At 40.6% G+C, this 72,084-nt stretch overlaps 1 protein-coding gene across 1 annotated transcript; it reads right to left on the minus strand.

Moving 5' to 3' along the window:
• Positions 1-5,392: 5,392 nt before the first annotated feature.
• On the minus strand, positions 5,393-43,260 carry TTC9 (tetratricopeptide repeat domain 9; the record flags this gene model as incomplete). The annotated part of the gene is made up of 3 exons (XM_083348369.1): positions 5,393-5,472; positions 17,558-17,740; positions 42,822-43,260. 3 exons carry the CDS (start codon positions 43,258-43,260, stop codon positions 5,393-5,395), a joined length of 702 nt encoding a protein of 233 aa, XP_083204495.1.
• Between the last annotated feature and the right edge of the window lie 28,824 nt (positions 43,261-72,084).

Below are 72,084 nucleotides of genomic sequence, written 5' to 3' on the forward strand. Positions count from 1 at the left end.
AAATTGCCTGGCAAGCTATACTGCAAAAATCAGGAATACAGTTATATATTGTTTCTGCAGCATTTTCTGAACAAGCTGACTTCTGCAATTTGCCCAGTAATCTGACTCTCTTCAGTTTATTTCACATTGTCTCAGGTTGTGAAAATGTAGAAGCTGGATGGAAACAGAAGAGGAAAAAGAATGGCTGACAAATCATTTACCATTTTTGGTTAAGGGAGTTTAACCAAGGGAGTTTATCCTGAATTTACTATCTAAACCAGCTTCAGAACTTTAGTTGCCTTTTGTAAGCAAAATTCAGAACAAAGGTCTTGGGTCCATATGGATTAGTTAGAATAAAAGTAAAATGTTGAAAGTTACATAGAAATTGTAATGCATTGTAATTGATATAAATGGTATACTTAATGTCAGCAGTAGCAGAAAGTGTATGGATTCATTGCACAAAGCAAAATTAGATTGAATCGTGGGAACTCAAAATACTGTAATGACTGACTTGTCTCTTTATTGAAAGCTTTGGCAGAAAAAGAAAGAACTTGAAAAAGTAAAAAAAAATAGTTTAATAAATTATTCTAAAATGTATTTTTGGACAATATTCCTATAGTCAACCAAATCACCAAACAATGCAGGCTTTTCAGGTTTTCAGAATTTGCATTAATTTAGAAAGTTTAAAAAAATGCACTAGCAGCTTCTGGCAGAGAGCTTAATCTGAATGTCTGTTGTGTCCCATATTCTGCCTTATGACTAAACGGAAACATTAAGGCATCAATAGGCAGCCAATTTCCTATCCTCAGCCGGTTAAAGATTGCCGGCGGGCAACACCCAGGGGGAGGGCCTTCTCTGTGGGTGCGCCTGCCCTCTGGAACCAGCTGCCCACGGAGCTCAGGACCGCCCCCGACCTTTGTTCATTTCGCCAGGACCTGAAGACCTGGCTCTTGGAGCTCTCCGGCCCAGGCTGAGAGTTTTTAATTGGGGTTTTATATTTTTTCAGGAATTAAATTTAATTCTTTTTAATTCTTTTTAATTTTTGTATCAATGTTTTAATTACCCTGTAAACCGCCCTGAGTCCTTCGGAAAAGGGCGGTATATAAATCCAATAAAATAAAATAAAATAAATAATTTCCCTACTTTATTTACTACCTAGCTGATGATGAATCCTAGAGGAATTGCAGAAAAATTTCAGCTAGAGGAGAAATTTTCCATTCTGCAGCATGGAATCACTATTTAAAGACTCTGAAAGGAACATTCTCACATAGAGTACAGGTAGTCCTCGACTTACAACAGTTCATTTAGTGACTGTTCAAAGTTACAACGGCACTGAAAAATGTGACTTACAACCATTTTTCACACTTATGACCGTTACAGCATCCCCAAGGTCATGTGGTTTACATTCAGATGCTTGACAACTGGTTCATATTCATGACGGTTGCAGGGTCCCTGGATCATGTCCTCATCTTTTGCGACCTTCTGACAAGCAAAGTCAAGAGGGAAACCAGATTCAATTTAACAACTGTGTTATTAATCTAACAACTGCAGGGCTTCATAAGAGCCTTGGTGGAGCAGTGGGCTAATGCCTCCTTAAGTAACACCAGCTGCCTGCAATTAGTGCAGGTTCGCATCCCACCAGGCTCAAGGTTGACTCAGCCTTCCATCCTTCCAAGGTAGGTAAAATGAGGACCCAGATTGTTGGGGGCAATTAAGCTGACTTTATAATAATGCCGCTTGGGGGGGGGGGGAAGCCCTAATAAGCAGGCATATACATAGAATGAAGGCTACTGCTAAGCACATTTGATTTGTGCTTAAAATGGTAAGCCGCCCTGAGTCTTCGGAGAAGGGCGGGATATAAATGGGATTAAAATAAAAATAAATAAATAAAAATTTAACAAATGTGGCAGAAAAGTCGTAAAAGGGGTCAAAACTCACTTAACAAATTTCTCAGTTAGCAACATAAATTCTGGGCTCAGTTGTGCTTGTAAATCAAGGACTACCTTTATACAACAGTTACCTTCATTTTTCAAAAGCTCGAGTAATAATTCGTATCTCTACCTGTATTGTTTTTGTTGTGGTAATTTCTTTTCAGTGCTGGATTGACTTGTTTTCCATTATCTTTGCTGAAGTTTTGCTTTGAAGAATGCCTTCTTGACCTCTATTCATTCACATACTCAGGATGGGCAGTATTCGTTATTCTTTGGGGCATGTTGTTCAGTTGGTTAAGAACCAAACTTCTTGTGCAATCACCAATATATTTATTTATTTATTTATTTTAATTCCATTTATATCCCGCCCTTCTCCGAAGACTCAGGGCGGCTTACAAGCTTAGCAGCAGCCTTCATTCTATGTATATGCCTGCTTATTAGGGCTTTCACACACACCCCCAAGCGGCATTATTACAAAGTCAGCTTAATTGCCCCCAACAATCTGGGTCCTCATTTTACCTACCTCGGAAGGATGGAAGGCTGAGTCAACCTTGAGCCTGATGGGATGCGAACCTGCACTAATTGCAGGCAGCTGGTGTTACTTAAGGAGGCATTAGCCCACTGCTCCACCAAGGCTCTTTTTATTTCTCTGATTTTCTTGTGAAACTAATTTTTCAGATTTCTCACTGAAATAATCTTTCTGTGAGTTCTTTAAAAGTGGGGAAGTGGAAAAGAAGGTGATGTGTGCAACTAGGCAGCAACCCCCATATATCCATCTAGTGGAGATCTCTTGCAGAAATGTATTTGCATCTAATAGCAAAATTGAAGGGAGTGATATTATTATATCTCCAGGTGTTCTGGCATTTCCACCGACAGTAAATATTAATAGGGGGAAAAAACACCATGTCACATAATAATTGTCGGCATTTCAAGCAACAAAGCTCCCTCAGGTTGTCTTTTGTTCTTTTGAAATCAAAAGGCTTTTTCATTTGGATATTCTTCTGAGCAGGTGAAAGAAGGTAAGTTTTAAAGTAGCCCACTTAGCATTTTTTGCAGTGCGTAATTCCATTCTAAGTTCTGAATTCTACATTGCTTTAAAGAAGGAGAAGCAAAGCTTTTTATATATATGCAAACTACAATTTTCCAGGCCATTTCATATGATTAAAATTTCATAGCAATGGCACGTTTTCATCTCTCTGTCTCCAAATGTCTTCGGCCTTGCTCACACTTTTAAATAGTCATTGACTGTTTCAAATGCCAGGGCAGTAGAGGATGAGCAACAGCTTTGGGTATTTTACTATACAATTCTCAAAACTATGACTCTTTTCCTGGACCTTTGTATTGGGGGGGGGGGAGGACAAGGCTTACAGTGGTGGGGGTAGATAAGGCCATTAAGGGCTCTGATTCAGGTGATTCAGTAACATATTAAAACTTTGGCTAGATCATTTTAGCATGTCAGTTGCTGCATTTTGATGCCTTCTAATTCTGAACCATTTGCATCATTCTTGGGAGCGAGCTAGCAATCAAGAAACTCCCAGTTTGGGAGTTTACTTGAACACTGATATTTTACAATATTTGCTGAACCACTGAAAAGCATCATATTATTTATTTTAATTTTTGTATATTATGTGTTGTATATAGTGTTTTAATTGCCCTGTACACCACCCCGAGTCCTTCGGGAGAGGGGCGGTATATAAATCCAAATAATAAATAATATTTTAGTTTGCTTTTATAAGATAAAAAATTGCAAATTTATATTAGTCAGAAAGACAACATATATGAGAAACTAATGGGCTGCCTCCAGGTCAGGAGAAATTTGATAAGTTTTAAGCCTATAACTTTTAATATGTAGGTAGAATAATCTATTTTCCATAGTTTTGATAAGACTTCCCCTAAAAAAAAATCCCTGGATTTGCTTTTCCAGAAATCACATAAATTCACAAAGACAATGAAGCCAAGTGCCTAATGACTCATTGAATCTGGAAATTAATATAAATTCTTGCGATTTCATTCTAATAAAGATAAAATCTTTCACTTACCACAAATGAATTTCCTAAAGCAGGAGGATGATCAAGACCTGCCTGACATAATAATGCTAATATGGAATAAGAGCCATCTGACCAGCCTCCAAAAAAAGAAGTCACTTAAAGAGATTAGGAAAGCATGACCTACAAAATCAAACATTTGTATTTTCTCCTATGTCCATTGGAATAAAATTGTTTTGATTTTTTTTTTCTTCAGTTGCACTCATTGGTTGACTCATTGGGAAACTCTTTGAAATGATAATAAATTTCTTAATGTGATTTAAATATATAAGTCATGCAATTATAATACAGTTCAAGAATAATCTCTGGGGAATAATATGGTACTTCTCACCCTCCACCTTAATTTTATTGTATTGGATTGAAAGCACCTGTCATTCAGTGAGACATTTGTGAAGTCAGATATTCTGGGTTTAAGAGGCGTTTTAGAAGCTAAAACTGGGTTTCTGGCATTTCAATAAATCATGCGCTAAAATTCTCATTAGTAGTTGAAGGATGTTTGGACATTGCTGCCTGTTTTGCCTGTAGTGGATAAACTGATGAATGTCTTGATTTGGGGGATTATAGCCTGATCTCTGTGCAACCTTGAGTTAATAACAAATGAAAACAGGCAGGAAAGTATGACGACAACGTGTAAGAATTGCAAGCTTAGTCCAGTGCACCAGTAATATTATTTACCACTGTACAAATATTAGTTAACAAATTCTCACAACACCCCCTGTGAGGTAGGGAGACATTTTTGTTCCCTCTATACAGATGGAAAAACTGAGGCACAAAAAAGTTAAGGTGTATATTAAGATGGTGGCAAGCCCATAATTCAGTGCTTCAATTTCTATAATCTGAAAACTAATTATAAAATCATGCTTCCCCTTTATGTATTAGAACCCAGCCATGCCTTCTAAGAAATAATATGTGGAGTTGTTGCCTGTTAACAACATATATTTGATATTAAGTAATTGTTCCAGTTTTCATCCCCATATAGAACAGCATCTTTCACATTCTCATTTAGATACTATCCCATGCCCAAACTCTCAACTTTGTTGTTGAACATTCCGTACTATGTAAAATGTACTACAAGGGGGGGTCTCATTATATATATTTTTTTCATTAGCTATTGGCTTCATATTTGAAGAGAAAAGGAGGATCTCTGGAAGGCTGCAGTGACAAAAATAACAATATAAGCACAAGGCAAAGTGAATCCTTCTCTATTGCTCTCTTTATCCAAATTCCCAGAGCAATTGTGCTAGGAGGACTAGAATGTTATCACTAAGCCAGCAAATAGCCAAAGCTAGATCCAGGTTCTCTTCTTAGATCAAAAGTAACATCAGGAAAGGAGAGAAAACCTGTCAATCTAACGTGAAGCCAATGGGGAGGACAATTCACCCGTTGATCATTTATGGGAGGATGTGTCCATTCAGGCCCACAGAACTGGGTTTCTTCTTACAATGTTTCTTTTTCTCTCTGGGAACATCTGCTAAGCTTCATTTCTGTCAGCTGGATGTACCGTACAACATTAGTATCTGCAGGGAAAAATAATTAAAATACATCTGCTTAGCATAACTTTCTTCTTGAAATATGCAGCAACCACATTTGTAAATGTCTATGATGATTCTCAGTCATCCAGTTCACAGTTGTTCCAAAGATGCTTTTTCAGGAGGCAACTGGACTTCCTTGTTTTTCTTTGAAAATGTTTCACTTCTCATCCAAGAAGCTTCAGAGCTGAAGAAGCTTCTTGGATGAGCATGACACGTCTTCAAAGAAAAACAAAGTCCAGTTGCCTCTTGAAGAAGCATCTTTGGGACAACCACATTTGTAGATCATATTCCAACTGCTAGTAAAATAAGGGAAGGCTATTTTAGGAGAGATCAACAATCAAGTATAACTTCCTCAAACGTAGAGAGCTAGCCTGATATTGTCTATACTAGGAATGACTCTCCAGGATTTCAGACAGAGGCTTTCGCTACCTCTCTTGGAATTAATGAAGAGTGAAATTAAAACATTCTGCCTGCAAAACATACATTTCCATGGAGCAATAATGATGAGAAATTTCCTCTGTGGTGCCCCTAACTTCCTCTGTAAGAGGGAAAGAATGGACTTTGGCAACTATATATGGGACTCTTGGATTGTGGGGCACCAGATCTTTGTTGATACTCCAGTACTTGATATCACCTGCCCTTGGTATACATTGGCAGAGTAAATATGAAAATTATGCAGACATTCAATTCCTACCATAACATTGTAGTGTCAATCTCCTTGAATATATATGCAGCAAAAATACAAAACTGGTCTTGATTACTACATTCAGGCATGAGTAAATACATAGACTCAGAAATAATGAAATTTGACACCCGTACTTTGGTAGCTAACTCTTAGAAAAAAATCACAAGAAAAAATGGAGAGACAAAGATTAACTCAATTTTCAATAGTATGTAAAGAGCATCCATAAAACAGTTCACAATTATGTCATCAGAGATGTGCAATTGGAAATTTCATAAAATATCTGGAAGGGAATCTCTCAGCCTCAAAATATTTTTCAGTTACCATTCCCAACAGTTCCAATCAGCATGGATAGCAAGGAAGAATGGTGGAAGTTGCAGCTGAGTAAAATCAGGAGCTCTATAGGTTGCCCATCCTTACCTGAGAAAAAAGACATTCAAAGTACAAATATCTTTTTTTAAAAGTATACTGTTTCTCTTTTGATGTAGATATAATTTCCTGTTATGTTGTCTGCTATTTTTATATGATGTCATAAGTCATCCTTGGACTGATCAGGAAAATCAAAAGATATATTCAATAAATAGTGAAATATTTATAATTTGGAGAGCAGCTAGGAAGTTGCCTGTTTCCCTCAGATTTATCAGCTCCCTTCATAACACTTGTACTTCTTGTTTTAAGAAATTGAAACTGAAAAAATTAAATGCAGCTACTTTATATATTGTGCATCATGCCGGTCATAAAACTCCAAAGAACCTTAAAAATATACAGTAGCTATAAATGCCATCTTTGCTATTAAGACAGTGTTCAAACCTTGTGTATAATATATTCTCTGTCACTTGAATTTCTCCCCGCCTTCTTGGCACAGATTTGAAATCCTGAATATATGCCCAGTGAATGTAGAGCCATAATTACTAGATAGGCTTAAAAATCACACATCCTGAAACACAGAAACAACCAGATGAATTTCTAAAAGGTTGGAGAAGTGTGTGATGGGCAGGAGACCTAAAGGTGCACATATAAAATGGCAAGTAGATAGCGTGCTTTTTTTTTTTGTCAGCACAGTAGAAATGGACCCAGTGACCTATGGATGTTCATGCATGTGAATAATTTCTCAAATGTATTTTCTTTTGAAATCTGGAGATAAAATAAGATTTAATCAAGGATATAACATTTCATAGCAAAAGCTTTGGACTTGGTTATTGAAATCCTAGGCAAGGTATTCTTCATGGAATCATTTCTGCAAGCTTTATCCAAGCCCTTTTTTCTAGACAATTTCATTAACAGAAATGTCATAAGGCAAATGTTCTTGTTCTTTTTTCATTTTACACATTAACATGATTTTCTTAAACCTCCAACTGGGAGAACTATCACCCAATCAATGCGTTATGCCATCCATAGTTTGACTTTGGCTTACCCTGATGTTGCCAGCCATTGGAGTTAATTTATCCAGTTATAGTTAAAATATTTGTGGCTTAGCATGATTATGAATACAAGAATTTTGACAGTGGTTGGATTGAGACAATGCTCTAAGCTATACTGTTCAATTTTTGATGTCTGAATCTATTCATCTGGTTTATTAAATCTAAGCATTTTCAAACAAATGATGGCTTTTATTTCTTTCCCATTCTTTAGCATATTGTGTGATAGTTTTATTTCTTTAAAAAACCTATAAAATGTCTTTGTGGATGTATGACAGCTCAAGAGTCTTTGCTGATCCAGAGATATGCAGTAAGAAGCCAAAAAAATATAATGTAAGTATGTTGCATGGCAACAGTGAATCTAACTAATGGCAGCAGCCAGGGCAATTTCAAGCTGTATTGCTATCCAGAGGGAGGGAGGGAGGGAAGGAAGGAATTACATGTCTTTTTTATTGCAAATATTTTATTTATTGACATGTGGGTTATAATCACTCTATTATAGTCGTCATTGTGGCCACATACTGTGAAATGTATTATCAATCGAAAATCCTCCCTATTTTTCAAACTTTTGGGGGTGGGGGTTGCTGGGATAAATATTTGCCTAGAATAGATGTTGTTTCTCCTTGATCTCACAATCAGATATGTCTGCTGTTCTGTCACATCTGATTACACAGATCAGGGATAGGTCATCTGTTAGTACAAAAGGCTCACTTGACAATTTGTGAGCATGTTATGGTTGCCATCGTAGAATTGTTGCCATAGGCCAGGGGTCTTCAAACCTGGCCCTTTTATGACTTGTGGACTTCAACTCCCAGAATTCCTCAGCCAGCGTGCCTGGCTGAGGAATTCTGGGAGTTGAAGTCCACATGTCATAAAAGGGCCAGGTTTGAAGATCCCTGGCCTATGGCAACAACCTGGACATAGTTGCCATAGGAGGCACGGTCAGTCACAGAAGTGCCATGTAATAGAATAGTCATCCAAGTAGCTCTCTGTCACTCTACCACCTGAACCTTTCTGGAACCCAGGCTGAACTGCTTTGTAAAACTACTTCCTGCTTACTTTTTAATTACAAATACTTTTTAAAAAGTCATGTGAGGCAGGCAAATTGGCACGTTAGTGTTCATGGGCACCAAACTCTGGCCAAGGTAGCTTCTGGACACTTAATCTACATTGTTTTAATCTAGATTAAAACAAAACCACAGCCACCAAGAGAAAAATAGCACTTAAGAGGAAAGAGACTGCTGAGATTTTTCTTCTTCAGTGCAGACTCCTCTCATTTGTGAGAATGCAAATTATCAAGAGATATTTCTAAGAGATGCTGCTCACATGGATGGAAATAAATGGCCATGTACTGTCATATGGATTCCTTTCACCTCACTATTATACTTCCTCAGTCTAAACTGGCAGGAATGAGGCGATTCTCCATATGATATGGCAGGGGTCCTCAACCATGGAAGCTTTAAGACTTGTGGACTTCAACTTTAAGACTTGTGGACTCCAGCTTTGCTGGCTGAGGAATTCTGGGAGTTGAAGTCCACAAGTCTTAAAGTTGCCAAGGTTGAGGACCCCTGTTGATATGGTACCCTGTTTTAAAATGGGCAATGGTTGGCAGTGTGCTTTATATGCAGATGAACTCTGCCTTCTCAAAACTCTTGTCTAAAACCATGAAAGACTTCTGCCAATCAGCATAACTATCAAGCTCCTTAGGATCAAGCAATTTCTTATGAGAAGAACATAGTGGTCTCTTTGCACGATAGACATGTTTCTCAGTAATCTTCATGTTGCTTCCAATAATTCAACCGTCCAAAATCAATGGCAATGTCTCCAAGTGGCAATTTCCAGTCTACTTTCTCTGAGTCATTGCATCACAAAACCTTGGCGAGAGCAGACAAAATGTTGGACTTCTTCAATCATTGCATGCATCAGTGAAGATAAGGAACACCAACCAACTCCCTCCTGACATTCTGTCTGTGCTTATCAAGAAGACCACCTAAATATTTTCAAGAAAGCCTTTTGCATTTTTCTTAAAAGAATAAGATAACATTTTGGAAATGAAAAATGCACCATATATTCCTTAATTTTCATAATACTACATTTTTTCTCATCCTTCCCCTAAATGGTTTGAACTGCCTTGCAGGATTCCATGATACCATTTCCCTTCTGCCTTTAAATCTTTCCTCAAGCCTTGTTTTTGTTGAAGCTTTCAGCACATCTACTTCTCATGGCTGGATGGAGCTTGCATGCAAGCAAGCCTCAGCATCTGCAGGTGAAGTCACATTGTGGTAGTTCCCTAATGACATTTTCATAGGTTCCCTTTTCTGTGCTATTTTCCCAATATTATCTTGTAAGCTCTGTGGAACTGACATTTGTCTGCTGGTCCACTGGAAAGTTCCACGTATACCATTCATGAAAAAGAAGAACCAACCCAACAGAGCTAAGGATGAGGGTCAAGCCAATTCTTGTTTCCTTTGCTTGAGGGGAAAAAATGATTGGCATTTTGTAATAGTAAGGCTGAACTTGCCTGGACAGAGGGATCCTCACAAAATTGTCAAGGCAACATTTTTCTTAATCACATCGTGTGTCTGGGCTCTCACTTCTGAAAGGTTTTCTGCCCTACTACAAACTTCATCTTCTCATAAAAGAATGGCTCAGTTATCTCACATTCCTCTCTACTTCTCTTCTGATTGAGGTTAGGGGGCAAAGTTAGAATGCAGTTCAGGCAGGTTAGTTTTCCATATTGTAGGTTCTTGGCAGAGAAATAAAGAGGTATAAAAGACCTGCTTCGCCAGCAGCAGGCTTTTAGATCAGAAGATTCATCTTTAAAATACATTCCTGCTTACTCAGTGAAGTGAGCTTCCACTGGGTTGTACTAATGTACTCTTACTAAATCCATCAATAATAGAATAACAGAATAACAGAGTTGGAAGAGATCTTGGAGGTATTCTAGTCCAACCCCCTGCTCAGGCAGGAAACCCTATACCAGGGGTCTTCAAACTTGGCCCTTTTATGACTTGTGGACTTCAGCTCCCAGAATTCCTCAGCCAGGCATGCTGTCTGAGGAATTCTGGGGGCTGAAGTCCACAAGTCATAAAAGGGCCAAGTTTGAAGACCCCTGCTCTATACCATTTCAGACAAATGTTTGTCCAATCACTCACAATTTCTGGAGGCCGGTTGTTCCACTGATTAATTGTTCTAACTGTCAGAAAATTTCTCCTAGAACCTAGTTCTAGGTTGCTTCTCTCCTTGATTAGTTTCCATCCATTGCTTCTTGTCCTCCTTTCAGGTGCTTTGGAGAATAGCTTGACTCCCTCTTCTTTGTGGCAGCCCCTGAGATATTGGAACACTACTATCATGCTACCCCCTAGTCCTTCTTTTCGTTAAACTAGACATACCCAATTCCAGCAACCGGTCCCTATATGTTTTAGCCTCCAGTCCCCTGATCATCTTTGTTGCTCTTCTCTGCACTCTTTCTAGAGTCTCAACATCTTTTTTTTTTTACATCGTGGTGACCAAAACTAGATGCACTATTCCAAGTGTGGCCTTACCAAGGCATTATAAAGTGATATTAACACTTCATGTGATCTCGATCCTATCCTGTTAATGCAGTCTAGCACTGTGTTGGCTTTTTTGGCAGCTGCATCACACTGCTGGCTCATATTTAAATGATTGTCCACCAGGACTCCAAGATCCCCCTCACAGTTATTAGTATTGAGCGAGGTATCACCTATACTGTACCTGTGCATTTGCTTTTTCTTGCCTAAATGTAGAGCCTTACTTTTTCCAACATTTAATTTCATTTTGTTAGATAGCACCCAATGTTCAAATCTGTCAAGGTCCTTCTGTATCTTAAGCCTATCTTCTGGAGTGTTGGCTATTTTTACCAGCTTGGTGTTGTTGCAAATTTGATGAATTTCCCATCTACAACCTCATCCAAATCATTGATGAAGATGTTGAATAGTACTGGGCCTAAAACAGAGCTTTGAGGTACCCCGCTGCATACTTCCCTCTATGTAGATGCAGTTTCATTGAGGACTACGAGGTTGATCAGCCAGTTATGAATCCATCTGGTGGTGATGCTGTCTAACCCACATTTTTCTATCTTATCAAGTAGTAGTTTGTTATCTACTGAAGTCCAAGTAAATTATATCCACAGCATTCCTCTGCTCCACTAATTTTGTCACCTGGTCAAATAATGCGATAAGATTTGTCTGGCATGATCTGTTTTTGACAATCCCATGTTGGCTTTTGGTAATGACTTTGTTTGCCTATAGATGTTCACTGATTCATTGCTTGGTTATCTTTTCCAGAATCTTCCCAGGTATTGAGGTCAGACTGATAGGTCTGTAGTTTCTTGCATCCATTCCCCCCCTTTTTTTTGAAGATGGGAACTACATCAACTCTTTTCCAGTCCTCTGGTAGTTCTCCAATGCTCCAGGATCTTTGAAAGATATAGTTCAGTAGTTCTGAGATCATGTCTGCCAGTTCCTTCAGAACCCTGGGGTGTAATCCATCTGGTCCTGGTGATTTGAACTCGTGTAGGCTGGACAGGTGCTCACTTACCATTTTCTTGCCTATTTTGACTTGTATTCCTAATCTGTGTTTTACAGTATTATTTTTAATAAATTGGACTTTTTTCCTTTTGTGTAAAGACAGATGCAAAAAACAAGTTAAGCAGTTCTGCTTTCTCCTTGTTGCCTGTCACATTCTTGCCACATTCTCCCATTAATGGACCAATTCTTTTCTTGACTTTTTTCTTGTTTTTTTACATGTTGAAAGAAGCTTTTTTGTTATTTTTTTACTTTTGTCACAAACCTTAGTGCATTTTGAACCTTAGCTTTCCTCACTTCCTCTTTGCAGGCTTGGGCTATTTGCTGATATTCTGCCTTAGTTATGTGCCCCTCTTTCCACTTTTTATACTTGTCCTTTTTTGTCTTTCAATTTATCAGAGAGTTCTTTATGCAGCCATACTGCTTTCTTTTGAGAGCTGATATTTTTCTTTTTCATTGGTATTATACTAGACTGGGCTTTTATTATCTCACTTTTCAAAGTTTCCCAAGCTTCTTGGGTTGTTTTCCCCTTGAGGATACTCATCCATGGAATCTTTCCCAAGCTCTCTCTAAGTTTATTGAAATTAGCTCTCTTAAAGTCCAAGACTCTAGTTTGACTGTGTTCTATTGCTTGTGCAGCATAATGTTGAATTCCAATATTGCATGATTACTCCCCCACCCTCAAGGTTCCTGTGGCTTCAACACTTTCTATCATTTCATCTCTGTTACTGAGAATTAAGTCCAATATGGCTGATCCCCTAGTTCCCTTCTCTACCTTTTGGGAGACAAAGTTGTCTGCTAGGTTTGTCAGGAACCTGTTTGATCTTCCACTTGGTGCAGAGTTTGTCTCCCAGTTGATGTCAGGGTAGTTAAAGTCCCCATTACTAGTGTGATGTGCTTCCTACATACCTTAGTTAACTGACTACAAAGAGTTCATCTATTTGCTGATTGGTTGGGTGGTCTATATAGTATACACTTATGGCAATGTCATTTTTTCCCTCTTTTATATTGACCCAGATGAATTCAAGACAGTTTTCACCATTGCACTTTATTTTTGTAGAGATGTAGTTATTTCTTATATATAGTGCAAGTCAAATTCTTATGCACCATAAGTATGTGTTCGTCCCCCCCCCCATGCCATTATTTTATAAGCATGGGTGTAGACAAAGGAGGATGACGGTAAGGTAATATGTAATACTTTGAGATTCAGTTTTATATCAGTTACCAAATATTTTTGTTGTCGTTGTTAGTTGCGAAGTCGTGTCCGACCCATCGCGACCCTATGGACAACGTTCCTCCAGGCTTTCCTGTCCTCTACCATCTTCTGGAGTCCATTTAAGCTCACACCTCTTGCTTCAGTGACTCCATCCAGCCACCTCATTCTCTGTCGTCCCCTTCTTCTCTTGCCCTCAATCTTTCCCAGCATTAGGCTCTTCTCCAGTGAGTCCTTCCTTCTCATTAGGTGGCCAAAGTATTTGAGTTTTAGCTTCAGGATCTGGCCTTCTAAAGAGCAGTCAGGGTTGATCTCCTCTAGGACTGACCGGTTTGATCGCCTTGCAGTCCAAGGGACTTGCAGGAGTCTTCTCCAGCACCAGAGTTCAAAGGCCTCAATTCTTTGGCGCTCAGCCTTTTTTATGGTCCAACTTTCACTGCCATACATCGCAACTGGGAAGACCATAGCCTTGACTATACGCACTTTTGTTGACAGGGTGATGTCTCTGCTTTTTAGTGTGCTGTCTAGATTTGCCATGGCTTTCCTCCCGAGGAACAAGCGTCTTTTAATTTCTTGGCTACATTCCCCATCTGCAGTGATCTTGGAGCCTGGGAAAATAAAATCTGTCACTACCTCCATTTCTTCCCCATCTATTTGCCAGGATTACCAAATATAATTTTACTTAATTATACCACTCTGTTCTCAAAACAGAGAAATTAGTTTAAAAAAGCAAGCAAACCAAATTCATAAATACCACTTTGGAAGCTGCAGCTACAATCATGAGTAAGTTACATGTCACAGATCAGCTTGTCAAAAATGGAGTTCAACAATTCACTCAGGTGTGAGCAAGACAGAGGAAAGATCAATAGAGTTTGGCAGTTGTCTTACTGCAGGGTTTCTTGGAGATAAGCTTGGAGAAACTATTTAGAGATATTACAACAAAAACATATGCAAAAATATGTACTAAGCCTAGGAAACAGGGAAAGCATTAACAAGAGACTCAGATAATCTCCTCCCTAACTCCCTGGGGTATAAGAGGGAGGGAAGGGAAAATACATCAGGCCACATTATTCCGTTATCCTATTTAAATAAAATATAGTGCTAGTTATCTTTGGAGTCTATTTCCCAATCTGGTCAACTTCAAAGGGCTGACAATCTGACAATCTATATCCCACCCACCCCACCCCTCAGGAATTGAATTCCAAAAAGTTATAGCTGAGTCAGTGACAGCAGGGACATCTGCCAGTGCCGCAAACTCTCACAAAGGTTGGTTTTGAATTCAATTGAGCTCTTTGCATTTCTGTGAGAATGAACAGGTTTGGTGTGAGTTTTATTTGAGGAGTGTCAAACTTTAATTACATTTAGGAACCTTTGGATCTAATCCTCTGTCTCCAAATAATCCACTAAGTGCTTTTGATCAAACTTGAGACTTTGAGGCAAAATCCCATTGTATTGTGCCATCACTGTAAGGGTTGCCTTCTGCATCACGATCACCAACCTGGTCAAGGAGTAGAACTAAATGCAGCCATTTTCTCTTTGTTCTTATTCTGGTAAGTTTATCAGAGGTAGCCTGATTTATATTGCATGACAAACTAAAAATATAGCAACAGCCCCAGCTACCATCTGATCAGTGTGTGTCCCACTGCTGCTGGTCTGTTCCTTCAGCTGAGCACGTGGTAGTAGATAATGGAATAGGCACAATAATCAATAATTTATATGCATAGATGGAATAACAAATCCAATCATTAAAACTACTCTTTTCCTGAAAAATATTTAGCAATCACTTCAACTTCTGATATGTACCTAAAAGCAGTAAGGGGTCAAGTGAAGTAAAAATGGTCTCCTCTCCCAACTTCTTATGTAGCAGTTTTAAATCAAATATCTCCCTCTCCTCTACCATTTAAGAAATATATTCTCCAGATGAATTCGAGCATGAAATGTGTAAATGTAAAAATGGTGGCCAAATATGCAATGGCTGGCAATACTAGTGAGTACCTGAAGTTTTCTTAGTGCTCAGGAAGGGGGAGGCAAATGAAAATAATTTAATACTCCCCTCTAATTAATTTTCATTTAGAAGAAGTCAGATATATCCCGTAGTTAAGTAAGATGCAGAGTAGGTATGACAACCTCTAATCTAACCAGGCTGACTGAAAGGGTATATAAACATAGTGGCAGAGCAAATGCAGGCTATGCAGCTGCTTGAGACGAATGAAAAGCACTTCAGGCAGCATCAGGCCAAGCATGACAGATGGAAGCAGAATGTCTTGTGGGATATGAAGAGGGCAAGGCAAGGCAAATGTCCAGCTTGCCCCATGAGTGACAGAGTGGTTTGTTTGTACACATCTTTTGCCAGAGAAGACCTTGACCATAGATTTATATTAGTTCCAAGCCATGGAGTCTTCTGAGCAAATACTTCCCAGCTGATTAGCTAACTCTTTGTTGATGCCATTTTGACAGCCATGAGAACCTGCTAAAAAAATGGGAGAAATCTGAGTGGAATCTGACATTCAGATCCTCTTCCCAAGAAATGATTGGCATCCTCCAAATGCACATCACTACCAATACATTTTTAGATAATGCATCAAAGTTATCCTACACAATCTTTTAATACCAAATGCTGGAATGAGAGAAAATATAAAAATCTATTTAGATCCATCTTTATTCGCCTACTTTTCGAACTTATGAGCTAGACTTTTGTATTTCTCCGTGTCATGCCTGTAATGTATTGGGGTTTTTGCTTGTACTAATTCACGTGTCTGTGTTTAAATGCTGCTTAACGGTTACTCAATGGTGTGTCTGTGTAACAGCTACGGACCAAGCCAGACTTGTTGGCTCCAGGAATATCATTGGTAGATTTGGGGCAGGAATGGGTTCCTTTAAACCTATTGGCCGCCGCCTAGTGGCCAAACGTATAAGTAGCTGCGCAGCAGCCACTGTTTCAGTTCTGTTCTGCTTGACTCCAATAAATCATGTTTCTGTTTGGAACCTTCCATCTCACTTATTGCCTGCAAAGAACGGACTACACAACAATGCCCTTGACTCCCATTTGACAAATGAATAGCATTCCAACGCTTCCCCACAGTGGACACAACAGTGCATTGATCAAAGTGAGGAGAATAGGAAAAAGAATGACAGCTTGATCACCCCTGCTCCACGTCTTTCCTTGCTCTTTCAAAACAGAGATTAGACACGTTTTGTTTTTGAATGCAAAAAAACCCTACCCACAGCAACCCACCAGGATTTAAGTGATCAGTTCAGACTGACTTCAAAGAAGGGCCTTCACACTTCAGTAATAAGGACAAGAAGGAGAGCAGTCTTGGCACCCACTTCCCAAGCTTTGTAATCCCTTTTTCTCCAGAGGATTACCTAAAGTTAATTCTTCTGAAAGTAATGAATAACTCTCATTTTGATGGAAATTTAGTGGCTGGGCCTTTTTTCAAAATGTGAATATACATATATCCATACAAACACACACATATTTCTATGCACTATTTTCAGTGTTACAGTTCTCAAGTAGACCAAAAGGGCTTTAAATAATGGGTAGAAGACCTTTTCTCTGTTCTGAACTATATTTCCCAATGATACTCTCTCAGAGGCCACAATATGATTTTTTTTGTCTCTTTCTCCCCTTCCACCTACCTTTACACTCTCTTTTACTAATAATAGTCTTATTGTTTCTCCTTCCCTTTTTTTGAACAACCAATGTCTTGCTAGGAGAAGGATAACTTTTTGCATAGATCCTAACTGATAACTAGCAGAAAACCTTTTGGAATTAGAATATGGGACACAGACTGATGAGTCTTGCTTTTTTTTAAAAAAAAAAGTGAGTGACTCCCAAAGTGCAATTACTTAAGTCCACATTTTTGTTTCTGAGATTCATGTATTCCAGTGTACTTCAAGGTCCATGATGGGACCTAAGAATTGTGGCTCAAAAGAATAGTGCCCCCTAACTTTTCTGTGCTGAGATCAACACACGCTTGCATGTTGCCCTGCCTCTATCAGCAGCAATCATAAATATGGTGCAAGGAAATCCAAGATTGCAGTCCTGAGCAATTGCACTCTGTGGATGACAAGTGCGAGAAGAGGAGCAGAAAAAAAATGACTCGAGTGAAGACAAGGGAGTTTGTTCTGAGCAAAATACATTTTTAGAAAGGAGAGGCAAACAGTGCTGATGAGAAGTGAGCGACAGCGGATGATCTCTTAGTAGTACCTGTTGGCTGCCGAGACCTTGCTTCTTTCAAGTAGTAAAGGGCCTTGTTGTAGTCTCCAAGATGATAGAATGCTACTCCTGACCGGTAGAGTGCCTTGAAGTTCTCCCCTTCTTTCTTCAGTACTTTCAGGCAATATTCTTTGACCCGCTCATAGTTCACCAGCTCAGCTTGAAGTAGGCAGGCTACAAGAGAAAAAGGAACAGCAATTAGTATGGCGTAAGACTATTTTGGAGAACCACTCTTTCAAAACCAACACAGAAAGGATGTGGAGTTGGATGAAAAGGAAGCAACTTAGGGCATGGTATTCTCATTTAGCTGAGCATCAGATTCCATTTTCCCAACTCTAATCTCAGCAGAAATTGTCTACACTATAATTAGACGTAAAGATGGCATGGATGGATGGGTATCCACTTGTTCGTTAGTTTTACAAATGAGCCAGGAATTCCCTATGCACCAGGAATAAAACGTTGTACAGGCAGGCAAATGGATTTAAACTGCATGATTAAAATAATACACACAAATAAAAGGTATTGGAAAGTAATAAAAAAACAGAATGCTGAATTATATGGGGCATATTAAAAGACATTAGAATAAAGAGAAAATAGTTTTATGAACACATAAATAGGGATACTTGAATTGCAAGGCTACGTAACATGAAGTCATGCATAATACCTAATAATACTTTCTCTTTTAACTGTATACCTTTAACTCAACAACACTTGCACTTTATTTTCTTACTCAAAGCCATTCACAACAATCTGTTTCCCTCTTCTGTTACAATCTGAAAAGATGCTCTGTAATCAAGATCCCCACAAGATGAAAATTAGACACTTGTTGATACAGAAGCTATGCATGCTATGCGTACTAAAAGTTGATGTGTAACATTTGTGTACACAACTGCACATTCCTGCAAAAGTTATAAAGCTGCTACATAGTGTTTTGGATTGTTTAGAATATCTTCTTTATCTTTTTTTACGCTGCAAATGAAGGACAGACTAATTTATTTAAAAAATATTTTGTAAAACCATGGGGCAATATGTCCTAGGACTTCCTACAACAGCCCCTTTGTCACTAAGGGATACATAACAACCACTGAAGATGTAAACTGACTATATAAGCCCTGTGGTTATTTCAGAGCAGAATACCATTTACAGGTTCAGGGTAGTGACTCACTGACTGGACTGTGATTGTATGTAAAAAAATTACTTTTGCTTGCATCATATCCTGGTATCTTCAGTCTACAGAATGATATGAAGATTGAAAAGAACTGCTGTCACCATGGGGTCAACAGACAAAAATCTAGCAACCTGGTCTGTTCTCAGACACCTTTTTGATGTTCTTTCTCGTCATGTGTTTGGCAAGTGATTCAGCTTTTCGTGCTTAACGTGCTTGTTTTTCGCTCACAAAAACTCTACACAAATTGTACCTTTCCTGAACGGAAGCCACACAATCACATCAATTTTACAGATCTACACATGCACAGGCAAAGGTACATAGTTATTAAATGCTCTATCCTATGGCCATAGTGAGAAATCTCCGTGCCTGTATTTTGTGCCAGGTACAATATAGCAAGAATGGGCTAATTCTGCACTTCTCTCTGTATATTTTTATATCACATCACTTCCAATAGAGACTCTTTTTTTTGTTCACAATGGCACTACTGTGACAAGGGACATAGAATTCATTAGTTCAAAGCCAGAAATAGGATCCCTGTTCCTGCTTTTTTACAAGAGGGACTTTTTTTTCCAAGATGGAAAAAATTTCTGACCTTGAAGGGGAGAGAGTATATAAGAAGCCATGGATTGAAACAATTTGGTCCCCACCTTCGTCATAATGTCAGTATTAGATGGGCTGCCTCTTCTCAGTTACATCTGCCCATGTCATCATATCTGGCAGAACAGGTATGTTGCGTGTCCTGTCTGCCAAGGAGTCACATCTGGTGGGACCCTGGAGACAGGCCTTTTCTGCTGTGGCATCTGTCCTGTGGGACATCATCCCCTCAAGATGAGATTGGCTTCATCTCTGACAACTTCCCAGAAGTCCTTCAAGACCTTGTTATGTCAACAGGTTTGGGGATTACAAGGGAATGAGGTGGCTCCATTGTTCATATTATCTGATGCTCTCTCCTAGCCTTTTAATATGAATTTTTGTACTTGAGTGTTTTATGTATAATATAAAACAATGAGTGTGTGTGTTTGTGTATGTGATGTGTGTATGTGTGTGTATGTATGATGGACCTCTCTCTCCCCCCCTCCTTCTCTCTCTCTCTCTCTCTCTCTCTCTCTCTCTCTCTCTCTCTCTCTCTCTCTCTCTCGGCTGGATGCAGTAACAGCAGACAGCTCAATGGAATTTCTGAAATGGACCCTGTCTCCAGGTCCTGTCTCCACTCATTGATCATGAAATGGGAGAACTCGCCATGGACCAACTCTCCATGGGCCAACTCACCACGGGACAATTCAACAATTCAATTTAATTATTTAAAATAATTTTAAAAATATTTTAATTTTTGTCATCCACATTTCATTTTGTCCCTCCTTTTGCATCCTTTCTTTAATAATTCAGTTCCACCATTTCTTTGCTATTCCTGTAACTGCTATGGCTGGATTGTCCCACGGCAAGTTGGCCATGGCAAGTTGTCTTAGACCTGAACACGGAACGGGGTGGAACAAGTGCAGCCAGATGTGCTCTGACTCCTTTTCAGTAGCACAGGTAGTCCTCAACGTATGACCACAGTTCAGCCCAAAATTTCTGTGGCTAAGCAAGAAATTTGTTAAGTGAATTTTGCCCCATTTTATGACCTTTCTTGCTACAGTTGTTAAGTGAATTACTGCAGTTAAGTTAGTAACATGGGTCTTAAGTGAATCTGGCTTCCCCATTGATTTTGCTTATCAGAAGGTCACAAAAGGTGTTCACAGGATCCCGGGACACTGCAACCATCAAAAATATGAATTAGTTGCCAAGCATCCGAATTTTGATCACATGACTATGGGGATGCTGCAGTGGTCATAAGTGTGAAAAATGGTCATAAGTCATTTTTTTTTTCATTGCCGTTGTAACTTTGAACAGTCACTACATTAACTGTTTTAAGTTGAGGACTACCTGTATATGCTTAGCAATATTTTCCTTCTCTATTAGGATGCAGAATTGCAAAATCAAGTTTGATCCACAATTGTCCCCTCAATCTGTTCATGATAGCCTGCAAAACAGATATAAGATCTGCCTGGTCCAGCATCCTACTTCCCACAGTTCTCCCCCTGTACTTAAATTCATTGTCTAGCAATTTGTAGTCCAAACTATGCTGCCACTGATTCTGACATAATAGTGATCAGTTCGCTATCAGTCATTGATTAAATTCCAGCATGTCCCCATTAAACCTGTTGCACAACTTAGCCTTGAATTCAAGCCTTGTTGATTTCATGAGTTACAGATACTATGGACATTAGCTGGATATCAACCATAGGTGTTCTTGTTGTGAGCGTCCGTGGAAATCAGTATCAGCTCTGTCCTGAAGGAAAGGCATAATTTTAGGGCCGATGCTGTTATGCAGCAAGAGGAACTGGCTGCTGGTTACAGATGGTAGTTTCAGATGGAGATGGGGATTGGGAAAGGGGTGTGACAAATAAAAGAAAGAAAATGCCTGAATGCTAAGACAAATTATTTTCAATCATTGGGCCAGGTCACCTGAGTTCTGTTTTGAACATCAAAGAGTCATAGCTTGATTCTACATGCACTTATCAGATGTGATGGAAATTTGTCACACATCACAAACAGCACTAATGGGGATTTGTTCCCAATGCAAACAGCAGCCTAAAGCAGCAGATTTTCATCAGGACAGCTACAGAGTGGTAAAGGATTAGATTTTCCTCCTTGACTAATGCAGCCTCCCCAGTGATACTCCAAACAAATAAAAATCTGGGGACTGACATTTCCATTTGAAATACATCTTAAATTCAAAATACATCTTAAATGCACAAAGGCATAGAGTGCAATGTCTGCCCGTGGTCCTGAATTTATCCCCTTCCTCACAAAGAGAGAGCAGAAGCAGAGTCAGCAGGGTTGACCCAGTCCAAAGAGAGATTTGCCAAGAAATGGTTATCCAAAGACCACACTATTCTTTTGGTCCTTTGCTTCCAGGTTCATATAGTTGGTGGGACCAGGAGCTCCTCTTTGGACGAATACAGCTTTAGAGCAAGCTTTCTCAACAACCTCGTCAACTTTTTCTCCAGCATGCTGGTTGGAGAAATCTGGGAGTTGAAGTCCACACCGCTAAAGGTTGCTGAGGTTGAAGGACACTGTTTTAGAGGGGAGTAGATATAATGAGACGAGGAGTGGAGGGGAAAAAAAAGAGATTTCAACCCATTTAAAAAGTTGCTGTTACCATTGGAAATTTGTTCCATTGCCTTCAAAAGCAATAAATTCTCCCCCCCCCTTTTTTTTTTTAAAAAAAATCAGCTCTCTTCTCATGGAGCTTGAAATGGAGGCAGCCATTCCTTTCAGTTTTCCACCCCCATGTCTCTTCCTGTTTCCACACTTCCTTCTCATGAAGGTGTGAATCTGAAACTAAAATCCTTGACAGCCCTGCAAATGTAGTTCTATATTTATGTATCAAATAACAGGTACAGTGGCATAAACAGCTGCCCTTTGCCCAAGAACTTTACCCAGTCCAGTCAGAGCGCAACCTCCTTGCATAAGGTTGTCTGTCAGTGCCACAAAGAGACAAATTGTGAAGAGTAAAAGACTGCAAAAGCATCTGCAGGCTTAACAATGGCAGGGTCACAAGAAGCTGCTTTATTCTGAAACAGAACATTTGATGCACCTAGCACAGAATTATCTTTAACACTCTAGTGGGAGAAGAGTACCTGTCCATGCAATTACTCTGAGTCCAACCAGACTCGATGACATTTAATGTCACAGAAGTTCTGCAAGATTTCAGACAAAAGTGTTTCTCAGCGTCACTTGGAGGCTCTAAACCAGGGGTCCCCAACCCCCGGTCTGTGGACCGGTACTGGGCTGCGGCAGGCCAGCATCTGGTCCACACAAGCAAGAAGAGCCCCATCAACAGGATGCAGGCAGCACACAAAACCACGCCCCCTCCGGTCCGTGGAAAACCCTCTCTCCATGTAACCGGTCTCTTGTGCCCAAAAGGTTGGGGACCTCTGCTCTAAACAGACTGAACATGGACCTGTTTGTAATCAAAGCACATGATCAAGCACTGAGTTATAATTCCCTTTATAGATTAGTATATCTTTATGATCAATCATTTAGTCCCAGCAATTTCATCAAATCTATTTTATGAAGTCATGGAAATTGTCCCTAGTGTCCATTACTGTGTCAGAAGCGTGTTGATCCCTGTAATGATTTTCAAGCTCCAATAACCTAAATAAAATGAAGGTGTTTGTGATATTCTGCAGGTTGTCAGATTTTTTTTTCTTATGGCAACAAACTAATCCTGTTCCTAGATTAGTTAATCTTTAGTCTGTGCAGATAACTGTAAGTGATAATTAGATAAGTAATTCATTTTTTTTCTGGAGTAGCATGGTTGGGGAAAAAAATATCCCAAAGAATACCAACTGCTTGTTAATTTATTGCTGATGGAAAATGAAGAAAAGACAGCCCCTTTGGGGTAGCAAAAGACATACCGGTAAATGTTATAGAATCTAATAAAGATATTGATAATCAATTCTGTGGATATTTGGTGTTCTAAAATATATTTTTATTGTTTTTAAAGAGACATTGGTGGCTAAAGATGAAACTACATGTATATATGAGGATGGTGTTTTTTGTTTGTTGTTTGTTTGCTTGCTTGTTTGCAAAAATGCCTAGAGGATAAGCCATTCCAGTTAAAACCAGCACTTTGAATTTTATCTATTGGAGCTGTGGGAAGTCAGCTCCCCAGAGAAGGAAATATTAAAAAGGCAGGAAAATACATTTCCTAAAAAGAAGTTAAAAAGGCAGAAAAGCATGCCCAGTTTTTCTTAATAGCCCCAAGTCTCCCTCCCCCAAGCAGAAACCAACTCTATAGAAATGCAGATGTAAACCATTTAGGAAGGTTGAAGCTAAGAAGACTTCAGACTTCTAAAATACATACCCCTGCCCCAGGGAGGTGGGCTGGGACATACAACCAGCAAGAATCCTAGAGGGGAACACCTAGGCTCAGGACAGAATACGTGACAAAGGAAATAGAAAGCTTGAAACAGGAAATAACTCCAGACAATAGAGTCCAGGGGGTATAAAAACTCACTACCCACATGTGGTCAGGCTCTCTTTTTTCTGTTGGATCTATCTCTCTGTCTGGCTTTCCTCTGCAATAAACTACAACCTTCTTCCCATAGCAGTTGCCATGTTTATTCCCCGCTTGGAGGAACCATGATGGAGACTTTTCTTCCAACAGAGCCAAATCAGCGTTCACAAAACTGATACTATTTGCTATTGATGGCTCAAACATGGTAGGAGGTAGGCAACTGAATTCTGCACCGACTGTAGTTTCTAGATAGTTTTTCAATGCAGCCCCACGTAGAGCTCACTGAAGTGGTCGATTCAGTAAGTAATGAAAGCAGGAGTATCTGTTGCCAGGGATTGCACTGCAGGAAAAGCTATAACTATTTCATGGGCTGGATGGAGCTGAGTAAAATCTCTTCTAGCCCTAACTTTTACCTGTATATAACCACTCTATGAAGGAGATGGATGGCTCCTAAATTTGATAAACAAATTAAAAATATATAACAGAGTCCAAGAGACGTCTGAGTCCAAGTGGGCCTGCTCCTTCGAGAGGAGGGTCTTTATCCAGAATTATCACTGGGAGAGGCAGTTTGCCCAGAAGCCTCCTTTTTGCAGAGACTTAATCTCAGTTGTTTTCCTTTCACCACAGCTGAAACCAATTGATGACCTTCCCAGTAGCTTTGTATAGATGTGAAATAACAGGGGACGTAAAGATTAACCCTGCAGCACCCACATGTAGGCATCTTTTGGGGAGACTTCTCTTCCCCAATCATCACCAAGTGGCACTGCCTACTCAGGAAAGTGTAGAATGATTTTAGAACAGGGTCCCCTACACTCTGCTCTTGCAATCAGAAGGGTACCATGGTGATGGCTGTAGAAGCCACCAAGAGGTCAAAATAGATGAGAAGGGAAGCATTCAGATCCCAGGATGGATCATTCACTAGATGACCAATGCACTTTTTACCCCAGGCCCAAATCCAGATCCAGATAATCTGCTTCCTCGTGGGCCAGTTTCATCATACCAAAGCCACGCCCACCCCATTGCAAAAAGAGTCGCGATACATCGTGACACATCACATGACGTGGCAAGTTTGACACCCGTGCTCTAGAGCAGGGGTAGGCAACCTTGGCCCTTTTATGACTTGTGGACTTCAACTCCCAGAATTCCTCAGCCAGCCATGTTAGCTCAGGAATTCTGGGAGTTGAAGTCCACAAGTCATAAAAGAGCCAAGGTTGCCTACCCTTGCTCTAGAGTCTAAGGTGACCTTGGAGTTCCACCATTCATTTTCTTCTCTTTGTAATACAATAAAAAAAATCCTTTAATAAGAGGGAGATTATTTATTGCCTTTGTAAAATAAATATAGTTAGATGAAACACTTTTGAAATATAGTTCAAATAATGCCCCACCTGAAGCATGAGGCAGAGGGCCAAAGAGCATTTCCTGTTCCAGCTGGCTATTCTCCATGGCCCTTCCAATGGGCCAACTGGCACCATTGCCGTGTGTGAAAGATTTAAGACTTCCAAGGGAGACAGTTGGAAATAAGTATGTGATAGAGTAGAACTGTTTCTTCTGCCTAGCATTGATTCAGTGGAATGGTCAATGGTTCTAAAGAGCCTAAAGACTATCTTCTCACTGTGAATATAATTAATTGGGGTTGCAGTGAGGGGCCTCTGAATTTATATAGAATATAAATAGCTTCAATAAACAATGGACCTGCCATCCTTGCATGGATAGCAAGATTAGGGTCAGAAGGTATTTCTACACTGCAATCTATGCTGCAAATATTTTCAAGTGAACTTTGCATTTTCAAATAGTACTGGGATAACTAACTGGGGACCTGAAGAAATAAAAACAAGAAACTCTTGTAGCCATTTGTCAGATTACCTCTGCTCAAGGAATGAGACTTTCTCAACTTCTGCTCCATATGGTCTGCAATCAGTGGTGGGATTCAAATATGTGAACAACCGGTTCCCTGTGTGGATGCTGCTTCCAGAAGTCCATTCTGGGCCTGGGCAGCAAAAAATTAGCTACCGGTTTTGCCGAAGTGGTGCGAACTGGCTGAATCCCACCACTGTCTGCAATATACCCACAAAATCAATCTTGGAGACTTGGGAAATAGTTGCAGACCTCTATGTATATTAGAAATATACCATTTATTTATTTACTTGTTTGTTTACTACATTTTTATCCTACCTTTACTGCTTTATAAGTAATTTAAGCTGCCAAATATACACAACATTCCTCCTATTTTCTCTACAACAACCACTCTGTGAAGTGGGTTGGTCTGAGAGAGAGTGACTGGCCCAAAGTCACCCAGCCCTCATTTATGTGGCATTTGCTATGTGGCAGCAAGACTTCTCAATATGTTTATTGCCAATCCCAATTTGAGATGTTGGTGTTAATCTTTAATTCATTTTTGAGTGATCTAACTGGAAGACCACCTGCACTCATGTTTACCTGCCCAAATCTTAAGATCAGTACCTGAACTGTTAGCACAACAAAAAAACTGTGTCATGTAAATGTTGGCGCTGCATAATATTTTTAGTGGGGGTGCAATGGCTCAGCGGTTTAAGACTCTGAGTTTATCAAAGCTGGCAGCCTGGGTTCAAACCCGAGTTCCCCAACAGTTTGCCCCAGCTTCTGCCAATCTAGCAGTTTGCATGGTGAGTAGATAAATAGGTACCATTTTGGTGGGAAGGTATCAGCATTTTGTGCTCCTCAGCGTTTAGTTATGCTAGCCACATGACCAGGGGAATGTCTTTGGGCAAAACAGGCTCCCTCAACTACGAAACAGAGATGAGCACTGCCCCCTAGAGTTAGGCTTGACTGGACAGGGGAAACTTTTACCCTTTATTATGTTTAAAGAGGAACTAAAAAGCCTCTTGTTGTGGGTGAAGAAGGAGAGTGCAAAAGTTGGGTTGAAACTAAACATTAAGAAAACCAAGATCATGGCATCTGGCCCTCTCAATTCCTGGCAAATAGATGGGGAAGAAATGGAGGTAGTGACAGATTTTATTTTCCTGGGCTCCAAGATCACTGCAGATGGGGACTGTAGCCAAGAAATTAAAAGGCGCTTGCTCCTCGGGAGGAAAGCCATGGCAAATCTAGACAGCACACTAAAAAGCAGAGACATCACCCTGTCAACAAAAGTGCGTATAGTCAAGGCTATGGTCTTCCCAGTTGCAATGTATGGCAGTGAAAGTTGGACCATAAAAAAGGCTGAGCGCCAAAGAATTGAGGCCTTTGAACTCTGGTGCTGGAGAAGACTTCTGCGAGTCCCTTGGACTGCAAGGCGCGATCAAACCAGTCAGTCCTAGAGGAGATCAACCCTGACTGCTCTTTAGAAGGCTAGATCCTGAAACTAAAACTCAAATACTTTGGCCACCTAATGAGAAGGAAGGACTCACTGGAGAAGAGCCTAATGCTGGGAAAGGTTGAGGGCAATAGAAGAAAGGGACAACAGAGAATCAGGTAGCTGGATGGAGTCACTGAAGCAGTAGGCGTGAGCTTAAATGGACTCCAGAAGATGGTAGAGGACAGGAAGGCCTGGAGGAATGTTGTCCATAGGGTCACGATGGGTTGGACACAACTTTGCAGCTAACAACAACATGTTTAATAAGAATTACTTACAATTGTCAAGCTGTTGGAGATGCAAGTCATAAGAACATTTCATCTCACAGTTTGGGTTTCTCCAATGATTGTTATAATTTATCCTATAATTTTGGTTTAAAATTTATAAGATAGTCAGCACGACTTTGGAACATGGCTTTGCTGCTCAATAAGGACATGCTCTTCTTGACCATAGAATCTGCTCAGAATCTATGAAGAGCTTATTAAATTTGGACATGGGAACAGGGGCTGATTTCAGACAAATTGGGGCTGCTTAGTCCCCTGAAAGCTCTGCCTTCACGAACTTTTAACTAATTTTAACCTTTTGCCTCTTATTCAAGTTTTTAACTTTTATATATACTGTTTTATATTTTGACATTTTATTGTGCACTGCCCAGAGTTCCTCTTTGAGGGAAATAAGTGGTTTAGAATTGTGACAAATAAATAATATATATATATTTAACATTAGGATTATAAATCTGCTTTAAACTGCAGCTATGAACTGTTAATAAGGCTTATCATTAACTTCTTTTGACAAAGGAGCAAGGAGGAAAATTTTCAATTGTTATGGTCAACTTTTTTTGAAATTACCTCACTTTATTACACCAACGTCCAGCTCTCCTAATCCTTTTCTCCCTTTTCTCTTTTTTCTCTCCATTTTTTAAACATTATGTGCATTTCATATATAGTGCAATTGTTCATTTAGATGATACAGTTTCTTAATATTTTATAATAGTTAAAGATGCATTTAGCACTTGTGGGTTTTTTGTTTGCATTGTTATCCTTATTTTTAATTATTTAACAAAATATGTGCATGCATGCATATTTATTTGTATCCCAGCTTTATTATTCTTACAAATAACTCAAAGTGGTGAACACATCCAACATTCCTTCCTCTTCCTGTTTTCCCCATAATAACAGTCCTGTAGCCTGAGATGGACTGAGTGAGTGTTTGGTCCAAGGTCACCCAGCTGACTTTCATGGCTAAGGCAGGACTAGAACTCACAGTCCCCCGCTTTCTAACCTGGTGCCTTAATCATTAGACCAAACTGGCACACATGTGGCACATATGTGTGTGTGCACACACACACGCACACATACACACACACACACATCTTTAGGCATGTTCTTAGGTCCACCGGTGAGAAAGTTTGATGGTGACAAGGAATAGAAATCATTGGCAGAGCATGTTTAGAATTCCAGCCCCAGGGAGGTTTCACAGCTATTTGGAGGATTTGGGAGAAGTTCTAAGGACCATTTTGTTCCAGTTGGTTTTTGGAAGATTGACATTACTATCACCACTCTCTCTGTTGCAGTATTGCTTTTGATGTTAAATGTATTTGTTTTATCTGTTTTAGATGCTGTGGTTTAATATTTTTAATCAATGTGCATCTAGATTATTGTACTGTTTGCTGTGAGAAGATACTTTGTCCTGAAATATAGCATACTCTTTAATATCCATCCTTCCTTAAATGAAAAGAGGCGGGTGCCATTTCAGGAATATGGATGGGATCTTCAGACCATTTGTTGATGGCTTCTGGTCCTGGATCTAATGGGAGACTCTGTTGGTGGCTTTGGGACTGATGATGCTTGGCCTTCCATGTTTTCCTTATGTACACAGAAGAACCAGGTTTGTGAGTTTTGGAATTTTGGGACCACATCAATAAGTCAAGGACTAAAATATGCCCTAGTTAAGGAATGCAGCACTGGAAATGTAAGAATACATTGAAAAATACAGACCGACAGATTTTTAAGCTGGAAAGGTAGATTTCAGAAGGCTAGTTCTCATGACATGGGTGACAGTGTTAAATGCATAGATTAACAGAATAACAGTATAATAAAATTGGAAGGGATCCTGGAGGTCTTCTAGTCCAACCCACTGCTCAAGGAGGAAACCCTATACCATTTCAGACAAATGGCTGTCCAATCTCTTCTTAAAAACCTCCAGTGTTGGAGCTTCCACAACTTCTGGACGGTGATTAATTGTTCTAATTGTCAGGAAATTTCTCCTTAGTTCTAGCCTGAACTAGAATCAACAATGGGAAGTGGTACAGGTAGTCTTTGACTCACAGCAATTTGTTTAATGATCATTCAAAGTTACAACTGAAAAAAATTACTTATGACCGTTTTTCACTTATGACCATTGCAGCACCGCCAGGGTCTGCAAAATTCAGGCACCTGGCAATTGGCTCATATTTATGATGGTTGCAGTGTCCCAGGGTCACGTGATCACCTTTTGTGACCTTCTGACAAGCACAGTCAATGGGGAAGCCAGATTCATTTAACAACCATGTTACTAACTTAACAACTGCAGTGATTCATTTAACAACCGTGACAAGAAAGGTTGTAAAATGGGGCAAAACTCACTTAGCAACAGAAATTTTGGGCTCAGTTGTGGCATAAGTTGAGGACTACCTGTACTGGGTTGCTGTTGCCCCTAATTCCACTTATCCATCTAAAGCTGTAAGAAAACCTACATACATGCACCTACAACCAAGGCTTTTTTTCTCATTGAACGCTCAGAACGAAGTTCCGGCACCTTTTTTGGATGGAACCTTGTAGAGTAGGCAAGGCGGGTTGTATAACATGTGTGAGTTCCGGCACCTTTTTCTTTTACAAAAAAAGCACTGCCTACAACTATTGCAATATGTTCAGATGCTGTTGGAAGAGGGATATAAATCCACAGGTTGTTCCTCAAAGAAACCTTGAAAGTAGTCCTAAAACCTGATCCAAAATTTGGTGCTGAATTATAATTTTTAATGCACCCAAAGGGAAAAGGGGCTAAATATATGAGAAATACCAGTAATTGTATTTAATTCAACTAACCTTAAATCAATTCAACTTAAATCAAAATTTAGATTTTGGCCCATTCAGTGGCTCAGTTCAGCTTTCAGCCTGAAGATTGCTTACTTCTATTTTAAATTTTCCATCAGATGGGAAGAGTCAACAGTAGAGTTATTTAGGCAGATTTTAACAGAATGAATCAGATTTAAATGAATTGACATAGCAAGCTGGATCCAGATTGGGGTACATGCTATACTTATAGAAGTGTCTTCTCCTCTCCCCATGGTGGGAACTCCTACAGGATCCTGAAAAAAACCCTACAAAACATTAGGTGCCTCTGCCCAGGTCCTTGGAAGCTTTCAAGGATCTGCTCTTTACCTTCGGTGTATTTAAAAGAATCCCTCCCTCCTTATGTAGAGTTTCCAGAAATAGTTTTAGGGACCTAGAAGAAGTCAAATCTCCTTCCACAATCCAGTTGCATGAAACTACGGTAAATGTAAACAGGAGCCTTGGTGGAGCAGTGGGCTAATGCCTCCTTAAGTAACACCAGCTGCCTGCAATTAGTGCAGGTTCGAGTCCCACCAGGCTCAAGGTTGACTCAGCCTTCCATCCTTCCGAGGTAGGTAAAATGAGGACCCAGATTGTTGGGGGCAATTAAGCTGACTTTGTAATAATGCCGCTTGGGGGGCAGGCGAAAGCCCTAATAAGCAGGCATATACATAGAATGAAGGCTATTGCTAAGCACATTGATTTGTGCTTCTTAGATTGTAAGCCGCCCTGAGTCTTCGGAGAAGGGCGGGATATAAATGGGATTTTTTTTAAAAAAATCATGTTTACAGTCTTCAGATCAGGATGCAACTTTCAGCCATATAGGATGCAAAGGCTTTCTTGACTTTAAGCACAACTACTGCAATATGAACTTAAGAGTACAGAAGGGGAAGAGGCTTAAAATAACTTGTAGATGTTTGGCAAGAAAAGGCTGATGTCCTCTTTGTTTACTATACTCTAGGGATCTACACAGATTGTGTCTTGGGAGTAACACTGCAAGTGACTCTGCTGAGTGTTGTTTTCCAATCATTTCAGTAGGTAAACAAACAGCTTTTCACAAAGACACCACAAAGCACCAGTAATTTTTCCTCTGATGGAAATTTTATCTAGAATTGTTGGTCCAAACATTATAGCATATGAGACAAAAAATCCACTGTGTAGTAGAAGTAGATGATTATTGAGTAGTTGCTTTGCTCTACCAGGTCTGGCCATTTCAATTTTATTTTTAATGTGTGCCAGTGTGTACCCAGAAAAAGCTATAATAAATGTTATCTTATCTATCTTATCTTAAAGTATGAATGCCATCATTATTAGCCTGTTCTGCAAATTAAATCACCTGTAAGTCAGATGGCCAGTATCACCACAATGATAGAATCATGCATAGAAGATATCAACCACAGCTGAAAAAGTCACTTTTGTTTGGGATATGGCAATTAGGAAAAGAACTAGATCATTGCTCTCCCTTTAGGAAATTGACAGGGTATGAGCCATTGCAAATGACTATAAATAAACCCTGCTGTCTGAAGATTTTATTTTATTTATTTATTTTAATTCCATTTATATCCCTCCCTTCTCCGAAGACTCAGGGCGGCTTACTTTTTATCTCATCATCTTCCAGCAACATTCCTCTATCCTTCTTCCTTTTTTTTTTGTTCTTTAATCAAAATAGCTATCTTGCCAGTAACAAAAGGACCTCAGCTGCAAACATCATGAGTGATGAACAGAAGCAAGTTGTCAAAGCTGCTTGAGGAGATGCTGCTGGTTTGGTATGAAATGGTCTTGCATTTTGGAAAATCTTATGACTATGGTACTTTGATAGAAATGGAAACATGACGTAGGATCTAGGACTCTATCCATTATCTCAACTTTAGCATTACTAATCCTAGAAAGGCCTAAGGAGGTTGCAGCATCTGCCTGACCTTGGCTAATTTTATTAGAGACCTCCAAGAAACACATGACTATAGTCTAGACTGGGAAGGCAGTGATGGCAAACCATTTTCATACTGTTGCCAAGAAAACAACTTGGATATGTCCATAAAACCCCTGAGTTGAGGTTAAGTAGTAGAAGACCATCTTTAATCCTAGAAATGGAATGGTTTTCTCCAGTGCTTTTTTTGTAAAAGAAAAAGGGCCGGAACTCACACATGTCATACAACCTGCCTTGCCTACCCTACAAGGTTCCATCCAAAAAAGGTGCCGGAACTCTGTTCTGAGCGTTCTATGAGAAAAAAAGCCCTGGTTTTCTCCCATTAAGTAGACTCCATAAGGCCATATTTGATAGAAGTGACTTAGGCAGAACCACCATTTTAATTCCAGAATTTCTTAGCTGCTCAGAGTTGGGCTTTTACTCTAATTTTACCCAGAGACATCTACATGCAGTTGACTTTGCATTGCAAATTATTTAATGAGAGACATATCTTTAGCTACAATTGTAAAAAAGAAAGATATGTAGATTTTACAATCTGCTAGGAATACTATCCTACTGTGCAACGTGAAGATGAACTACAATAAGCTCTTGATTTCACTTTTATAATTTCTACTCTGCATGAAAATCCCATTTCACATCTAGGCAGTGTGATAATTATGAACCAAGCTACCCCATGATGATGCTGGATAATGGAAGAATAGTTAATTATAGCCTTCTAGTTCTTATAGAATCTAGTTATTGCAGTAAAAGAACATTTATGTGGATTGCCTCTGATTCCTGTCCACAAAAGGGATCCTGCTCCAGGTTTAAGTAAGACTGAAGGGAAAAGCTAGACACCTCATCTTACTGCTAAAAAACCCAAAGCCTTTTATCTTTAAAAGAAGGAAGTCTTATGGCAGCTTAAATACATTTATTACTGTCTTGCTGACAAGATATAACACTGATATTTTTCCATGAATTTTTTTGGTGAACATAGTTTGCTATGCTTACACATAGTAAACTGCACCCCAGTTACTCAACCCAATTCTCTGGGTTCACACAACACAGTGAACCATACAGTAACTGCATGGGCTTATGACTTTTGTGGGGGAAAATTAATAACAACATCAGTTTTCTTAAGAGAACTAATAGAGATTTAAAATGCAAGAATCCAGAAAGGGTGGGGAAATACTTATTACCATGTAAATCAGGGATGTTAAACTGCTGGCCCATGGGCCGGTTGCATCACGAGGAAACAACACCCACCGCATTGCCGTCAATGGGAAAAAACTTCCGATACGTCACACGACGTCACGTGATGTTGCGAGTTTGACATGTCTGATGTAGATTATAGATCAACATTTATAGCATGCCGGCTGAGGAATTCTGAGAGTTGAAGTCCACAAGTCTTAAGTTTGTCAAGGCAGGACACCCCTGCTTTAGAGGGTTTCTGCCTCACTTTACTTCAGATGTGTAGTATTTGGGGATGTTTCAGTCAAGAAGAGGACGAAATTTATCATTTCACTCTGAGGGTGGTCATAAAGCTTAACGAATGAATTACAGTTGATACAGTTTAATTTTCAGATTAATTTTCCATGCAGAAAAGATATGAATCAGCCTCCAGCATCATCTTTCTCAGAAGCCCTCTGTGTACAAATGGGCCTAAATTATCTGTGCAAAAATAGGACAGGAGGGAGTGTTCTGTGGAAGGTGGGCTAGAATTGTGCAGGTAGTGCTTTTGTGAATTGTTGTTCCCCGTAGCAACAATTTTGGGAGTGGCAAGCCTCCTGTAACAGCCTCTCCCACAATATCTCAGAATTCTAAATTAGGTCACCAGGTCAGAAAGCTTAGAGTCTCAGGTATAATGGCTACCACAAATAAGAGTTACACACACACAAAAGACAAACCTGTAAATAACTGCTTCAGTGTAAGCTGAAACTGAAGGACTGTTTCTAGGGTCTTCCAGATCAACACCCATCCTTATTTAATAGCAGGGGCAAGCAAATGAAGGGGTAGACAAGCTGGTTCCCCTCCCTCCATCATTGTGGCCACCAGCTTTGTTTGTTACAACCAGGAAATGGACAGGCAGACAGGTACAAACGGGCAGACAACTCCTGCATACATGGAGATGATCCTGAGGCTATCCAAAGCCCCCATGATGTAGAGATGCATGTGCAGGTGTGAGACTGTGCTACAACTCCAACTCTTTGTGATTTTAAGATCCAAAGGGGATTCAGAGAATATACCTTTTATCATCCTACCCTGTTCCCTAACTTTGAAATGTTTTTTTGTCATAGCAGATGACCTTGACTGATCTTGAAAAAGCTAAGCAATATTGGAGTATTTGGGTGGGCAGACTCCGAAAAATACCAAGGATTTGGAGAAAACATCCCAGAATGTGGTGGTAATGACATCCTGTTCTGGACTGTTATTAACTCAGCCACAGGGATGCATTCAGGTACCACCAGGTAAGCTGAAGTGACATTCAACTCACTGGAAAAACCTTTTTTTTACATTTAATAATAATAATAATAATAATAATAATAATAATAATAATAATAATAATAATAATAAGAAGAAGAAGAAGAAGAAGAAGAAGAAGAAGAAGAAGAAGAAGAAGAAGAAGAAGAAGAAGAAGAAGAAGAAGTTGGAAGGGACCTTGGAGGTCATCTAGTCCAACCCCCTGCTAAGGCAGGAAACCCTATACCATTTCAGACAAATGGCTGGCCAGTCTCTTCTTAAAAACTTCCAGTGTTGGAGCATTCACCACCTCTGGAGGCAGGTTGTTCCACTGGTTAGTTGTTCTAACTGTCAGGAAGTTTCTCCTTAGTTCTAGGTTGCTTCTCTCCTTGATTAGTTTCCATCATTGCTTCTTGTCCTGCTTTCAGGTGCTTTGGAGAATAGCTTGACTCCCTCTTCTTTGTGGCGGCCCCTGAGATATTGGAACACTGCTATCATGTCACCCCTCACCCTTCTCTTCGTTAAACTACACATACCCAATTCCAGCAACTGTTCCCTATATGTTTTAGCCTCCAGTCCCCCAATCATCTTTGTTGCTCTTCTCTGTACTCTTTCTAGAGTCTCGACATCTTTTTTACATCGTGGTGACCAAAACTGGATGCAGTATTCCAGGTGTGGCCTTACCAAGGCATTGTAAAGTGGTATTAGTACTTCACATGATCTTGATTCTATCCCTCTGTTAATGCAGCCTAGCACTGTGTTGGCTTTTTTGGCAGCTGCAGCACACTGCTGGCTCATATTTAAGTGATTGTCCACTAGGACTCCGAGATCCCTCTCACAGTTACTACTATCGAGCAAGGTACCGCCTATACTATACCTGTGCATTTGATTTTTCCTGCCTAAATGCAGAACCTTACTTTTTTCACAATTGAATTTCATTTTGTTAGATAGTGCCCAGTGTTCGAGTCTGTCCAGATCCTCCTGTATCTTAAGCCTATCTTCTGGAGTATTGGCTATTCCTGCCAGCTTGGTGTCATCTGCAAATTTGATGAGTTCCCCATCTATCCCCTCATCCAAATCATTGATGAAGATGTTGAAGAGCACTGGGCCCAGAACAGAGCCCTGGGGCACCCCACTACACACTTCCTTCCATGTAGATGCGGTTCCATTGAGGACCACACGCTGAGTACGGCCTGTCAGCCAGCTACGAATCCATCTGGTGGTGATGCTGTCTAACCCACATTTTTCTATCTTATCAAGTAGTAGGTTGTGATCTACTATATCAAATGCCTTACTGAAATCCAAGTAAATTAAATCTACAGTATTCCTCTGGTCCACTAATTTTGTCACTTGGTCAAAGAATGCAATAAGGTTTGTCTGGCACGATCTGTTTTTGACAAACCGATATGACAAGGGAGTATGTCAAACTGTGAAAGCAATCCATTATTAAGTCCTATGGAAATGCATAACTCATGAGTAAAAGCATCCGGTTCCAACCTACTGACCCAGGAATGCTCAAGTTCAGTTTCATTATAACATCAGGATTTGCCATGGCTCCTACTCCCCCCTCCCCCCATTTCACAATTTCATTCAGAAGGAGGCTTAAGAAAATCAAGTTCACTGCTAGTGCAAGGTAATGTTCAGACAAGGCATCACAGCTAAATAGCTTCTTCAAACTCATTTGGTCATTAATAATGGAATTTTATTTTGTAGGAGTGATCATTCTTTTAATATCCTAACCATTTCATAAAGCAGCCACTTTGATATTTGATATACAGATCAAAGAGCTCTGCAGAGAATTTGATTTTCTTATAATAATATATGACAGCTATCCTAGATTTGACAAAGCCCATAAGAGACCACTCTATGGATCAAACCAAAGATTCCCAGTGATACTGGCAATTTTATCTAAATAAATAGATAAAAGGATGGAGATGAGTCAGAATGTTTTCAAATCATAGTTTATCACTCTCAATTCACTTAATAATCAGATTAAGTCAAAGCCAACATCCCAAAGTGAACAGAATGATTCAATGTTCAGAATTTAGCCAAAGCCAAAGCCAAACAAGCAACTTGACATACTAGACATGTTATCCAGGGTTTCTAAACTGTCCATGATCACTCCAATTGCTAAGCCAACAACCTCTGCCAACTCATTTTCAGTTACAGAATTTGGGAATTGAAAATATATACAGGTAGATCTTGTTTAATGACTATTTGAGGTAATGACAACACTGAAAAAGCAACTTTATGATTAGTGATTGTATTTAAGACCACCACAGCATCCCCATGGTCAGTGATAATGGTTTTTTTCACTACATAATGAACCACTAACTACCAATCCCATTTGGGCTTAACTTATCAATTTGAATGACCTTATGCTGTAGCTTTGGCAATACAAATGTTGTAGAGTGGTAATGCTTATATTTTATATGGTGTGGGGGAGGAGACACAAGGCAAATAAATTCTGCAATTTTACTGAAAAGAAGCTAATTTAAGTCTATTATCCGCAAGATGTATCTATGTTTTATTGATTAGTGGATGGGCTCTCCCTGCTGTTAAGGTTAATTATGCTATTCTCTACCTAGCTGATTTTAAATGCCATTCACAGCACTAACAAATTTTACATACATGCACATATATAACTATAGTGTACATGCATATTATGCATAGACATACACACACACACACACACACACACACACACAAACCAGCATACACAGAAGATAAATGATAAACTACAAGTTTACTCTTACAAGAAAATATTGCCTTCATCCTCACCAGCAGCATTCCACAGTCAAATCCTTTTGAGCGCTATAAAATCTCTACATAGGTGTCCGGGATGGTATGTGAATCAAGATGGTGACCCCGTCACTGGGAGTCAGACAGCATATAAATTTAATAACATTATTTTCATATGTTACTGAAGCCACACTCCCTTTCATATGTGTAGTACATGAGACACATGAGAAAAAAGGGTTGGGGGCCTTGAATGTGTGACCCATCTTGACTTCTTACAGTAAATCTCCCTATAGATGCCCCTGGACCAGGGCATATGTTTTATAATGGTAATGCCTAGAATAATACCCCAAGAAACATGATTGCATCTACTCATCTAGCACTCAAAATGTTGTGTAGTGAGGTCTGAATAAATATATACAATGTGCGGCAGCTAAACCTATAATAATGAAATCTTATGAGAAACAGAAATACTTTGTACTATGAAGCAGAGTTCTGAATAGCTTACTAGATTCTTTCAGCAAACCAGTTCTTTATGCACACCTTTCAATTCTATTTATCTTCCAGCTCTGATTGATTGGCACCACCAATCTGATGATCATGCAGATATTTTCATTTAGCGATATCTATTCTTCAAAACTACGGAGCATTTCAGCATCCTCTGAATTATTAATAGTGAAGACCTGGCATCTATACAACACCATGTAAGCATGGAAGTGCAATGTGAGATGGAAACAAACCAATGAATGTCAAACTTCGCCACCCTTTCATCTGCCAAATGATACAGAATTACACTTGGGTGAGCAAATCAATGTTAAAACATGTGCACAAGTACAAGGAAAAGCAGTATTTAATGTCACCTGATAATCTTTCTCTGAATCACAGCTAAGAATGTAGGTTGCAGAAAACAAAATACTGCATCTGTTAAAATGTGTCTTTAAAAAGGCTAAATGTTGCATAGGCAGCCTATAGGAGGATCTCAAAGCTGCATTATCGTAGCTTCAACAGAAACTCACAGTTCACTGATTGCAACTTGAAGGCACGACTTGGATGCCTGAAACAATGGTTGCTGATCAAAACACTGTCATTTGACAAGCTTCAGAACATTTGTCATCTGAGCAGCTTCGAAAACAGTTCCTCTTTATAAACCTCGTTCATGTTGTTTTCAGCAATAAAACGTGGAGCAATGATCTCTCTGTATTGACGCCCAAATATCCGAAGTACATACAGCCTTTAGTTAAGGCTTTCCAACTTGAAGGCATCGGTCAGTGCTAGACTATAACTCCTATGATTCCTAGTCAGCAGGATTAGATGGGTAGGGATGATGGAAAATCGTCATCCCCAAGTCAGGGGAAAAAAACCTGCCTTAAGTACGGAAAAACATAGATTTTAGCTTACAACAAGAAGAGCATACCTACTACTCTCTCACACCTCCATTCTACAAGTATCCATTGCAATTCTACATTCACAGTGAGAGTGGAGGAGCATATGTAAGAAATGGTGTGGTGTTTGTTTTTTTTTCCTCCTGAAGAAGGAGTCAGAGAAGGATGATGTAGGGCCTGGCTTCTTCCCATCCATGCTGAAATGATACACTCAGTAAAAAGGACGAATGGGCCCAATAGTGTAAAAGGAGATGCTACAGAAGCTGAGAGACTGCATCATCTTAGCAGCCATGACAGGCTGAGTTTGTGCTCCTGGCTGGGCTCCCAAGCTATGAATCTCTCTCACTGTGGTCTCAGGGTCCAAACTCTGCTATTAGATCAACCTCTCCTGGCAGACTCTTATTTGTCTTTATACTGCTCAGAGGGAGGTCCTTTGTTGATCTTTGCTGCCACCATCATTTATTATTAATATCAATGTGCACGTTGGGAATAGGAAACCCCTCTCTCCCCATCCTCCATGACATCTGTCATCTTTGGGGACTTCTTAGTTCCAAGATATATATAATAATATGACACTGGGTAGGCTTGGAGCCCATGGATATGGGACAAAAGGCAAAAAGAGTATGATAGAAATGTATTTCTCACACTCAAGACGCCCAGAGAGAAACATAAAAATGCACGAGCTCAGAATTAGGTTAAGCCAAGTAAGAGGAGGGCTATTGAAGCAGAGGGCTATTGAAGCAGAAATATACCTCTCCCCCCCCGCCCCTTCCCCAATCTGGTGCACTGCTAATATGTTGAACTTTCACTACTCTAGGCCTTGGGAGGCCAATAAGATTGGAAGGAAGCAGAATGGGTAGAGAGTAACATTCATGAATTCATTGTTTCAGTGTTCTGCTATTATAGAGGTAGTCAACCTTGGCTCTTTTATGACTCGTGGACTTCAACTTCCAGAATTCCTGAGCCAGCTGTGCTGGCTCAGGAATTCTGGGAGTTGAAGTCCATGAGTTATAAAAGAGCCAAGGTTGACTACCCCTGTGCTATTTTATAAAAGTGCTTTGTAGTTCTTGAATCTTGATACCTGAGAAATATGCAACACATGGAACAGAAACTTGTGTGGCTGTCATGAAATTTACACCCAGAGAGACTGTGTTCATACCACATGGCAAGACTTAGCTGTCATTTGCTGAATAAACCACAATTAACTGAAAACTATAAAACAATGGTTTAAGAGAACAGTGCCAGTTTCATACACCACACTAAGCTGAAAAGTAAGCTAGCACCTACCAAGCAAAAGCAGAGACAGTAAAGTTCCATTTCGTCCCAGTAACATCTCTTCTGAACAATGCTTTTGTCTCAGGTCTGTTGCTCGGTTTACGCACCTCCGGAGTTTTGCCCTTCCCAACATATGGTGGGTCATGCTGGCCTGGGAATTCTGGGAGTTGAAGCCCACACATCTTAAAGTTGCCAAGATTGAGAAATACTCTTTTTGATTTTGATTTTTTTTTATTTTAAAAAAAGAATTTAAAATGTTTCCCCTGTGTATTTAGGGTAAAGTTTATAGAAATTCTGCAAGGTACGCTAGTATTGTGTTGACTGAGAGACTGATGAGCTATGTTCATATAACTGGCTATCATTGATTCCTTACCCATGATATATGAATAAATCAAAGTTGTTGGGTCACATCAAATATATAGAAGGGGTAAAATTTGTACCAAGATCCTCCTACTTTAGAGCCTAGACTCCTAAAAACTAGCATTCTAGTTGCTACTGGCCATAGATAACAGACAAAAATGAGTAGGTTGCCTTGTTCTGAATTCTCTAAAAAGTAAGTATTCCCATTGCTCATTGAAATCAAATTAAGAGTATTTTACCATCAGTAATTTTGAAAGAGACTCCACCCATTGTAGTATTAATGCCAAATCACTGAACTGATGATAAACAACTGGAAGAAACAGGCAGAGGAGTGGGGGAGAGGGAAGTGCTATATAATTGACAGGAAGTTTTTTTTTTTGGGGGGGGGAAATCTATGGACCGTAATTTCTGGAGAGCCAATCAATCATTTCAAAGTTATTGTCATCAAATTAGTAGCAACATAAAATTGCTGGCTCCTAATTACATTGTTCTTGAAAAATCACAAAAAAATCCAGCTACTGTATAGATGCTGTGCTTCAAGGGGAATGTAATGAATGCTGCTCTTTCTCTTCCCTTCTCCCCACAAAGTTTCTTCAGATTCCTCTTCTCTTTTATGAAACATGTGACTTTAGACCCCTTTGTCTTCTGCTGTCCCCCAAAAGGGCAATAAAAGCCAAATCTGAACAACTGCATCACACACATACACACACACACACACAAAATCTCTTGGGTGGTATGTGACTTCCTCAATCTTGGGTCCTCTATCAAAAGGCTTTTGAGGGTTCTGCGCAGTATCTTAACTGTTCCTAGCACTGCGCTCTTCTGGGCAAAGAGCGCTGATGTCCTGGAATCAGTTGGAGCCACTCTCCCCATTTAGGAGTCACAGCCCCACACCCCCAAGTGCTTTTACCGTCAGTGGGACCACTTTGGCTTATGGCTTTCCACATCTCCTCTAGTTCCTCCTTCGGGCCTGGTACTTCTCAGACTTCTTCCTGGTGTTGTTGTTACTTGGCACCACTACATCTTTCACTACTGCTCTCTTCTGGTCTTTGTCTATTAATTTGTCTACTACTACTGGTGTCTGCTTGATTATCTAGTTAGTACACGCCTGTCCATCTGGATTTGGAACTCCCACAGATTCTTAGCCCTGTTATTCTCCTTCATGGCTGGCTGGGGGAATTCTGGGAGTTACAGTCTACACATCTTTCAGCTGCCAAGATTGAAAGACACTGGCCTACCCCTTGGGTGCTATCTAGTGTGGTAAATCCCTGGTTCTATGGATCTGCCTGTTCTTGTGCTGCTATGATCAGTGCTGCCTTTTACACACACACACACACACACACACACAGACAGCACTCAGTGCTCTGGGGTTGTACTGTATGTGTGTCTGTGTGTGTATTAATTTTACCATTGCCCACAGAGTACATGGACATATATTTCCCTTAGGGACAAATTCTAGAAGGACAATTGTGTTACCCTGCTATTGCAACTAGGAAAACAACAGACTCTTGCAACATGTTAAAGACAAAGCAACTGATTGTATTCTGCTGCTTCTGGAGATCATAAACACAACCAGCATTTTCCATAGATTGGTTTCCCTTAGATGGGAAGATTGGTGGCACTATCTACCGAAAGTAATACTTCACAAATCTGATGAACTGGTTTCAATTCATAAGAGTTTATTCTGGAAGAAATCTGCCGCAAAAATTACTTTTTTCACCTCTCATCCTTTCTCCCTTTAGGTGAACTGGATTGCAAGAACCTTAGGGACAAGGACCCAACGTTTTACTTTAAAGTTTCATGTACAGCAATAGCTATTTATTATGCCCCAGTTATTCAGCGATGTAGAAAGGTGCACTGCAGCAGATGTGCTTTTCAGCTGTTAGTGCGCGCACACACACACACACACACACACCCCAGGGCAAAGACAGAAGCAACCTACAAAGTATGCCGCGGAGAATGCCAATTCATCCTAAATAAATAGGGCCTATTTGCTGTCTGGCTAGAAGGAATCTTTCGAAACACATCTGGGATGCTTTTCCGTCTCCAGACTCCATGGCAGCAGGCGGCAAATCCCTGCGCCCGATTTCAGCAAAACACAGGTTTCCATCCCATTGCAGAAAGGCGGGGGTGATGGGGGTGGTGGGGGTGGGCGGGAGGAGAGGAAACGACACCTGTCATTGTCGCCGTCCCTGTTTTGTGACTCAATCTCGCTATCCAACTTGCAAACAACTGCGGCGAGAATAAGTATCTCCGTTCCCCCCCCCCCACTCCCCAAGCCGCCTTTGCCCTCAGCCTCCAAGACGAACTTTAGTCGCAAAGCGCGGTCGGAGCGCTCCGGGCCAGAGAACGGCCAGGCGCTGCCTGCCTTCCGTCCGCTTTCCTTCCCAGTTCCTCCACTCACCCTTCTGTCTTCTCCACCCACTCACCCATCCAACCCCCGAGGGCAACCCCCCCCCCCCCGAAAGAGACCTCCCGACCTGCCAGGCTGTTGTAACAGTCGATTTCGATGCTGTCCAGCAGCTGCCTCTGCTCGTCCGAGAGTTTGCCCAGGCCGGTTGCCCCCGCCGAGGAGGCGGTCGAGGCGGCGTCCTCCGCGTCTTCCTGGGCCAGCAACAGCCCCTTCAGCTCGAGCAGCGCCCTGTGGTACTTGCCGATGGCTTCCCGGCACTTCTTCTCCTTGTAGCACTGGGCTCCTTGGCTTTTGAAATCCAGCGCTCTTCGGATCAGCTGCTCGGGCTCCGCAGCCGGAGAAGCTGCGGCGGCGGCGGCTCCAACCGAGAACTGGCCGCAGCCGCTGCCCCGATGCTGGCCGCCCGCCGCCGGCCCGCCGCCGCCGTCCTGGGCGCAGTGCCCGTCCCCTGCTGCCCGGCTGCCCGGGTTCGGCTTCCCCGCGGTAACGGGGCTCTTCCGCTCCATGCCAGCCGCTGCTTGGCTCCTCCTCGCTCTCAGGGCGGCGGCAGCTCAGACGCTGAAGGCAGAGAGCGAGAAGCTACCTCTGCCGCCGCCGCCGCCGCCGCCGCCACCTCTTCCTCCCTCTCCCCGTCGAAGGATTCAAGCGGCGGCCAAGGCAGCTCCCGGCTTGCTGGGGCTGCTGCCACCCTTTGGCTCGGCGCGGCTCCTTGCTCCCATCCTGCGGTCGTCTCCTGGCAAGAGCGGGACGCCGCCGCCTCCTCCGCCTCCGCCTCCTCCTCCTCCTCTCCTCTTCGACCTGCCTCCCGTAGCGCGCCGGGCGCGCGGGGCTGCTGGTTCCCGCGCTGCTGCGTTGTGCTGAGGGGATTTCGCTGAGGGACAATTGCTGGCAACCCAGGAGGTTCTGCCCGCACGCAGAAGGGGCGGACAGGAGCCCTCCCGCTTGCCCAACCCGATCTCCGTCCGGCTCTAAAGGCACCGGTCGACGTATGGGAAGGGTGGGGGGACTCAGGGGATGAAGGGGAGACGGGAAATCTATCAGGTGACGTAGGCAGAGAGAAGGGAAAGCAGAGCGCCGCGCCCCGAATTTGTTTTTGGGGGGTGGGGGGGAAGCCACCCTCTCTTTGCCTCTGAGAGATCAAGGGAGGTAGGCTCTTAAAGGCACAGGCGTCCTGGATCAGAACGCTTGGGCGGGGAAAGGACGGGCTCGGGGGCGCCCTAAGCGCCTGTGTATAAATACAATAGTAGCTAGTGATGCTCACCTGGCGGCCGGGTCCGTTCGTGGTGAATGGCTACAGCTTAGAGCAGAGGGATATAATGCAAGGTCGTCCTTGACCTACGACCGCAATTGAGCCCAAAATTTGTGTTGCTAAGTCAGACCTTTCTTAAGTGGGTTTTACGACTTTTCGGCCCACGCTTGTTAAGTGAACAGCTGCAGTTGTTAAATTGAGTAAGACTGTTGTTAAGTGAATTGGGCTTTTCTGTTAACTTAGCTCGTCAGAAGGTCACAAAAGGCGATGGCATGACCTCGGGACACTGCAACTGTCATAAATATGAACCGGTTGTCAAGCATCCAAATGTAAATCACATGACCATGGGGGAATGCTGCAAAGGTCATAAGTGGTCATAAGTCATTTTTTCCAGTGCTGTTGTAACTTTGAACAGTCCCTAAATCAGGGGTGTCAAACTCAATTTCATTGAGGGCCGCATCAGCATTGCGGTTGCCCTCAGGGGGCCGGGTGGGTATGGCCAGAGTGGGCGTGGCCTACTGGGTGGGCGTGGCCAGCTCTACATCGTTCGCATCAAGGGTGCCTATGGGGGCCTGGGCAGGAGTGGGACAGATCTGAGGGTCTCTGGCAGAAGGAGGGTCTCTGGGCCAGGGCCAAGGCAGTGGGGGCCGTTCCCTCACTGTTTCCAGGATGGCTTCGCGGGCCGCATGAAACCACTTCGTGGGCCAGATCCGGCCCCCGGGCCTTGTGTTTGACATGTCTGCCCTAAATAAACCGTTGTAAGTCAAGGACTACCTGTAATGGTGAAATAGAAAGATGATCCTGGGTGAATGGGAAGAAATAAAACAACAGAACGAAAAGCAGCAGAATGGATAGTTGAGCCCTAAGTTCATCCACTCCTGGGTTTCTTCTACCTTCCCCTACCCCTATTGCAGTAGCTTGGAAGATGTTTTCTTAGTGTATTTCTTTCCTTTTCCCATTGCTGCTAAAAGCAACCTGATCTACAACAGATCACTTGTAAAAGGAGCTTTCTGCAGACCATTAATTCTGTAATGCCTCGTGTTCAAAATAGTGGTGCATAAAAACATTTCTTCCCCTCCCAGCTTCCAACTGGCGTCTTCTGCCTTGCCATTCTTACTATGAGTCAAATAGGATGAGTTTTCAAAATTGTTGAAGAGATGAGGCCTACGCAATAGGCAAATGTTCACAGCCGTTTAGTCTAATCACCTGCTTTTGAGTATGCCCTGAGCCCATTCTGTAGACATGCAATGGGCATGAACCTCAGAGTTTATAACTTCGCTCCTGCATGAATGGAACAGTGTTACATAAAATCACCATTGCAGACACTGGCTAAGATGTGAAGCTTGGGAAGTTAAAGTAAAAAAGTAGCTATTCTGCTCCCAAACATTCCATTGGAAAGACGGCTATGACACCTTCCAGGGATTATGCATTTTGTCTTGAAAATTCATAACTGATTTTTTTTTTGTCATCCTAGAAGAAAGTAACTTTGGAAAGAAATGGGGGACAATAAAACATACCCAGCATTACATTAATTTGACATAAGCCTAGTTCACACAGGCTTAATTTTCTCAGTTTGTGTGAAGATGTCTTGGACTATAACTTCTACAACCGCTGGCCAATATGAATTTGTGGTCATCCAGTATAAATGAGGTCAACTGGAAAACATTTGCCATAAAGTTCAATTGATTCCCCAACAAGTAAAGGATTGTGCTTCTAGAATATCTTACCAAGACTGTATAGCATTTGCTGGAAAGGATTTGTTTTGGGGATATTCAAGTCAGCTTTTTTTTTTACTTGTTGTAACCTTAAATATGAATGGATGGATGAATATGACTTAGAAAGAATGCAGTTTTATATTTGGCTCTTACCTCTGTATACATTTACGGTAAGTCTTCCTGAGTTGCCTTTCAGCTCAACAAAGGCATCAGTGGTTAAAATTCAAAAACTTTAAAACAAATCTCAAAGTATTAAATTACAGTTTCCTTCAAGTCAAGTTCCTGGTGACCTCATGGCCAAACCCATACATGTTTTTTGCAAGAGTACAGAAATGGTTTGCTATCCCCCTTTTTCCAAATATTTTTTCAACTTTCTTTCTACCTCACAGATCTGGGATTCCCTAGTTTCTTCCATCCAATTGTTAACTAGATCCATTCCAACTTTTAAAGTATAATAGTAACCAGGTCAGATAGATGCTACAAAAAAGTAATGGTAGCTTTTGCAGATGGGAAGCATTTATTTAAACACATTTATATGGGTACCCAAATTGTACAAGGCAACTCTAGAGATTACACAATGGAAAGTACTATAATACCCCCCTCAGCAGCCAAAGGCACAATTACACTAACCACTTGATGGGTTTCATTTCAACCTGGGATCCTCAGGCCCACTGACAGAACCAAGTCTTCAGGGCTTTCTGTAAAAGTATCAAGGTGGGGGCTAATTTTATCTCAGCGGGGGACCCATCACAGAGAAGGCCCTTTTTCTGGGTCCCACTAGATGTACTGTCCTAATAAATGGGATCTGTAACTTACCTTGCCTTCCTGCTCTGGTGGGCTGGGTAAATGTAACTGGGGAGAGGTGGTCCTTCAAATTTCCTGGCCCCAAGTCACAACCAGCACCTTGAATTGCACCTGGAAACAAATCAGTAATAAGTCACCTCTTTTATGGGAGCTGCACTGATTTTGATTTGTGCAAAACTGTAGGGGCCACTGCATTTTGAACCAACTGAAGCTTCATGTTGAGTACACATGAGATGACTAGGGCATGGGTGAGTGTGAGAAGGGCACATTGGTTGAGGAAAGAGCGTAACTGGTGCACAACTCACAGTTGTGCAAAGGTCTTCCTAGCCATGACTGCCATCTGCTCTTGAAAGGTATTGGTGAGTCCAGGAGAAACCACAGATTATGGACTGGGGCTGTTTGGGGCAGTGCCACCCCATGTAAGACCAAAGATGGCAATTCTCCAGGAGCCCGGAAACCATGGACACAAAGTCTCTCCCTCTTGCCAGGCTTCAGTTTTAATCTTTTGTTCCCCATCCAGACCTCAACAGTCTCCAGGAAATGAGAGTAGGCACCTGCAACAGGTATGTGTAACTATCATCCAAAGGAAACCTGAAAGGCCTCTGAAGCAAAGAATAAACCATAGCCTGGTTCCTATGGGGAGAATATATGTGTGGGTGTGTGGAGAAATGAGTTAGTTTGTTTGCAAATAGTAGTAGGTGTAATTAAAAGACATTCAAGAATTGGTGTGTATGTGTGAGGTAAAAACTAAAGACAAAGTATGTAAGCCTTTAATCCTATCTCTTACAGTCATCAGATGTGAGTGTCTCATTGAAATCACAAATATGAAATTCCTGCTATGAGGCAATTAGTCATCTTTTGGCAACAGTACCCATTTCAGGTATTAAAGTTGCAGTCAGTCTTTTTCTGGAGAGAATTTAATAGCATTTTAATGAATTTCACACAATAAAATGAGGACTGCCATATCTGGATTGCAAAACTCCTGGTGACCAATAGATGGCAAAAAAGAGACATAGCAAATTCCATTTAGTAGCTATCTGGAGTTTTACATTCCAGATATGGTGAAGCTTATAAAAAATACAGAATTCAGTTTTACAGTTACATTTAATAGAGGAGATGAGGAAAGGAAATAATCTGGAGGAATTTACAGGCCTTTATTACCATGCTGGATGCCTCAGTGCTGATTCTGCTCACATCCGCCAGGGCAGCCACTAGGAGTATATTCATATATTGTTGATGGAAAAGAAGATAGCGCTCTGAGTTATATTAAGTTAACCATGAAGATAAAGAACTGTTAGGTGGAACTTAACAGTCTAGAAAAGAAGCTACAGGAAAAAAAGGGATGTAAACCCATAAATAACTGAGAAAGAATTTGAACAAACAAACAAAAAACAAGACAAATTCAGAAGTCTTTATGTTTATATGCAAGATTCAAGGTGCTGGTGATGACCTATAAAGCCCTAAATGGCTTGGGTCCAGGATATCTGAGGGAACACCTGCTGCCGGTATCAAGTTCCCTTCGTCCAGTGCGCTCCCACAGGGAGGGTCTTCTCAGGGTGCCAGCGGTAAGGGATTGCCGGCGGACGACACCCAGGGATAGGGCCTTCTCAGTGGGGGCGCCTGCCCTTTGGAACCAGCTGCCAGTGGAGCTGAGGACTGCCCCCGACCTCCGTTCATTCCGCCGGGACCTGAAGACCTGGCTCTTCGAGCTCTCTGGGCCAGGCTGAGGATTAATCTTATTTTAACTGGGGTTTTATTTTTTATTTTTTTATATTTTAATTCCATTTATATCCCGCCCTTCTCCGAAGACTCAGGGCGGCTTACAAGCTTAGCAGTACGCTTTATTTATACAGGGACAAATATAATTTCTTTTTAAACTTGTTTTTAACTTTTGTATCTTGGTTTTTAATTACCCTGTAAACCGCCCCGAGTCCTTCGGGAAAGGGCGGTATATAAATGTAATAAAATAAATAAATAAATAAATATTATGCTCTTTGGTAAGCAGTTCTTCAGTAAAAATGTTCTTCAGATCTTCGTCATATCTAGCTGGGGTGATGACAACAAGTTGAAATATGCATTGTGATGTCACCACACAAACTCTGTACTTGTGACATAATGTTACAAAAGGGGAGGACTTTCCATTGTGACCCATGTCTTCTCACTTGCCACTTTTGCCTGTCCCTTGGAGCAGTGATGTTCTTCACTTAATCAAAAATATTATCAGGTACCAACTGCCAACTACAGAAAGAATGAGAAAATATTTCTCTCCTGGCACTGCCGTTTATCAATAAAGGAGAATGTTTGTAGATTGGGGTTGAAATGAGGGGTCCTCATTGAGCTTGGTTGTTTGTTTGGGGTTTTTTACGCTGGTGCTTCATTACCCAGTGCTAGCACTGATGATGTTACCTAGTTTGGGTAATGAAATGTCTGCAAGACAACAACCAAGCTCACAGAGCACCAGGGAACCCTTCACTGCCATTTATTCTTTTTTTTTTTGCATGGCATTTTTATATGTCTACTGCAGCAATGGAAGGCAACTCAGAGTTTACTGGCCATTGGCAGCCCCCAGCACTTCAGAATAGCATGACCAAGCTTTAGTGGTAAAATGGCTGATTTGCCATTTTAGTATGATGAGGAGAGTTCCCCCCTAAGGGAGGGAAAGAGAGTGGGAGGTCTCTGAGTAGTAAATTACTTCAATTTTTACCCTTAATAGTCCATTTGTAGTAGCTTTAGTAAAAAAAAAAAGTGAATGTAGCTGATGTTTGGGGTCTAAATTCTTGCTCTTGTCATACGTTTGGCTGGCACCCACTTTGGCTAGTTACTGGCTAGCAAAGGCTGGATGAAACCCAGTATTGACTTTTTCAGTCAGCTGGAGCTCTACAGAGTCTTAGGGTAAAGGCTGTCCTGCCATTTCCTACTTGAGCAATCTGCACAGCAAGTTTGCTACCAGTGCTTCTTCCTCAACTTGTGAATACTTCCTGCAGGGTTGTGGTGTCTTGTTGTCAGGGCCAATATTTCTCACACGTTCATCTACAGATAACAAATGGAGAATTAGAAAAATTGGACAGATTATGAGGTTTAAACTAATCTGGCATTCTAGCATAGATATGATGATAGTAATCCAGCATTCTCTAAGTATTCTCTAACACAGAGCTATTTGCTGTGTCACACAACAAACCAGACTATGGTTTATTTAATCAGGGATTACAAATTGATTGATTCAATATTTATCCATTTCAGTTAGGTGAGTCTAAGTCTTAATAAAATCAGTGGTAATTAGCAGGACACACAATACATTAAACTTTGGTTTATAGTCCACAGTGACTGGATTCACACAAAACTAAACAAATCACACTAAGGCTTAGAATGAGGCGCAAACTCAGTCATATATTAGCTCAAATAATTTGGCTAATGCTAAATTGATTTCACTGATCTGCATTCAATTCTTTATCCACTAGAAATGATGCAAGTAATTTTATTATATCACAAGCTGTCTATGATTAAAACCAATAGTTTGTCTATTGCAGGTTGCTTTATCTATTCCTACTGTACAACAGGCATGCCCATTTTAAGCTTTGAAAATAGTAAGAAATTGCTAATATTGTTGATATTGCTGCTTTCAAAGGAAAAAGGTACCAGTTTTCAAAGATTTGGATGTTTTCCAATATTAGTTGAGTTTCATTAATACTTATTTGCAATCCTTACCACCATTTCTGTCTGTAGAAAGGTGGCTTTCTGGGGTCCTTCCTCAAACTGGTACAGCTAGTCCTCGACTTATAACCACAATTGTGCCCAAAATTTATGTTGCTAAGTGAGACATTTGTTAAATGAGTTTAGCCACATTTTAAATCTTTTCTTGCTACAGTTATTAAGTGAATCACTGCAGATGTTAAGTTAGTAACACGGTTGTTGAGTGAATCTGGCTTCCCTAATGATGTTTGTCAGAAAGTCGCAAAAGGAGATTGCATGACTGCAACTGTTACAGCTACAGCAGGCACAAAAGCAATGGACTTATATACCTTTTCACAGTGCTTTACAACCCTCTCTAAGCAGTTTACAGAGTCAGCATATTGCCCCCATAACGGCCCAGGATTGGGGAAAAAATGATGCAAGAAATTAAGGAAAGAGGGGGCCTTGGCCTACCGAACTGGGAACTTTACTATCAGGCTGCCCTCTTAGTTTGGGGCAAGGAATGGATAAGTTTAAGGAATAAATCGATTGTTGAGTTTGGAAGGATTTGATTTGCTGCAGGGATGGCATGCAGCTCTTTGGCGGGAAGGTACTCCTCCAAGCAAACAGTTTACTCACCACTACATAAGGGATATACTGATTCGGAATTGGGATAAGACAAGGGCTAAGTACTATGCGCAAATTCCGTGTTGGTTATCAACTTTGGAAGCCTTGACCCATCCGACCTTACTCAAGAAGGGAAGACCAACTTACAAAGAACTTTTAAATAGCAGGGGAGAACTCAAAACACGACAAGATCTGGCTCAGCAAGGGTTTCAATTGGAGTGGTGGGTCTACCTGCAGATCCAGTCAAGGTATAAGAAGGATAAGGAAGGAAGGGGTATTTATCTGAATCTGCAGGAATTAGATAAGATTCTGCTGGGTCCGGAGAAAGGGATGATATCTAAGTGTTATAAATTGCTGCTAACTAGGGTAGTAGGGGAGGAGGTGGTAAAAGATGCGATGATTGCCTGGGGGAAGATTTTTGGTTATGCACTTCCACTTGAGAAATGGGAAGAGATTTGGTGGACTAATATGAGGCTGGTGGTTTCCACGTCATATAAGGAGAACATATACAAAATGGTTTATAGATGGCATCTCCCTCCGGCTAGACTTTCCAAAATGTTCCCCGGACTGTCGGCCGATTGTTGGAAGTGTGGTAAAGGGATTGGCACATATTATCACTTATGGTGGACATGTCCGGAAGTGGTTAGATATTGAATGAGGATCCAAAAATGGATAGAGGAAATCACAGGGTGTTTAGTTGATCTTAAACCAGAGATGTATCTGCTTGGCTCCAGGCCTGGAAATATTAAGAAGGAAATATGGTATTTGGTTTTACATATCTTAACAGCGGCAAGGATGGGGTATGCTCAATTTTGCAAGGCAAATCATACCCCACCGGATGAAGTTATAATTAGGAGAATACTTGATTGTGCGGAAGCAGACACATTGACCAAGAAGTTGAAGGGTAAAGAAGAGACACCAGCATTTCTATCATGGAATAAATGGTATATTTGGATGGATAAAAGATTAAAGAAATGAGGGTGGGTTGGAGGTTGGTCAAAAATGAAGTGATATAGTCTTTGTTAATGAATAAGCTTTGGAGTTGGATGGTTATAAGAGACTTAATGAGTGGAATATAATTGTTAGTTTAGAAGTAGATATAATGTGAAATTTTTGAAATGGTTTTCAATTTTTTGATTTCTTCGTTTTTTGTATATTGTAAATGTTTTTTTTTGTCTTTGTCGGTGTATGGTGTGTTTTTAACACGAAATGTAAATAAAGATTTATTTAAAAAAAAACATATTGCCCCCCAATAACCCAGATTGTTGGGGGCAACATGAACCAGTTGCCATGCATCCAAATTTTGATCACATGACCCATGGGGATGCTGCAGCAGTCACAATGTGAAAAACTGTCTTAAGACTCTTTTTTCCCCAGTGCTGTTGTAACTTTGAACAGTCACTAAAAGCATTGTTCTTCATGAGAAGAACAGGAAAAAAATTGGAGAACACCAAATTGGAGATGGTTGCAGACTTTATAGCCTCATTGAGCCTTTAATTTAATTTTTTTATTATTATTTTAATTCCATTTATATCCCGCCCTTCTCCGAAGACTCAGGCCGGCTTACAAGCTTAGCAGTATGCTTATGGGTATAATTATTTGTCAATATGGATATCCTGTTTGAATATCCTGAGGTGTGTCTGCCTTAAACTTTCAGAAGGAAAGTTATCTCAATGCACTTTGAATCACCACACTTTGACATTGCTCAGTATGGTCTAAAAAAAGGTTACAATAAACTGTTTCAACTATTTTAGCATTTCTTAATTGCAAAATAATTCATCTGGCTAGCCAACAAAATAGGCATATCAAAGAGCTTGAATCAAAGATAGATGCCAACTTATAAAGATTTTCAATTTAAGATCTTTTACCTCAAGTACATAACAAGTCTACACAACAGGTCTAGCCATTCCAGATTTTATTACTGTACTATAGAATCAATTCCTACTCTTTAGGAGTGTGTTTTCTATAAAAGGAGACACACTCATGAAGGGAAAAAAAAGGGAGGCAGCTGATGATGGGAGGGAGGCAAAAATAGCTTGGTTTAAAGTCCAAAGTGATTCTTTTTCCCCTATTGCAATGCAATGTCATTTCTTTCTTTTTCTCTGTTTTATTTCATGCACACATGGCCTAGAATCACCTAGTACACTAAGCCGTAGTGTGATTTGATTAGGTTTGACTTTGTTGCTGTATGAGCCTGGACATTACACTTGCAGCTCAGCTTGTCTTGCAAGACCAGACAATTGCAGTTTATTCAATGAATCAAGGGAGTGCAGTTTTAAATCAGATTGAATGTCCATGCAGCATAAAATTAAACTGAAGCTCAGGAAATATGAGTGCCCAAAATAGCTTCTTTACCAACATGCACACCATGTTTGGAGTAAAGAGGAAGAAAAACGATTTTATTTTTTTTAAAGCAGAACCACAAGGAAATGTTAAATTGCATTCCTTATGTATAGGTGCCCTCTTTCTAATCAGTGCATCTCTCTAGGAATTTTTGTTTCAGTTTGCATCAAATTTCATTCATTTCTAGATTTCTAGATTCACAGGTTTGCTTTACCAAGATCTAATTAACTATATTTCACTGGAAAGATCATAATTATCTGGGCTCAGACCTTCCGTAAATCACAATTTACAAACCACAGTGGCTAGATTCAAGCAATACTGTAAGCCAAACTCAAACAAATCACAGACAGGTAGTCCTTGCTTACTGAACACTTGTTTAGTGACCATTTGAAGTAGCAATGGTGCTAAGCCAGTAGTATTTATGACTTGTCCATGAAATGTTGGTTATCATACCACCTCTTCAGATATCACAACCATTATTCAGGCATTTGGCAATTGGCTCACACTTACAAAGACTGCAGGACCCCACTGTCACATGATCGCCATTTGCAACTTTCCCTGCCTGCTTCACACAAGCAAAGTCAGTGGGGAAGCTGGCAGGAAAGGTTGCAAGTTGCTCCAATAACTCCCTCAGGCCTCCCTGTGCTTGTGCCAATCTGTGGCCTCCTTCCCACAGCCTCCCTGCATTCACACACAACCTGTCCTGGGCTTCCCAGGGCCTCTTCCACCACCATCCCAGGCCTCCCTCCCATGGCATTCCTTAACTGGGACACACACACACACACACACACACACACACAGACAGACAGACAGACAGACAGACACCTCTTCTCACTTAACAACCCACATCTTTTGGGATTATGATGGCACCCAGCATTGCCGGGATTGTCATCGCTAAGTGATATGATCATATAATGTCCTGCTTTATGACAGCATCACTTAGTAATGGCAATTCCATTTCTGATTGCTGTCATAACCCAAGGACTACCTATAATGATTCTGAGCAATAGTGACACAACTCTGACCTTTAGCCACTGACCATTTACTGTAGGTTTCAACCGTATCAACTGCTCACTCTCTACAAATGTTTATTACTAGCCACATCATGTAAACTGGAGAGGATGGCAGGGAAGAAATGTGCATCTCAGAACACAAACTATGATCTCAGAACACAACCTGCAAGACTCTTGTCGCCAATGTCTGGATACAACTGGACACAATTACTAAAGGCTGCCATTTGTGTCATGTTGCCTCTTCGTTCCTCAGCACCTTTGATTGCAATCCTCCTGTAAGGATTTAAACATGGTAATTCTGTGCTTCTGGCCTTATTGTTTTACTTAAACTGAAACATCACTGATGGACTTGCTACCGTACTTTGCAGCATAAGCAACACCTCCCTCCCACCCACCACCCACCCCGACCACCAAAACAAAGGCAGAGGTAGAAAACAGGTTATTCTCTTAGTGTGGCTTGGCAATGGAAAGACAAGTAAAGCAGCCTATGTAGCAAATTCGGTTTGATCTTCTAATAATTAAAATTATTGAGGTTTTAAAAGATTAAAAGATTAAATACCACCCGATAAAACTCTTATAGGCAAGAATTAAAATTAGGTATGTGCAGGAAAAACAAATGAAATGACTGTAAGAAAATTATCCTCAAACATTCCTCTGTCTGTCTGCTTATGCTGCGTGTTTATGTTCATAAGCTCCAGTGTTGCTTAAGGACACAATGCACACGGGGCTGAAAGCTTGATCCTGTCTCTACATGCTTAAGAAAGTCCATTAAGACTAACTTAGAACACAGTAAAGGAAATAAAGAACATGTTTACCATATATACTCGCGGGTAACCTGAGAAATTAAAATGCCAAAATGTACCCCAATAATTGGATTTGTCTTATCTGTTCAATCCTTGACTATATATAGTAAGACATTTTAAAGTACCCGTATATACTTAAGAGTTAAGGCCATCCATGGATAAGTCAGCCCTTATTTTTTTTAAATTAAAAATATCACAAAAAAGTGCCACATCCTGGGTAAGCCAATTGTGAAAATTAAAACATGAAAATTTCAAAGATCAGCTTATCTACGGGTGGCATAAATTAAATTCAATGACTCTGAAACTGAATTAGCAAGTAGATGACAAAGCAGAAGATGATTACACAAGGCTATCTTTTCATGTCATGCTAAGCCACAACGTAGCTTCTTCTGACTGATTATCAACCCAGCCATTACAGTTTGTATAAGACTTAGCATATATGAGAGCTCACCTGGTTCTCATATTATTCAAACAAATAATCTGGTTATAAGGTAGCCATGGCCTGGTGCAAACTGTGAACCCAGCACAGGTTCGTGTTGCTATTTCATCTGCAAGAGATCTGAAAATGCTTTTAGGAATGAAAAGGTGCAAGACAGGGCATAAATAAGGGTACTGGATACAAGGTCAGAGCAAAGAAATTAAATAGGAATGAAAAAAACCTACCTAGATTTCTGGTAAAGCTCTTCCTGAAAGTTTCTACTAAGTTTTCAGAAATAACTCTCACCTTCTAGATTCTGGAACCTTCCACCAATGAACTCCACGGGGTGATTTTATAAACACATAATGCCCTTTGTAATTTATCTCTTCTGGAAGTACATTTATATGTTTACTCGTATGCTTATGTAAAATCAATCAAGGAATGTGAGTGAAATGCTCGTATATACTTTATATCAATTGGGGTAAGCAATGCTATGCAAAGTGCAGAAAAAAAGGTAATAAAATAATAAAATGCGTGAGGGGGAAAAAATATAGATTACGCAACTAAACCAGTTTATATCAAAATCATTCATTACAGTCCACAACATTCCAGGCCCTGTCCTTGTTTCCACCGTGTCCATATACAGCTTTCAGACATCACCTTTTCTTCTTTAATTTTTCACACATTGTCTTCTTGTGAATCTCATTGATTCCTTTCAATCAGGATTTCCTTGGAATTCTTCCTCTTGATTGATGCACCTTCTTTCCTATATTCATTTTGCAATTCAACAACCATCCATTCTGTTTATATAAGCAAACCACCGCCATATACTTCCTTCATACTGGTTGGTTACTTTTGTACTCGGTCCATATTCATTCAGTATCCATTCATTCTTGAGGCTATCCCTTTTTGTTTTCCCCAAAGGCCCCATTTGCACTGCATTCAGCATTGATGTTTCTCCTGATATTCCAACTGTCATTGCCATACAACAAACTGGGAAGGATCATACTGTTATATGCAGAAGAGTTTCTGTTTCTTTCAACAAAACTCCTCACAACGGACCATATGCAGTCTAGCTCCTTTCTAGCAGAATGTGCAATCTCAAAATTTCTCCCATACAGATCCTCATTTTTACTAAATATTTCACCATGATACACAATTTCGTTTATTTGTTTCAACGTTTTCACAATTTATCTATAATTTATTTATGTATTTATTTATTTATTATTGGGACTTATATGCCGCCCTATCTCCCGAAGGACTCAGGGTGGCTAACAACAATAAAACACAATAATACAAATGTTAAAAAAGATTAAACTAACAAGCCCCAGTGATAAAATATTAAAAACATTTTCTTTTTAAAAACCCCTATCATCAGTCCAGGTCAGCCTGATGGAAATGTTTTGAGGTCGCGACGAAAGGACCGGAGATCCGGGGCCATCCGGAGCTCAAGGGGAAGCTGATTCCACAGGGCAGGTGCTCCCACAGAGAAGGCCCTCCCCCTGGGGGTCGCCAGCCGACATTGTCTAGCCGATGGCACCCTGAGGAGGCCCTCCCTGTGTGAGTGCACTGGGAGATGGGAAGTCGTTCCTGGCAGCAGACGGTCCTGCAAATATCCCGGGCCTAAGCCATGTAGGGCTTTATAGGTAAGAACCAGCACCTTAAACCTCACACGGAGGGCAACTGGTAACCAATGCAGCTCACGCAGGAGGGGTATAATATGGGAGTATTGGGATACTCCCATCACAACATGCGCGGCCGCATTTTGCACCAGCTGAAGCCTCCGGGTGGTCTTCAAGGGCAGCCCCATGTAGAGAGCATTGCAGTAATCTATACGGGAGGTAATGAGCGCATGAGTGACCATACGTAGAGCATCTCAGTCCAGATAGGGGCGCAACTGGTGCACCAGGCAAACCTGGGCAAAAGCCCCCCTGGCTACAACTCCTATATGATCTTCAAAACTGAGTCGTGTATCCAGGAGGACACCTAAGTTGTGCGCCCTATCAACGGGAGGTAACATATCTCCTCCCATAACCAAAGATGGAACCTCTTGGACTAAATGAGATGCTGGTACGTAGAGCCACTCAGTCTTGGCCGGGTTGAGCTGGAGCCTGTTCTTCCCCATCCAGATTCGTACCGCTTCCAGGCAGCGGGACATCACGTCGAGGGCATCACTGGGTTGGATTGGGGTGGAGATGAAAAGCTGGGTATCATCAGCATATTGATGTTACCTCACCCAGAAACCACGATGATCTCACCCAGTGGCTTCATATAGATGTTGAACAGGAGGGGAGAGGGGACCAACCCCTGGGGCACCCCACAACTAAGGGGCTCGGGGTTGACCTCTGCCCTCCTGCCAACACTGTCTGCGAACGGCCCGAGAGGTAGGAGAACCACCATAAAACGGTGCCTCCCACTCCCAACCCACCAAGACGTTGCAGCAAGATACCATGGTTGATGGTATCAAAAGCCGCTGAGAGATCTAATAGGACCAGGACAGAGGAATAACCCCTATCCCTGGCCCGCCAGAGATCATCCACCAGCGCGACCAATGCCGTCTCCGTGCTATACCTGGGTCTGAAACCCGATTGGTACGGATCCAGATATTCAGCTTCCTCCAGGTTCAAAGGGAGCTGTCGTGCCACCACGCTGTCAACGACCTTCGCAAGAAAGCGAAGGTTGGAGACAGGACGGAAGTTGTTTAAAATAGCTGGATCCAATGCCGGTTTCTTGAGGAGGGGCCTTACCACCGCCTCTTTCAAGGCGGCAGGGAAGTACCCTTCACTCAGTGAGGCATTGATAACTGCTAGGAGCCAGCCTCGTGTAACCTCCCGAGATGCATAGACTAGCCAGGAGGGACACGGGTCCAACAAACATGTGGCGGCACTTAGTTTCCCCATGATCTTGTCCACTTCATCCGGAGTCACAGGATAAAACTCCTCCCAAATATTATCGGCCAAACCCGTCGCTTCCCCCTCGTCAGATACTGCCCAGTCAGCAACTGAATTCTCCATTTTGGTCCAAAATATAACTGCCCTGATTTTTGATACATTAATTTTCAAATCCAGATTCCTTATTATCTTTTATAGTCTAGTTTACATTTACTGCAAAACATCTATATTCTTTTGTATGCAAGTACAGTAATTGTATGTTTAAGAACATATACACACATTTCCTATCAAAACAGCCCTACCATTACCATATCATTCAACATATTATCCAGAAATAAAATAAACAATCAGGGATTCCATACATCCTTAACCTACCTCTTAATTAATGCCGAACCACTTCCTAAGCTTCAACTCCTTTTATGCAAAATATTACATAATTCAAGTGATTTCATGTTGTTGTACTCCATCATTAAATGAGCAATACATTATTTATATTGAAATTGAAAGCCAGGTTGGCATAGTGGTTAAGACGTTGGCTTAGAAACCTGGCAACAGTTAGTTCTAGTCCCGTCTTTGGCATGAATGCTGGCTGAGTGATCTTGGGGTATTCACTCTCAGCCCAACCCACTTCACAGGGTTGTTGTGGGAAAATAAGAACAAGAAGGAATATGCTCACCACAATGAGTTGTATATGAAAAAAAGGCAGGAGAAATAAATAAATCCAAACATAGCCAAACTATATTTCCTGAATTTTGCTCAGTTACCTCTTGTACTTTTTCAATCGGAATTCTGTCAGCACCTTCCCAGGCGCACTTAACAAATAAATCACCATATCATTTTGCATCTGCATCTGAGCCCGCTATTTTTTTCTTTTTTATAAGGCATTAATAAGAAGGTTTCTCCGATTTTCAGAAGCAAATGCATCTGTCACGCACACATTCAACACATCATATTATTTCAATATATTTTAATTCTTCCACTTAAAATCTACACCTGCAAGTTTATAATGTTTCAAAGCATTTAGAATTTCCTTTCCTCATTTTTTACTTGGATGCTAAAATAGCATTTGATTTAATTACACATTTTAACATAATTTCCATACAGATCTTTAAAATGGTCCTTTCAGTATTCTCTTGCTTCAACTTCATCCCAAGTCCTCTCATGGATTGTTTTGGCAACTCTGAATGAGCAGGAAGCTATTTCTGACATAGTGTTTGCCTTTAGCAAATAATAATATGGACTAAAAGTTCAAATTTCAACTGCATGGTCCGTGTTCTTTCTGCATCTGACAAGTTTGGAAGATGGATAGTCTGACATCCTTTATCATTCTTCATATTTTAATAAAAGAGTTAAACAGAATGCTAAGTGGCAAACAGGAAGAAGATGTCTTGCCTAGCTCATACTATCTGTCTTCGTTCTTATCTTACCAGTAACAGCTCCAATTACACAGAATAGAAATATGCAGTTGGAGGAAATAGCAAGGATGTTGACCTTGGCTTTGCGCATACATTGAGCAAACTGGGGTGTGTGCGTGTGGCAGTTCTGGCTTAGTTTGGATGTTTCATGAACATAGATAGTGTGGTTTATAAACCAGGGTTTATATTGCACCATTCTATTCAAACACAAATAGTTGTATTTGTTTAAAGAGCAGCTTTGTGCCTGAACCCAGTTTATCTGAGGAGAAAGAACCGTGACTTTATATTATTATTATTAATGTGAATACAGTAATGACTGCCATGGCTAGATGTGGCATAACCTAAGCCCTTGAAGAGAAACTAAAGACAGACAAAGAATCATGGCAGCTCTGCTCAACTTCTATACAGGTAGTCCTCGACTTACGACCACAGTTGAGCCCAGAATTTATGTTGCTAAGTGAGAAATTTGTTAAGTGAGTTTTACCCCATTTTATGATTTTTCTTGCCACATTTGTTACGTGAATCACTGCAGTTGTTAAATTAGAGACATGGTTGTTAAGTGAATTTGGTTTCCCCATTAACTTTGCTCGTCAGAAGGTTGCAAAAGGTGACCCAGGGATTCTGCAACTGTCATAAATACGAACCAGTTGTCAAGCATCCAAATATAAATCACATGACCATGGGGGAATGCTGCAATGGCCATTAAGTGTGAAAAATGGTCATAACTCACTTTTTCAGTGGGTTGCAACTTTGAACGGTCACTAAATGAACTACTGTAAGATGAGGACTAACAAAATCACCCATTTACTAACCCACTGTGTTCCTAGTATTCTGCAGTTACAATAAAAATGGATAGTCAACACCATGTGTCAGCCTAAATAAGAAAACTTAAAACATTAGCTGGATCAGACACACAGTAAGCCAAATTAGGAAACAAAAACAAAACCAACACACACGGGTTTGGGCTTGCTTAGAATGTGAACTTGTTAGACACAAAAATAGTCACAAATTGAAATTCACTCTGTTTGTGTTAGAAAAGAAGTTTATTAGACTTCACAACAAGGTCTAAAAAGTAACGGTGGTGGATTCAGGAAGGCAAACAATGTAGCCAAACATTGAACCACACCCCAAATTCCAAAATCACATATTATTATACATCCTATCACAACGCCCCATTCCCTCCCCCATGGCCCCATTGGCTTAGGCTTTGGAGGTTACAATCTATCAGAAGCGCCTAAACAAAATACATTGCCCCTGTTTGCTTACATTATACTAATAAGATCCCTCCCCTACTATCCTGTTTCTAGAGGAGAGATGTCTCCCATCTTCTACACATGCCAGGGGTACCAGGCACCAGAAGGTACTTAAAAACAATTCCTACATGGTGACTCACACTGGGCCCCATGATAACTCCTGTTCTCCCCCTGCTTCCCCTTGAGGCCTGTATTTTTCCCCATATACTCAAAGCATCTACTCAGGCAATTGATTATAAAATGATTATTATAAAATATAAAATATGATTACATGATACTAAAAGAATATATATATATATATATTTATTTTTAAATTTCCTCACTACTTCCAGTTATTTTCCACAAACTCAAGTATAGTCATTTATATATTCAATAAACTACTGAATAGCCCAGTCTGATATAGTCCCAAAGCCTTCCAAATCTGGCTCATAGTCTGTAACTTTGGATGTAACAATGACATTAATAAGTACTGGGAAGAAAACACCTTTACTATAGTCTGTGTCGGTTTTATTAAAGTCATCCAATCAAGTGTTTTGTTCTGGAAGTGCCTAATTCTTTGTCCAGGCCTCAGCTACTTTGACAATACTGTACAACCACCAGCATGCTACCCAAGGCCAAACTGTGGTCCTTGTCCTAAACAAAGTGGTCTTCCAACTTAATTCCTTATGAACTAAGGTCAGTAAATGGCCGTTTTGTTTCAACAAAATTGTTAGAAAGACCAAAAGAACACATCATTTTTCTTTAATAAACAAAACTGCTTGTGGCCTGCATTGGTAAAAAATGCAGAATCTATTAATTATAATGGAATACTGTATATAACAAATGGCCTCTGTATGATCTAATCACCCACTCTGAAGTAAGATACAAGCTATCTGATAAATTCGGTTCTTTTATTTGAAACCTCACACGGAAAGATTGCCTTTTTCTTCAAGGTAGTTTATACTGAACTGTATCAGTCAAGCTAATAGAGGGGAAAATAGCGTGTTCATCGTATGACCCCTAAGATCAACTCTGTGGCTATTTTGACATGAAACATTGAACCACCAATTAGCCCGTCAAGTTTTAATGCAACTATGCACCATAATTATTCATGAATAAGCATATCATGCTATTACAACCACTATAAATAAGGATGATCAATGGAGCTTTTTTGAAATTTAATGAATTTATTCAGGTTTTCTGTTTAAAATGTTTTCTACAAATCTGAACTCCACAAATTCTAATCATACCTGAATCATAAAACCTTTAAAAATTACTTTGTAGTGAGTGTAGAGTATGTATACCACAGGATGTTCTTCTTATCTTTGGTTATTTTGTTTTAATTCATATAGTCATATAGATGAGATGGGCAGCCTATTAATTGTTTAATTAATTAAATAAGCTTGTAAAGCATACAATTATCATTTTTTTTTAAATGACAAGTACTATTCTATTTCTCTTTCAGTTGCTTCATTTATTTCACGGACCCATCCGAACTCCAACCTTTTTCCTGATCTGCATGAAGCACAAGGTACATAAGCATGAAGGATGGTTAACTAGTCTGGTATTGACTGTATAACAGCGGTTCCAGTCTTTTCTCCCAGTCTTTTCTTCCAGTCTTTTCTCTATGGAGTCTCCTTTTAATCATGTAGACATACGACCAATTGGTCTTTGATCAATGTTCAGCATAACCTTGCATCTCATGCTTTTGGCCCATCTGATGCAAGAAACCAATGACTCACTCCAAACTGCTAGTTTTGTGGCAGGGGGAATGGCTCTTCTCCAGTTGGTGATCTTTATTGGCTGTCTCCCTGCAAAAGACAAGTTCCTCAGTGCATGCTAACTTTCCTCAATCTTTGTCTGCAGCACAGTTTTCAGTCAGCATAGCTTGCTGAAGAGCATGGCACTCTTTTTAGCATAAAAGGGTTTGTCTCTGATGCCACTGGTTCACATGTGTGTCTGAGGGTATTAACAAGAAAATGGCTCTTAGCTCTTTAAGATAAAATGGCTTTTCTGCCATCCTTAGCTATGCCTTCTGTTGTCATTTAACAGAATTTAAATCAGCAAAACTAAAAAGGACGATCAAGTTATGATACAATGATTGGGTTGGTCCATTTAATTAATTTAGGGTTTGCTTAACTATGACTTACAAAATAAAATGATTAGATGGTTGATATGCCACACCAGGCCAGACTTGATTTTTATGGATCACATGGTCTTGATTCACACACCCATGCCAGAAACAAACCACATCGTGCTGGATAACTAACATGGCCGTATGGAAACGCAAAAAAACTCCTTTGCTACAAGCAAGTACCCTACTAAATTACTATATTATAGCGCAGATCCAGTAACCTTGCCAGCTAGCTCTCTTGCTTTAAAACTTGTATATCCACCTCTTGTTGTAGTTTGGGTTATGAACAAGCTTCATATTCTATTTTGTTGAGGAGAAATTTATTTTAATTGGGGTTTTTAATAGTACAGGGTTGGTTTAATCTTTTTAAAATTGGTTTTTAACTTTTGTATGGTTGATTTTTAACTCCCTGTAAACCGCCCTGAGTCCTCAGGGAAAGGGCGGTATATAAATGCAATAAAATAAAATAAATAAATTATTGCCTATAAATTTTATTTGACTAATTACACATTTGTCTTCAAATCCAGATCTTTTTGTAGCCTGGGAAACAAAAAGGATCTGAATTAACTTGGCTTGGCTGCATTTATGGATGACAAAACGTACAGGTAATAAATATATTTGGAGGAATGATGAAAAAGAGTTATTTTGGACATTTTTATATCGAGATATTTCAGTTGATTAACTTGTATGTTAGAATTGCTCTGTAGTGTTGCTGTAGCTGGATGTCCATCAAATTCAGTAGCTGGGATCACATGAACATTTTCTCCATTCAAACTGACCTGAGATCTACAAAAGTCATGACTCTCTACCAGCTCCCCCAGGGCAAATGCCCACTGTTGTACTGGAGTTCCCATAATTCTCAGTCAGATGGCTAGGAAGTTTTAGTACAAGACATCTTTAAAGCACCTTGTTGGGATGGGAAACTCTAAGTCTTTTCCTAAGATACTGTCAGGTGTGAATAACCAGGCCCACATATGCAGAGTTCAAGTTAAACACTTTATTAAGTTCTGCCTATAATATAGGAATTTCCCCAGCCTGGCAGCTTTCCCACAATTAGATAAGGCTCCAAGGAATTCAGGAAGGGCCAGTTCTGGCTCTTTTATAGTTGTACGGTGACTCTAGATTAGCTCCATGCTTGATGTCTCCTCTTTGCAAGTCTGAATGCTTCCCAACAGACATTCACTTTGACAAATCTGAATAAAAATTGTGTTTGGAGCTTTTGGACAAAATTGATTTTTTTGTAAAAGCAATAAGAATGTATTTGAGAGTCAAGCAGTATCATCCAACATCTAGAGCTGAGTCATAGATTCCCTTCAAAAAAGTGATGCTAGGTTATAATTTTAATACGACAGAAACGCATTCTTGCAGACATGGTAAGCAATCATACTTCTTATACAGATTTTTTTTAAAAAAATAAAGCAAGCTTAATTTAGATTTTGTCCAAATTTTGCGATGCCCCAATATAGCCCCCCCTCCACCTCCCCAAATGATCTAGAGTGGCCCTGGGCTGGAAATATTTGCTGGACAATAACAGGAACAACAACTATTTGAAGCAATGTACTTTATGGGAGAAATAAGATCCCATATAGGTTGAAGGGTGTTCCTCAACATTTAGGATTGCTACATCTCAGTAAGAATCATTCTTATATAAACTAAAATAAACTGAAATTAAGAAATTAATCAAAGAAACAAGATGTTTGATTTTTTTTAAAAAAAATCTCACTTTTATTATGAACTCACTTGAGCCTGTGACCGTGAATTCACTATTAGGCATGCAATATAATAAACATTTTATTGTAAAACAGAAGTATCTCCATCACTGTGCTCGATATTATTAGATTTTATTCTTTACAGGAATAGGCTGAATCCACCGGGTGAACAACTGGATATCTCATACGTTTTTTCTTACAAGGCCTCTGGGTTTACACACCCTGGCCTGTCTTCTCTCTTTGGGTGTGGCAGACTGGTAGTTACTGTGGCCACTACCTATCTTCTGTGGATGTCTTTACTGGGAGTTTTCCCGGTTAACCACAGCAAGTGGGAGAGATAGCATCATGTGCTTTATTGCAGGGAGGGGTCCCCAACCTGTGGGCTGCGGCCCACTACTGGGCCATGGCCTCTTGGCCACCAGGTTGCGTGAAGGCGTGTGTGCGTGCACTCATCCCCCACACTCATCCTAGCGCCACCCTGAGCCTCCCACCGGTGCTAGCACCGCCCCGCGCTGAGTGTCCCATTAGCACTAGCGCTGCTGTGAACATCCTGCCAGCGCTAGTGCCACCCCACCCCGAGAGTCCCACCAGCACTAGTGCCTCCCCGAGCATCCTGCCTCGCTAGCGCCACCCTGAGCATCCCACCGGCGCTAGTGCCACCCCATTTGCTGAACTCATGCTCACACGGCCCGTTTACATGTGCACATGTGCTCATGGCAGCACATTTGTGGCCGTGCACATGCACTCATGCACGGCCCACACGCGTAACGGTATCTGCCTCTCTTTCCGGGCTGCCAAATCAAAAAGGTTGGAGACCCCTGCTTTATTGGCAAACAGAAGGAGGGAGAGAAGAAAAAATTATATAAAGAGTGAAACATTCACAAACATTTTTAAACAGCTATCTCCTGCCCTTAAAGATTTGAGGCATATGGGACATCAACCTCCTCCCTGCCCTCCATTAAGTAATTACATCAGTATCACAAGGTAATCATCATCATTATTCCAAAGGGTTAGGGTTAGCTTTAGGGTTTAACTTTAGGTAATCACAAATGAAAACAATAAAAGATAAATAAAAAAACAAATAGTGCCGCTAAAATCTCAAACTGCACTTTAAAAAAAAATCATTAAGGAGAAGTCTACATTTGTTGGAGAGATTATATGGTGGGATGGATCTGTTGCTCAGAAACTCCAAAGGGTTTCAAACCTAACAGCGACTAATCTTGAGTTGATATAATAAATATCAGAGAGTACATGAGACTTAACACCACATGGAAAATGAAACGAAAAAAATAATCTCTTATAGAATAGCTACACTTTTATTTAATCCTTCCTGAGGGTAACTATTGCCTGAAACAGTTTTCCTTCTGTCTCCTGGACCCCTTTCTCCAGATGATCCCTGAGAATCGTAGTGAGATCATTTCTGAGCCTGCGCATTCCAACCTCAGTTGCTCTCTTCTCTTTTAGTTTCAAAAGACAAAGGAGTTTTTCTATCCGGCAAAAAGGGAAAGTGTTGGGTCTAGTCTCTCTTCATCCATGAGGCAGAGCATACACTTCTCTGTGAATGATGCACACTTAAGCCTAGATGTGAGAATGGTCTCAGAATGTCTGCAGTTTACCCGGCACGAAGCTGACATTCTAGACAGAATAGTCTGGCTTCGCAGTATCAGCATTCTTTTTTAAATAGAAAAAAAAAATCAAAAATCAAACGCTGCATAAGTAACAGCCAATCGAAATGTGTTCTCCCTAGCCAACAGATGACCACAGAAAAATCTCAGCCAATCAGAACACAGCTGTTGGCCAGCAACCAAATGTATAATCTGCCTACAATACCCCAGTTAAGGTCCCAAAAGCCAATCCCTCCTCGAGGAAGCCACCCTGGTGACTTCATTTTACTTGAATTTGATGTGCAAAGTTGGTTAGGTTTTGTTTGGCTTTTTTTTTAAAAAAAGGGATGATTAGGATCCTTAGTTGCATTACATCATTTTTGTCTATTTAGTCAAGATTTATTTTTTTGAGGGGGGAGATAGATATTTAAGTTATGTTTACTTTTGTATTATAACACTGCATGCTCTTAGATATTATCAGCTGCATAGCATAGCATCACTACGCTGATACAGCAGTCATATAAGCCATTTTAATATGGAATAGATAAAAGATTCTTCTGTATTTTTGGTCTGTGTACTCCCTCACCACTTAGCCAACACTCAGCAGCTGGGAGATGGAGCAAGGGCACCAGAGATATTACCCCGTGTAACATAATGGACTCCAACACAGCCACTTCTGCTTGGCCCTTCGCTCTTGGCAAATGGGAGATTCTTCCATGCCCCAAAGCCTGCAAATGTAGGAGGAGGAGGTCAGAACTAGACTTTGGGGGGGAGGGGAAGCATTTAGCATTAACTGAGCAGCAGTGGGCAAAGTTAATTTCATAAATGGCTCTGAAGCCACATCTGTCAATGCCCTCAGACGTTACTGCATTTCTGGGGGAAAAAGTGCTGCTGATATATTATTCTGCATGTAGAAAGATTAGTTTGTGCACAAAAAGAAGCACTTTTATTTGCTACGGGAACCGAAGAGAGGTAGGTACTATGCAGCTTTAATTATACAGATTTGTTGGTGCAGAAAAGCAGATTAGTTTTAGAGGTGAAAGATATTTCTTTCTTCCAACGTGGGAGCCTAATTAACCTCACCCAAACTATTTCTGTTGGGAATATTAACAATTTGTTCAGTCTGGCCTGGCAGAGAACATTCACATGGCAGTTCACTCATGTGTACAAAGGATGAAAGGGAATTCACTGGCATCCCAAAGGACTTTCCCCAACTTCTACTTTGCATTTGACAGATGCCTTTCATCCTTCCACGCAAGCAAATCCAAAAAGTCTGCTTGAACTCACACGACCTTTTTCTGATCATACTAATTCTCACTGTTACATGGTTGAAATGATTAAGAAACAAATTCTTTCTCAAATATGTATCTTCTGTGTTTCTATTCTAGTCGGGAGCCTGTTATACCAAATTTCATAGCATTTTAGTCTCTAACCTGCAAAGAATATCATTTAGGAAGAGTACCAAACAACAAGGACTATTCAATATCTCTTGTTTTTAAAGTTATAAACACCAATGATTAGCATTAGCAACTGCTACAGAGACTACAGGGATTTAATTTATTTATTTATTTATTTGATTTGTATACTGCCCTTCTCCCTAAGGACTCAGGGCGGTTAACAGTGACATAAATAACAGAATGCACAAATACAGATATTGAAAACAAATTAAACCCTAATTTTGCCCAAATGCAGAAGATAGTTACCTTAAAACAATAATTACAACAGAACCCGTCAGACCAGACCGGATTGCTCAAAGAGATATGTTTTTAGGTCGCGTCGGAAGGAGCGAAGGTCAGGAGCCATCCAGAGCTCAACCGGTAAACGGTTCCATAGGTCAGGCACGCCCACAGAGAACGCCCTCCCTCTGGGAGCCATCAGACGGCATTCTCCGAATGGCGGAACCCTTAGGAGGCCCTCTCTGTGGGAGCACACTGGACGGAGGGACGTTGACGCTGGCAGCAGGTGATTCCTAAGGTACTCCGGACCCATGCCATGTAGGGCTTTAAAAACCATTACCAGCACCTTGAATCTTACCCGGAGGACAACTGGGAGCCAATGCAGCTCACGGAGTAGAGGTGTAACATGGGAGTATCGGGAGACTCCCAACACAACTCTCGCGGCTGCATTCTGTACCAGTTGGAGTCTCCTAGTGGTCCTCAAGGGCAGCCCCATGTAAAGAGCATTGCAGTAGTCTAAACGAGAGGTCACGAGTGCATGAGTGACCGTACGTAGGGCATCTCGGTCTAGATAGGGCCGTAATTGGCGCACCAGGCGAACCTGGGCAAAGGCTCCCCTAGTCACAGCTGTTATGTGCTCTTCCAAGGAAAGCTGTGAATCTAGGAGGACTCCCAAGTTGCGAGCCCTATCTGTGGGGGGTAATAACTCACCCCCTATAGAAAGAGATGGAATGTTCTGAATATCCCGAGATGCCGGTACGTACAGCCACTCAGTCTTGTCAGGGTTGAGTTGAAGCCTGTTCTTCCCCATCCAGACCCGAACTGCTTCCAGGCAATGGGACATCACATCAAGGGCATCACTGAGGTGGTTTGAGGTTGAAATAAAAAGCTGGGTGGGTCCTGGGAAGTTCTTACATGCTATTAGCAGGGCAATTTAAATCAGAAAAGTAGCATAAGTGAATCCCTTCAGAACAGTGGCTTGTCTGAAACAATACTCCTCTCTATACATAAGCACTCAGTGCCAGCAACACTAAGTTTCACATACAGGGAGCAACTGAATAGCTTGACTGGAACCAATATGACAAGCAAATAAAACCTCCCCAGTTCAGGATGGGGATTCAGGAAATCCATCCCTGGAAACTGAGAAGCTAATACACGAGCCTTGGTGGAGCAATGGGCTAATGCCTCCTTAAGTAACACCAGCTGCCTGCAATTAGTGCAGGTTCGCATCCCACCAGGCTCAAGGTTGACTCAGCCTTCCATCCTTCCGAGGTAGGTAAAATGAGGACCCAGATTGTTGGGGGCAATAAGCTGACTTTGTATTAATGCCACTTGGGGGGGGGGCGAAAGCCCTAATAAGCAGGCATATACATAGAATGAAGGCTATCGCTAAGCACATTGATTTGTGCTTTAAATTGTAAGCCGCCCTGAGTCTTCAGAGAAGGGCGGGATATAAATGGGATTAAAATAAATAAAATAAAATAAATAAAATAGATTCCTGATCCAGAAGCAAAAAAGAGGGTCACGAGGTAACGGAATCACTCTTGAAGAGTCATAAATCTGCCTTTAAGATGCTTAATGTAGTGTATTGGGCCTTTTACTTGAACTGTTTTCACGTGTCTTTTGAATGCTGCTTAAGATTGCTTAATTAGGGTGCCTGTGTAACGGTCGCTGACTGCCCAGACATGCAGTCTCCAGGACGATCATTGGTTGGCTCTGGGGAGGGAATAGGTTCCTTTAAACCTATTGGCCGCCGCCTAGTCGCCAACCATATAAGTACCTGCGCAGAAGCCTCTGATTCAGTTCTGTTCCTGTTACTTCAATAAAGCAATGTTCCTGTTTGAACCCTCTCGCCTTGCCTCCTGCTTCCAAAGAACCCACTACACAACACTTAATATGAGGCTGTCCTAGCACTGTGCTTGTAGGTGTGCAAAATAAAACTTTCTGCCTCCTGAGCTGTAACATTTCTGCTCTATTATTCAGAAAAAGTCATTAAATGGCTTCTGATTTGTCACAAAAGAAAAAAACAACAGACTGTGCTCCATATGTTGGCCACTTGGCAATCTCCAAGAGATAGTGTCTGAGAGGCACAGAGGAGAAAAATGTAGTGTGTTTGAATGTTATCATGTATTAAGGGGGTGGGGAGGGAGAGAAGGGGTTAGGAAGGAAATTAATGGAGGCAAACAGAGGTTGAGGTTACCAGGCAACCAGAAAACAGGAAAGGACAGTTGGAAGCAAGGCTTTCTGTAAAAGAACTGGTTAAGCAAATTAGATTTCTGGGTTTTTCCCCCCAGTATCTATAGACCCTTAGGAAGAATGTTGAACGTATATAGTAGATGTTGAAGGAGAATTGAAGGCAAATTGTCTTGATCAAGAAGACAACAGGCAAAGTGAGATGTTTAGATGAGAACTATTTTTTATAGTATAGAAAATTTAATATGGAGAGCTTTAGGCTGAAATGAATTCAGTAATTAGACTTGATTGAAATGAAAGAGCTGGGCAAGTTTTGCCTTTAAAAGAGAAGGCAGAGAAGTCTAGCATCAAACAGAAAAAGGTGAAGATTATTAATATTTCAGAATCAGGACATGTAAAATGGGGCTGCATTACAGAAAATTAAATTTCAATTGAATGTTAAAAAATAAGAAAAGCTTTGACATTAAGAGCAATTTGACTGTGGAACAATTTACCAGAGACTTGATTGACTCTTGTTCACTGGATGTTTTAAACAAGAAATTAGATATCCATCTGTGTTACTTTAACATGGATTCCTTTTCCCAAATAGGGGACTGGACTTATTCTAATCCTAATGTTTCTGTGACTTTCCTTTTCACAGATTTGTGATAAATTGCTCTGTCCAATTATATTCTGTCCAAATATATTCTATATTGAACTGACCAAAAAAAAAGAAATAAAAACTACTTTAAAAATTCCAATTTGGCCCAAGTTAGCAGAAAGTTTTCTTAGCAAAACATTCCATTAAGTCCACTTAATTTTTTACTTAAAGATTACCATAATTGTTGACTTACTTAGGATAGTGTCTTACCAGAACAGGACATAAAACTATTTCCTCAGGGTTTCTTGTTTGTTGGAGGTTCTACTGGAAAAAATGTCAATGTTTGCACGACATGCTTCTCCACTATTTTTTTCATTTGAAACAAACTTGAACAAATCCATGCAGTTTTCTAGGCAATACTTTCAGAAGCAGTTTACTATTACACTACACTCCTCCCAGGGCTGAGAAGGAATGACCCCGCTCCTGGGGCATCACATTAAGCACTGAACCAAACTGGTTCTCATGCTAAGCCTCTATAACAGAATAAATTAGTACCCATATTATGACATCTTATCCCACATTCTACTCATAATACAAGATTTATCAGACTCATTCTGTCATGCAAATGCAGAGCAGCTGCCATTGTTGGACTACAGAAAGCAGAATGTGAAACCAAAATCTAATGTAAGTACACACGACTCACCTGCATAAACTACATAATACTAGGATAATATATCAAGCATACATTATTTTAGTCTTTAAAGTGATTGAGTGTATTATATAAACATAGCTAATATAACTAAATTCTGAATAAACATAGTTTAAGTTCAGATATTTACTGCATAATTTGCCTTCTAGACATTGCTTAGCCTGAAGTTGGAAGAGGCTTGACTTTTTTAGAAGAGAAGTTAGCTCTCTTCTAAGCTCTAACATAGGTATTAAAGGCTAGAATGCTTTTGCAATAAAATTCTTCTAACTATACTGATTCTTTTTAAGTTCACTGCTCTGTGAGTATACAAGTGAAATAGAAAAACACCAAACCTCTTTCCATCTATCCTCAGTGGTTCCAACCATTAGGTGATTGTGCAGAAGCCACCCAGGTTCTTCGAAGTTTTAAAATAGTTCTAGGCTGTGAATATCTTACCATCACTGGATAACAGCAAGGAGTTGGTGTTTTGTGGATTTCTATATCAATACAGCTCACAAAAATACTCCAGGCCCAGGAAAACATGCTTTAGAAAAATACTAAAATAAA

This window comes from Vipera ursinii (genome assembly GCF_947247035.1).
Source record: "Vipera ursinii genome assembly, chromosome: 1".
Taxonomy (NCBI): domain Eukaryota; kingdom Metazoa; phylum Chordata; class Lepidosauria; order Squamata; family Viperidae; genus Vipera; species Vipera ursinii.